The 72,089-nt window shown below is 43.4% G+C and overlaps 2 non-coding genes across 2 annotated transcripts; one reads left to right on the top strand and one right to left on the bottom strand.

Annotated features, from left to right (window-relative positions):
* Positions 1-32,695: 32,695 nt before the first annotated feature.
* On the top strand, positions 32,696-32,777 carry trnas-gcu (transfer RNA serine (anticodon GCU)). The gene has a single exon. It is a non-coding gene; the product is annotated as a tRNA-Ser (tRNA).
* Positions 32,778-57,467: 24,690 nt separating this feature from the next.
* On the bottom strand, positions 57,468-57,539 carry trnah-gug (transfer RNA histidin (anticodon GUG)). The gene has a single exon. It is a non-coding gene; the product is annotated as a tRNA-His (tRNA).
* Positions 57,540-72,089: the final 14,550 nt, after the last annotated feature.

Raw genomic sequence — 72,089 nt, 5'->3', positions numbered from 1 at the left:
ACTTTTTTGTTTTCTGCGAGAAATGTTATTTATCGATTCTTAAGCTTTCTACACATTTTGCTTCATCGCCATTTTGATGTTGTTTTTAGAAACCGTTTGCTGGTATTTAAAGCGTTTTTCTTCAATTTATTCATAGGATGAGGGAGTCGCTCAGTTAGACTGAACTTATTGTTCATCCCTAGAGGGCAGTTAAGATTCAACCAAATTTGTGTGAGTTTGAAGTTATACATAGGTGAGACCTGGTAGGAATGATGGTTTTCCTCCCTAAAGGACACTCGTGAAATATATGGCTGTTTCTAACAATGAGCAATGCTTTCATGATCATCAATAGACTCTTAATTTCAGGTTCATATTGAATGTGAAAGCATTTGAACCCGAGTGCCTAGAACATTAACTGGATGAGCAGTCGGCGATAATACCACTGTCGTGTTTTTGTTGACTTCCCTGTTAAGCTATGGATCACTTTTCATCTTTTTACAATTCCTTATCCACTAAGGATTGCACTTCAATTGAGGTGTTTTGATTATCTCCCGAAGTAGTTACCACTGTTATTCAACTGTCCTGCACTTTAATGTTTTTGCCAAGTCTACTTGGGCAAATCGCTTCCTCAGGCCAGTAAAGTTGTCATTGCCCAACACTAAACCTCTCGTATGTGACTGTCTTCACTGTTTCAATCTGAATGTGAACCTCCAGCATGCTGTGCCACTCTTTCTAAGATGATCCTTACGACAATATGATTTATCACTCCTTCCTCATTAGGTAATACCAAAGTCGGTTCTCTGGTTGATTCCATGACACGTTAATCGAAGAAATAATCCCTTATAGATTCGATGAGTCGTTCTTTGTGTCTCCCCTTGCAAATTGATTAATCCAGTCAATATGCATGTTCAAATTACCCATCATCACTCGTGTGCCCTTGTCTTAAGCCATCATTATTCCCTGGATCATGCTATTCCCTACTTTGAAAGTAGTTTGCCGGGATGGGAGTTTGTGGGCTGGAAATGCTCCTCCCAATGGGTTTCTTTAAATGTGTTTTATTTCGAACCGTACTGATTCATCATTTTTGTCCCACGTGTTAATATCATTTCTTAATACAACCTTGACATTACCCTTGACCAATGCAGACACTCCATCTACTGTACCCATGGACATTTAACACCGCAGTCCTGACCTTCCTGTAATCACGTTTCAGTAATCCCCACCATGCCATATCTACTTGTCTCTGTTTGAGCTGTCAGCTCATTAATTTTATTCCAAATACTGCACGCTTTTCGTTAAAAAGTTTTTTCTTAGATAAGTTCCATTGATATGTCTTTTTTTAAAATACTTTTGTGCAAAGGCTCTCTATCCTTTTTTATTGATCCCCAATAACAGGGAGCCTATCGTTTACTCCAACTTTTTACTCATATTTTTTAATTGTTATGATTCTTTCCCTCATCATGGTCATTCTACTGGCCCTGCTTGTTAATTCGACCACCCTCTACTTTCTGTTCAGTTTCTGACCTGCTGCTTTGGTTCCCAGCCTCCTGAGTTACACGATCACACCTCCCTTCCAGGATGTTGCGGCCCTTCCAGTTAAGGTGCACACTTTCATTTTTGTACAGTTCCCACCTGTTCCGGAACTTTCTTTGCCAGACCTTTCAACCTTTCATTCTTCTTACCGATGTCATCGATATTAATGTGAACGACGTCTGCTGACTGTTTCCCCTCCCAATTCACGATGCCCTGAGCATGCTCGGAGGCATTCTTGATCCTGGCACCGACCGACCTTTTTATGAAGAAATCATAGAATCATAGAATCCCTACAGTGAGGAAGCAGGCCATTTCACACAGCACGTCCATGCTGAGCCTCCGAAGAGTAACTCACCCTGAACCATTCCCCTACTCTATTACTCTGCATTTACCCATGACCAATGTCCTTAACGGCACGTCGCTGAACACTATTGGCAAAAAGCCAACAACCCACACCCATTCCGCTATGCTGTGTCGAATCAGCATTCTCACAACAGATACTGCCAAAACGACTGAGTTTTTCCAGCAACTTCTGTTTTTGTCACCGATGATGATTGTATTTTGATAAAAAAAAATTGTACATAACTCAGACTTGAAACAAAGCTGAATTTAAACTCCCAGGAGAAAATTAAATATCTGGTCGTTCGATGACCCCAGTAAAGGTTCAGTAAATTATTTCTGTTTGGCCCATGAACGTCATTTGTTCACTTTCCCAATCAATGAATAATGGAGATTTCTTCGCATCTTTCTTGATATCAGAAAACTTGGAAACGTTGCAATTTTATTCCTTCATATGGGTGTGATTACATCTCATTCTTTCGTCTTAGTGCAACTAAAGATGATTATTCACAACAGAAACACACACACACACACACACACACACACAATGTAATACTTTGTCGAAGAATGCCAGTAACATTGTAAGTAATTGGAATGATAACTGGAAAGAAGGAAATAAGTAATGGAAGGATGAGAGAAGATGGGTCTTTTTCAGAACAGATAATACATTTATGTGAACTTGCTAAGTTGATCAAATTTATGAAAAGCTATGCAGGGCAGAAAAAAAGATATTGTTATGAAGGTGTAGAGGTTTACATTCCCGTTAAGGGAGACAGGAAGCTGGCACAACGTGTTCTGAAAGAAGTTAATTTGTAACATTTGTCTGTGAAACTAATGGTGATGCTGTTTTGCCATGGAACAAAATCAAATGCAAATTCAGCCAGACAGTTCAAATTATGCACCAACAGACTGAAATCAAATCGAGAATGAAAGATAATGTATTTGATGGCATCAATATCAATGAAGTTATCTGATGCGTTGTGGTATGAAACTGGATATTTTGAACATTTAGGGGGAGAACTGCTAAAGATATCCACAAAAATAGACAGGGACTTGAAGAGATTCCTGAAGGCACCTGTCTATAAGAAGTTTGCACAGCAGAACATCAAAGCTGACCGTGAGTAAAATCTACAGACAAACTCTACAAAGGAGAATCGACAAAGCTGACTGGTTTTGAAACATGATTATATTTTTTAAAACTTTATCGGGGTTTTTGTTTCATCAGACCAGTCTTGTACAGTGGGAGGTAAAAGATACGTTTAACCCAAGGTATTTCTAAATAGTTGTTTATTTTATTATACTCTGATGGACTTAAATTACAAAATAGTTAATTTTACTTTAAATCGTGAGTCTGTAAATGAATCTTTGCCTCTGGACACTTAAGATATTAGGACATGAGGTGAACCTTTTCTATGTGGTTGGTTTAAATTAAGAGAGCGCTTAATCCTGTGTTGTAACAGTTTGGGGGCTTTCGTCCGCGATTTGAACAGGCTTAGGCAGATCCAAACTGACATTTGGGTAGATTTTTGAATAGATTTGAGGTATGAGAAAATGCACTGTATATTAAAACATTTGCACGTTGGTGTCCAAGATCTTTAAATAAAACGTCAGTAAGACAACTGGTACAATTTCGAAGACTTGTGATTGGTTAAATTAAAAGTTAGAGAAATGGTTCTTAAAAAAATTAAGAGGGGTTTGAAGATGATTCTCAATTTTTCCAAGGAAGTTTAGGAAAAAAAATAAAGTCCAAACCTTTAGAATTAGCAAAGAACATAGATTTAAATTTAGCCAAGGACAAAAGTAAAGCTGAAATTGTCAGGGAATTACTCAAAAGCTAAGGTGTGTCAGAGAAACAGACAAGTGCAGTAGGCTGAGAAAAACTTAAATTATAATTGAGGAAAATGGAGTTTAAAGATAAACAAAGGAAGAGAGGAAGAGAGAGAGAAGAAACAGAAAGCAAGAGAGAAGAGAGACGGAGAAAAGGGATGGAGAAGGTTCGCATCTGAGCAAAGAGAGAAGAAAAAGAGAAAAAGAGACAGAAGGTTTTTAGTTGAGCAAAAAGAGCGAGAGGTTGAACTTGAAGGTACGATTTAGTCAACAAATTCAAAGTAACAGGACGGAGATTAAAAGGGAATTGGTGATACATACAGCTATGTCAAAACGCTGCCACATTTTGATGAGAAAGATTTTGAAGCCTTCTTTGTTTCATTGAAAACTTGGCTAGGTAGATGGAATGGTCCAAGTAATGATAGGTAATGCTAGTTCAGACTAAACTGGTAGCCAGGTCGAGTGAAGTGTTTGCTCTGGTGTCAGTTGAGGGGTTAAGAGACCCTGAAGATGTCAAACAATCTATTTTAAGTGCTCATGAATTGGTACCAGAGATATGTAGACAGCAGTTCAGAGGCATTAAGAAGTAAACAGGTCAGACTTATGTTGAGTTTGAAAGAATTAAACATAGGCATTTTGATAGGTAGATGCTTATTTTAAAGATGAATATGACCTGTGAGGCTGTAATGGAGATTATTCTGACTACCTGCTCAGTGTGGTTTCCAATAGGTCCCCATATAGAGATGGTGCTGCTGTGGAAATGGCACTGGATTACTAATCCAGATCAGGCTAATGGTCAGGCAGCTGGTGGAAGTCAAAAAAACAACTTATAAAATATCGAGATTTAAAATCTGGGGTCAGGAACAGTAATCCTGAAATCAATGTCGATTGTAAACTTCAGTTTGCTTCCACAATGTACTTTATGGAAGTGAATTCTGTTCTGGTGAATTCCATGCTTTCCTGGTCTGGCCTAAAAGTGACTCCCACACAGACATGTGATAAACTCTTCAATGGTCTTTAAACCGGTCAAGCAAGATACTAAATTGCACTGATGTGCTCCGAGGTTTGGAAGTGCAAAACCGACAGAACACCCAACTGCAGCCTCAGTATCGGAAAAGGGAACGGGAAAAACAGTCCTGTTGACCCCGCTGAGACCTCCTTCCTAATATCTCTGAGCTTGTGACAGCCGTACCCCAGTGTCCCCTGATCCGTTTAGTGTCTCGAAATCCTTATTTATATTCCGTGTTTTAGCTTCCACAGCCTGATGCGGTATAGAATTTCCCTGGGTCACCACTCTCTGAGGGCACCACTCTCATCTCAGTACAGAGAGGCCTGCCTGTACCTAATACTGTGACCTCTTGTCTTAGACAACCCAGCCAGAGGATTGATCATCGTTGCTTCCAATCTTTCTCGCCCTGTCAGTGTTTTAAATATTTCATTGAGATCTCCACTCATTTTCCTAAAGGCCAAGGAATACAGGTCCAGTCACCCCAAACTCTGCTCCCTCAGCAAGTCTGTCATCCCAGAGATTAGTCTGGTCATCCTTCACTGCTCTCCTTCAATGTCATGTTTGTCCTTTATTAAGTAAGGAGCCCAACATTGCATACAATACTGCATAATGTTCGAAATGGGCGTCTCCCCAAGGGCCTGTACAGTTGCAGTAAGACACCCTTACTCCTGTGTTCAAATCCCCCTGAAATAATAGCCAACACACCCTTTACCTTCCTACCTGTTTTGTGTTTCTGCAATATTGCTTTCATGACTGTTGTACAGGGAGATCCGGAACTTTTCAATGCTGCGCTACCTACTTGGTGGGTCTGTGTACACTGGTTAGTGCGCCAATATCATTCCCAGTATTGACTTCTGGCTTCAGAACTCACTGTCCTGCACTGACCATGGAGGTCTGCGCAGAAGACACCAAAAAAGGCATAAATCACTTTAAAGATCAAAATGTTTCGACCAATCCATTTTCAAATTATCGGTTGCTGTTCTATTGTTTCCACCAAAATAAACACGGTCATATCCACCCCCATTGCTCTTCATCTGCCACGCATTTGCCCATTCACTCTACTTGTCTCAATCACTTTAGAGCGTTTCTTTAATATACTCCTCGCCCACTCACAATCCGACCTCATTTAGTGCCGTCAACAGACAGGGTTATACTGTATTTGATTCTCTCAACCAAATGTTTGTGCTGTATTGGGAATAGCTGGAGCCAAATCACCGATACCTGCGACACCCAAAGATCCTTGCACTTCAAAACAGAATGTTCAATTCCTGTTCACTGTTTCCTGTCAGCTCTCCCATTCTCAAATCATGTTCATATTTTAGCCCCAACCCTGTAACATTTGACTTTGCATATGAGGCCAGAGTATTTCCCAAAATCTTTCTGAAAATCCAAATGCACTGCATCCATTGCTTCACTGTATGTATATACCAGTTAGTTTCTCAAATATGATTCCCATTTCATGTTGACCCATTACATAAGAACTAGGAAAACTAATAGGAACATGGCTGATCATTTCATGGCCTCAACTTTACTTACCCGTCCACTCACCATAACCGTTAGTTCGTTTACTGCTCAAAACATTATCTATCTGAGCTTCAAACACATTCAATGACAAAGCTTCAACTATTTCACTCAGCAGGGAATTCCACCGATTCACAAACTTCTTGGTCAAGACGTTTCTTCTGAATTCAGTCCTGAATCTGCTCTACCTAATTTTGAGACTTTGCCCTCTTGTCCATGTTTCACCTACGACTGGAAACGTCCTCTCTATTTATATCTGATCTATTTCCTTCATAATTATATATGTTTCTATCAGATCCTCCCTCATTCTTTCAAATTCCAATCAATATATAATTCCAGTCTGCTCTGTCTCTCCTCATAAGCGAACCCCTTCAACTCCAGAACCAACCTAGTGAACCTCCTCTGTATCCACCGCAGTGCCAGGACATCATTTCTCAAGTGAGGAGACCAAAATTGCACACAATACTCCAGGTGTGGTCTCACCAGCACCTTGTACAGCTGCAACATAACCTCGCTGCTTTTAAACTCAATCCCTTTAGCAATTCTATTTGCCTCGTCAACTACCTGTTGCACCTACAGACCAACTTCTGTGATTCATGCACAAGGACACCCAAGTCCCTCTGCACATAAACATGCTGCATTTGTTTTAGCATGCAAGTAATAGCCCTTTTCACTGGTATTCCGACCAAAATGGATGACTTCGCATTTATTACAATTGGACTCCATCTGCTAGACCTTTATCCACTAGCTTAAACTATTTATGTTAATTCGTAAAGTTTAACATTCCACTGCATACTTTGCTCTGACACTCGTTTTAGTATTATCTGCAATCTTTGAAACACTACACGTGGTGTCCAACTACAAATCGTCCATGTAAGCTGTGAATAATTGTAATCCTAGCACTGATCCCTGAGGCATACCACTAGTCAATGATCAGAAACCAGAAAACACTCATTTATTCCCACTCATTGCCTCTTGTTAGTTATCCAATCCTCTATCCATGTTCATGCATTACCCGTAATACCACACATCTTTACCTTATGCAGCAGCTTTCTTGGCGGCATTGTGTCGAATGCCTTTTGTAAATGTTGGTACACCGCATCTACTGGGTCTCTGTGGTCATAATGTCTTCATAGATTTCCAGTAAATTAGTTAAGCATGACTTGCCTTTCATGAACTGATGCTATGTCAGCCCAATGGGACGATTCCTGTCAAGATGCATTGCTATTTATTCCTTGATTACGCAGTGAAGTATTTTCCCCACTAGACTTAATGGCTAACTGGTCTGTAGTTCCCCATCTTTGTCTACATCTCTTTTTAAACTGTGGTGTCTGATTTCCTGTTTTCCAATCTACTGGAACTGCACTAGAGTCCAGTGAATTTAGAAAATTTTCCACAAATGCATTTATTATTTCTCCTACTACCTCTGTTAGTAAATTGTGATGCATTCCATCAGAACCAGAGGACTTATCTACCTTTAGCTCCATTAGCTTGCTCAACGCTATCTCTGTGGTGGGAATGATTGTTTCCAGGTCCTCACCTACCTTCATTGCTTTGACAATTACTGGCATGTTACTAATGCATTTCACAGACAAGATCGACAAAATATGTGCTCAAATCCTCGGCCATTTCCTCATACCCCATTACTGAATCTCACTTCCCACCCTCTAAAGGACAATTGCTTACCTTAGCCACTATTTTTGTTTTATATATTTATAGAATCTTTTTGTAGCTGTCTTTATATTCTGAGGTAGTTTACTCTCATAATCTATCTTATTCTTTTGATAGTTTTTTTATTGCTTTCTTTTGACGTTTATATTTTTCCAAGTCTTTTAGTTTCCCAGTGGTCTTTGTCATTATTTATGCCAGTTATTTGATAGCTTCCCTTATTTTCTGAGACATCCACGACAGATTACTATTTTCCTTCAGTCCTTCAATTTCCCTGTTATAAACTGTTGCTGAGCACTTGGAAAAATTGCATTGAAAGCCAGGCAGTGTTCATCAACGGCTCCACCTTAAAGTATTTTCTTCCAGCCAACGTTAGCTAACTCCTCCCTCATCCTATTGTAGTCTCCTTTATTTAAGCACAATACTCTGGTATTGGATTTTGTCTTCTTACCTTCCATCTGTATGCTGAGTTCAACCATACTTTAAGTACCAATAATTTATCACAATACATTTGTTTATCAATCTCATTCTTTATCTCTCGAGACTAAGGCTTCCCAGGCTTGCTGGGAAGATTTGACTTGTTTGTTTTTTCTTCTTCTGTGAAGACAGAACTAATGTATTTGCTTCATAGTTCTGTCACTTCCCTGCTGGAAGGCTGCAGTCTCTGGGTTCAGATTGTAACGAAGTTGCACTTGTTTTCTCTTACCTTTTCCTTTGACAGTTCACACTTATAACTCTTGTTAATAATCTCTTCAGAAATGGACCAATAGACTCTCTTCTGTCAGAAATTTTAATTAGATTAGGACATCAGATCTGTAAACAATACTCCAGGTACAGTCTCACCAACACTCTGTGTAACTCGTGCAGAATGTCTTTACTTCTAGTCGGAATAAATTACTGTAAAAGCTGCAATCTGTATTGAAACCCACACGTGGTAGATATCACAGTGAGTCAGACACCACCGTGGAGAGAGAGCATGGAGCTCTACACCGCCTATATACTGATTCTCTTTAAATAAAATCATACCTAACTTTTACCTTGCTCAATTTGCGTATGTTTCTCCTAGTGTACTTTTTCCCCCTCTCTGTTAACATACTGCATGATTTCTTGAAAATCCTCCTGAGTATCCAACTATAGCATATTCACTGGTTTTCCATTTTTTACATTCACAAGGGTTATCTTCAAACAAAAAGTTTGCAAATTTTGACTACCCTTTCAGAAATCTAGAATCATTCTCTTGACATTTGCTGTTGTTCTCTAAGTGTCCAATATCAGATTCTTTATAATAATTTTCAACACATTCCCTACTGTGGATAACAGGTTAGCTGGTCTGTAGGTCTCCACTCTCCCTCCTCTTTCTTTCTTAAATCCTTGGAATGCATTCATTATCTTCCAAATTGGACATGGAAAAATACAATGATCCTCAGTGCAAGCAATCTGTGCACTGCTGCTTTCTCTGAAATTTCAGTATGAATTACATCGGGTCTGTCAGACTTATCAATCCTCAAACCACATATGTTTTCAAATACATCCTCATCACTGATATGGATGATTTTTGTGTTTAGTTACACAAGTCCCATGATCACTTGGTATTTCCTCCATGAAGACAGACACTAAGTAACTGGTTAGTTTTCCTGTCATGTTTTTCTGTTCTCTGATCACACAACACCAATTTCAAAACAGTCTGAACTCTAGCCCGGTGCTCAAAATACTGTTAAAGCAACCCATCTCACACACCCTCATGAAATCCATTTCCCCAGCATTAAAATTCACTTGGGTTAATACTGTTCCGATATTACTTGAAGCTGCCCATTTTTATTGAAGTACCCACAAAACCTCGATATGAAATTTCCTGTTTTGTAATATAAACAGAATTTGTATCACAATTTTGTCTTTGAGGTAGAACTCCCTTAAATGTTTGCTTCTACTTGCTGTTTCTGAGCTCCACCTTCCCAGATTCTGTGGAATCTGAGTGACATGGGCTCTGGGGAGATTAATGGCAGATTCAGGCGAGATGTTTGGTGAGGCATATCTCAACATTGATGTCAACTCACCACATCCTACCCATTTCTCTCAAGTGTCATTATGACATTTTCACCAGATCTCCCGTTATGGTGGTGAAGCAGAGAAGGACAATAATCTTTCAACAATGCTGTGTATTCCCCCAAAGAACAGAGACAGCTCTAACCTGGATGGGAACCTTACAATAGGCTGGTGAAGTGCTGCTGCTGATGTGCAGGATCTCGGTGAGATCACATCTGGAGTAGTGTGTACAGAATTTATCTCCTCACTGGGGAGATCGGAATTAACTCAGAGATTATTCCCTCAACTGATTTGTGCAATGAAGGTGTTAAACATAAAATTCCTACAATGTGGAAGCAGGCCACTTGACTCATCGACAGCAAACTAATCCTCCGAAGACCACCACATTTAAGTCCCACTATACCCCCCAGCTCTCCACCCAATCTCTGTAACCTGGCATTTTCTTTGACTAATGCAACTTACCTGCACATCGTGGGGTTGGGACGAAACTGGAGTGCCCGATAGAAACCCTTGCAGGCACAGGGAGAATGTGACACAGTGACTCCTGACTGAAATTGAACCTGAATCTCTGGTGCTATGAGGCAGTAGTGCTAACCACTGAGCTACTCATTGTGGGCAACACAACGTGCCTGCACAATTCAGCCCTCGAAATGTGACTTAACAGCAGGGAGATTCCGTAAGTCCCAAAACCTGTCACTGAGCAACAGAAGAAGGACATTGAGACCTTGAGTGGCTTCAGCAGGAACAGGATCAAGACATGTAAGCCATCGCGAAGATAATATAGGAACACCGGGAGGATATTCAGCCCATCAAGTGTGTAAAGCAGGAACAGAATGAGTTCATTCAGCCACTCATGCCTCTTACACAGCAATTGTAGTAGATCATTTACAACCTTGTGAATTGAAAGGGAATGTCGAGGTTATAGAAAGGGAAGAACTTCGAATATCCAACTTCACTAGGGAATGACAAGTGATGAACAAACTGTTGGGAATTGAAGACAAATTGTTCGAATCAGTAATTAAGGCATTAAGAACAGGAAATGTTCAAATCAAACCACAATCCATCGCAGTCAACATGATTTACTGAAGGATAAATCAGGTTTGTTTTTTTGACTTACGTTTTGAAAAAAAATAATCTGACAAACATGGTGGATGAAGGGGATCCTGTAGATGTCTTAGTTCTGGACTTCCAGATGGCATTGCATAACGTGCCTCACAAAAGATTAATATGCAAAACAAAAGCAAATGGGATAAGGAAAATGTATTTTGTTGGAGAGGCGCTAATGAACAAAAGCTATGATATGGAGGTGTTGGTTTGGACTGGGTTGGACAACGTTAGAAATGGAAAGATACCAGGTTATAGTCCAACAGTTTTATTTTGAAAAACACAAGCTTTGGTCCCGCTCTTCCTTCATCAGGTGTTAGTGAGAGCAGAAGACCTTAGACATATCATTTATAAGGAAAAGATCAAAGGTTTGGACAACACATGCACGTGAATTTAACACATCAAAGATGTCTCCCAAACCTTTTATCAGTTAGAATGAAGGTGCGGGTTTTGATTGATTAATATGCTGAGAATTTATTTCAAGTCACTGCCTGGAGATAATTTAAGGTACTAACGATGTAAAGGAAGGGACCCCTCCGGACAGACTATGTTATACAGGCGTGAGGTCTTGTTTCGAGTCTGTCTTTTCCTTCTCCTGGAGTCAGACAGATTTTATTTGCAAAGTATGAGTTTATAAAATACCGCATTGACTGACTGTATACAAATTGTATATTTTTGACAAAATATGATTTATTGCTATGAGTGAGGGGAGTGTGAGTGTACGCGGGGAGGAGAGGGAGAGGTGCATAGGTGTATGTCGGGGGAGAGCGAGAGGGCGTGTGGACCTACGTTAAGACACAGACAGATTTGTCAGATTCCTTTCCCCATACACTCACTCCGTGGTTCCAGAGTTTTCCTTCTCTGAATCTCTGCTCATTTTTTGTTGTTCATGTTACAGTCCCAGATGCTGCAACTACAGTCGCAATGCTCCATCCAGATTTGCGTCACCAAATCATCAGGTCTCTCTGAATGTGAGAGTCAGCTCACAGCACGACCTCCTACAAACCATCCCCAGCCCATCCACTAATGTTTCAATAACAGGAGACAGTCATAAGCTCCTCAGTTACAAGTTGGATACCTTGTCCTTTATAATGATTGTCGAGGGGTTCCCTCGTGTTACTGACTGCACGGTCAGCTGAGAGCGACATACACAGTTGTTGAGTGGACAGGCACATCTCTCAAAGCTACTGGAACCCCTTGTCCAACATAGATAAGCACATGGGACACACCAGCAAGTGAACAACTGCCCAATACACACTATTTCATTGTTTCAGAGCTTCACAATGTCAGCATTCAATACACTCAGAAGCCAAAAATAAAACACCAGGGAACGATACAGAAACACAAACAATTAATTAACTGATAACATGTTGCAAAAATATGGATAAGGAGACAGAAGAGTGAGAATAACTGGAGAAGTGAGACAATGGTGGGTCCAATCACAAAAATGAGAACATCAAATGAAAACATTGGCAGATCAGTTGAAATGCTTCGTTACATCAAAATCCGAATCTGCCTCACAGAACCAACCCAGACACCGTAAACTGGGACAAGTTAAGCCAGAATGGAGAGCTGTGCAGACCATGCTCGTGGAGTACTCCATAAACTGGGAGAAAGTGAGGACTGCAGATGCTGGAGATCAGAGCTTAAAAATGTGTTGCTGGAAAAGAGAGAGAGTGAGAAAGAGTGAGAGAGTGTTTGTGTATGTGTGCGTACGTGCGTGTTTTGGTGGCGATAAATATGAAATTTTTTGGGAGAGAACACACATGGAGGGAATCAGTTTAAATGAGAACAAGTGACAAGGGTTTGGGTAATCAATATAGAGACACTGAGGATTGTGCCACAGACAGAGGAAACGATGTGGTTCAAAATATTAAATTAAAGGCATTGCCAGACCCAGCAAAAATATAAATCGATCCTCAAAGAAATGATGGGATTTTGGTGTGAGGTGAGAACTGAGCCTTGGAATGTCGACTCAGATTTGCAGGTTTGAATTTGGGAGTATCAGCACCAGATTATCGGGATCATTAAGACTACATTTCATAGCTCAGGGTTCAAATCGCAGATAGAATAAGCCAGTGAAGTATATTCAGGAGACGTTAACAATTACAAATAGGAATGGTTAAGATATGGGTTCCGAATCAGCTCGTGGACAAAGGCATCACCATAGTTGAGACTCGTCTGTTTCAGCCTCAGATAATGGCCAGGGATGAGATGAATTCAGAGGAACGAAATGGTGTTTGTAACCAGAAAAGAAGACAGTGACCTCCAAGCTTTCAATATTTAACTAGGGCTGTGATACAATAAATTGTGTTCCATCGCTGAAACTGAGTAGGTCAACCGACAAAACACAGTGCCAGAACGAAAGAAGGAAAGTCGTTCGTGATGGTTTGGAGAGTGAATGTTTACACAGTAGAGTAAATGTAAAGAAAAATAATACAGTCACACATGATTAATGCAAATAATAAATGGGCAGTGAAAATTACCAGGTACACCAATAATAGCCAGGTTAGGATAATAAAAATATTGAATAATGTAAAGTCCATATTCGATCCGCCATGGTAATGGCCAGGAATGATATGTAGAAAAAATCCATACATAATAGGATAAACTCCTATCCATTGTTGTTACATTCCAGTCTAAAGTTCTCAGAGTCAGATCTCCCATTCCCCTGTCTCTGCAGCTGCTGATCCCTGTGAGTGCTGTCGGTGATACACCCACTCATACTATGGGATAACACATTTAACGGTGTCCATTTTATCAATAAAATATGTAAACCCTCCACTGGGATCAGTACAATCTCTGGAGACTGACATTCATCACAGTCACCAAACAAACAGGTTCAGTTAACCAGTTCCTTACCTCATTTTACACATCCCAATAAAAGGGAACATTTACTCAGTCTGGACTGAGTGGATGACTGTTGTCGAGGGATAGATCATAAATCTTTCAATCTTTTTAATCTTTCTTCCTTGTATGTTGGAGTATTGCTGGAACATTGCTGGGTTGTATATGTTCCATCCTGTTTCTAAAAACGAGACATGGATAGAATAACAGATCAGATGCATAAAATGCCTTGTAGGGAAGTTTCTAGATACTTGAGTAATGCAGCTCGTAGTTTGAAATGCCCTGGCATCAAACCATTTCATAACTTCGAGGCACCATTCAGCACATTGAAATTGCTGCTCAGGAACAGGGAGAAACAATTCTGTCCCCAAGTGCCTGCTATAGAGTCAGAGAAAGACATAAGCCTTTCGGCCTGTTACAGAGGGACAGGAGGAACTGATCAGCCTCTTGAAACTGTTACTCGTTCAGCTTCTCAGACCTGTATAACAAAAGCAGAGTCAGTTAGCACGATTGCTTAGTTAATGAGAAATAAAATATAACTGCAACATTCTGATTTTGATGGTATTTTACAAAAACAGCAGAAAGATTTTCAGTCAATACGAACTGATTGGAATGTGAAAATGCTATTCAGTCCTTCAGTTCCATTACACAGGAGCAGCAGGTGAGCACAGATCTGTTAGAGCCTGTTACTCAAGAGCAGCAGGTGGAGAGCAAACGGTTATTGCAGACAGTTACTCAGGGGCATCAGGGGGTGAGCACACAGCTATTGGCGCATGTTACTCAGGGGCAGCAGGGGGTGAGCACACAGCTATTGGAGCCTGTTACTGAAGGGCAGCAGGGGGTGAGCACACAGCTATTGGAGCATGTTACTCACGTGCAGCAGGAGGTGAGCACACAGCTATTGGAGCCTGTTAATCGGGGCAGTAGAAGGACAGCACACAGCTATTGGAGCCTGTTACTCAGGAGCAGCAGAGTATGAGCACACAGGTATTGGAGCCTGTAACTGAAGGGCATCAGGAGGAGAGCACACAGTTATTGGAGCCTGTAACTCAGGAAGAGCAGGGGGTGAGCACACAGCTATTGGAGCCTGTTACTGAAGGGCAGCAGGAGGAGAGCGCACAGTTATTGGAGCCTGTAACTCAGGAAGAGCAGGGGGTGAGCACACAGCTATTGGAGCCTGTTAGTCAGGAGCAGCAGGAGGAGGGCACACAACTATTGGAGCCTGTTAGTCAGGAGGAGGGCATATAGCTATTGGAGCCTGTTACCCAGGGGAAGCAGGGGGGTGTTGAAACAGGTATTGGAGCCGGTTACTCAGGGGTAGGAGGAGGTTAGCACACAGGTATTGGAGCCTGTAACTGAAGGGCAGCAGGAGGATAGCACACAGCTATTGGAGCCTGTTAATCAGGGGCAGTAGGGGGACAGCACACAACTATTTCAGCCTGTTACTCAGGGGCAAGAGGGTGTGAGCATGCAGCTATTGGAGCCTGTTACTGAAGGGCAGCAGGAGGACAGCACACAGCTATTGGAACCTGTTATTGAAGGGCAGCAGGAGGACAGCACACAACTATTGGAGCCTGTTACTCAGGGGCAACAGGAGGAGCGCACACAGCTATTGGAGCCTGTTACTGAAGGGCAGCAGGAGGACAGCACACAGCTATTGAAGCCTGTAACTGAAGGGCAGCAGGAGGACAGCGCACAGCTATTGGAGCCTGTTACTCAGGGGCAGCAGGAGGACAGCACACAGCTATTGGAGCCTGTTATTGAAGGGCAGCAGGAGGACAGCACACAGCTATTAGAGCCTGTTACTGAAGGGCAGCAGGAGGACAGCACACAGCTTTTGGAGACTGTTACTCAGGAGCAGCAGGAAGAGGGCATGCAGCTATAGGAGCCTGTTACTCAGGGGTAGCAGGAGGTGAGCACACAGGTATTGGAGCCTGTTACTGAAGGGCAGCAGGAGGATAGCACACAGCTATTGGAGCCTGTTAATCAGGGGCAGCAGGTGGAAACTGGAACACAGGAACAGGAGCCAGTCATTAAACTGCTCTCGACTTCGACACAGGAACAGAAGCGAGTCACTCGACTGCTCGAGACTGGAACACAGGAACAGGAGGCCGTCACCTGTTTGCTCGAGCCTGGGACACAGGAATAGGAGACCATCACTCAACTGCTCGAGACTGGGACACAGGAACAGGAGACCATCACTCAACTGCTCGAGACTGGGACACAGGGATAGGAGGCAATTATTCTCTGATCTGATTGTGATTCCCTCATTCCATTTTTAAAATATTCCCCTCTCTGCAGTCTCTGCTCCTTTTGATGGTCATGTTGCAGATGCTGTCACTACAGTCACCGTGACTCATCCCAGTGGGTCACCGAAGCATCTGGTCTTACTGAACTTCCACAGCAGCTTAAAGCACAGCCTCCAGGAAACCGTCCCCAGCTTTTCCACGAACATTCCAAAATTAGAATTAAGTTAAATGTCACTCAAGTGCTAGTGAGAAGGCTCTTCTGGATCAGTAACAGTGCAAGCGATTCCTTGTGTTACTGAGCACATGATCAGTAGAGAGTGATTACCACAGGCGTTCAATTGATCGGCGCAGAGCAAGTTAGAAAAGTGTGCATCAAAACTGCTGAAAGTCCACGATCCAACATGGAGCACAGAGCAGGACACCGGGAAGTCAAATAAAACACAAGCTATGCTTTTTGAACATTGTTTCTAAGCTGCTTAATGTTGGAAGCTCATGCTCAGTTTAAATACCAACAGTTTAAATAGCAAAAAATGGGAGGGATTTGGGAAATAGACGGATGGAGAGAGACTCGGAGTCAGTGTTGTGGAAGGATGTGTTCGCATGTTTAAAAATGCTGAAGTGAAGACATTTCGATAGCATCAAGTAACATAGGCGGGTATTTCCGGCAATGGTGAATTAATAGTATACTGGTGTGAGTTCAGACAGAATCATAGACTCTTAGAGATGTACAGCACAGAAACAGACCCTTCAGTGTAACTTGTCCATGCCGATGGGATATCCCAAATTAAACTAGTCCCATTTGCCAGCACTTGGCACATTTCGATGTAAACCCTTCCTCTTCATGTACCCATCCAAATGCCTTTTAAATGTTGTAATCATAACAGGCACCACCAACTCCAATGGTAGCTCATTCCACACATGCACCATTCTGTATTAGAAAAAGTTGGTCCTTGGGTCTCACCTGAAATCCATGCCCTCGAGTTTTGCGAAAGAGATATGGCTATTAACCCTACATATGCCTCTCATACTCCAAGAAAAATCACCCAACCTACTCACTCTCTCCCTATAGCTCAAATCCTGGCAACATCCTTGTAAATCTTTTCCGTCTCCCTTTAAGTTTCACAATATCTTTCTGATAGGAGGGAGACCAGAATTGAATACAATACTCCAAAATAACCGAATTAATGTGCTATACAGCAGCAGCATGGCCTCCCAATTCATATAGTCAAAGCACTGCGCAATAAAGGCAAGCATGCCAAATGGCTTCTACCGAATTCTGTTGAACTGTAACACAACTTTCAAGGAATTTTGAACCTACACTCCAAAACCTTTTTGTTCAGCAATACTCCACAGGACCTTAAGTGTCGACATCCTGCCCTGATTTGCATTTCAAAAATGCAGTTCCTCACATTTATCTGCACTAAACACCATTCGCTGCTCCTCAGTCGATCAGCCCACCTGATCAAGATCTCGTTGTACTCTGATGTAAACCTTCTGTGTGTCCACAACAACATCCGTTTTGGTGTCATTTGCCAACTAACCAACTATCGCTGCTGTGTTCACATCCAAATGATCTATATAAATAATGAAAAACAGTGGACCCAGCACTGATACTTGTCGCACACCACTGGTTACAACCCTCCAGTTCGAAAAGCAATCCTCCATCACCACACTCTATCTCCTACCTTCGAGCCAATTTTGTATCCACATGGCTAGCTTTCCATGTGCATTCCATGTGAACTAACCTAGTTAACCAATTTACCATGTAGAACGTTGTCAAATGCCTTAATGAAGTCTATATCGCAATGTGCACCTCTGCCTCAATGAATCCTCTTCGTCAGTTTCTTCACAAAATCTCAGTCAATTTCGTGAGACACCATTTCCTATGCTTAAAGCTACGTTGTCGATTCCGTATCAGTCCTTGTCATTCAAAATACATGCAGACCTTGTGCCTCATAATCCATACCAACAACTTGCCCATCACTGACGTCAGGCTCACCGGCTTTCCCTTACCATCCTTCTTAATGTTTTTAAAGTACTGACATCACGTTATCAAACCTCCTATCTTCTGGCACCTCACCTGTGACAATCAATGATACAAGTAATCAGCATGTGACCCAGCAATCCCTTCCCTCGCTTCCCACAGAGTTCGAGGTTACAGCTTATCAGGTCCTGGGGACTTTTCCATCTTTACAGGCTTTACGAACTCCAGCATCTCTTCCTCTGTAATACAGGCACTTTTCAAGATGTCACTGTTAATTTCGGAAGTTCCTTAGCTTCCATATCCCTCTGCACAGTAAATACTGATACAAGGTGCTTGTTTAGTATCGCCTCCATCTCCTGTTGTTCTGCACATCGGAAGCCTTGCTGATCTTTAAGTGACCCAAAACTCTCCCGTCTTACTCTTTCGTCCTTAATGTGTTTGTACAGTACCTTTGAATTCTCCTTAACCCTATTTGTCAAAGCTATCTCAAGCCCCCTTTATGGCCTCCGGATTTCCCTTTTAATTATACTTCTACTGGCGATAGACTCTTCCCGACAGTCACTTTAAATCTGGAATTCAGAGGCTGATGACGATGATATATCTAGTTTTGATTGTTTGAAATACCCAACTAGTTCGCTAATGCCCTTGAAGGAAGCAAACAGTCATCCTTACCTGATCTAGGTTACATGTGACTCCAGACCCACAACAATATGGTTAACTGTTAACTGCCTTTTGGCAATTAGTGGTGGGTAATAAATGCAGGCTAAGCCAGTTATACTCTCATCCCGTGAATGAATACTGTAAAAACATCGACTCCTGATATCTTTATATGACATTGGCCTCCCTCTTACCCGTGACCAGGCCATCAATTTCTCCAATCTGCCAGCAATTCCTTACACCTTCCAGCCTTACCCCTCACCCTAAAAGGGGCATACTGTCTCTGGGCTCTTGATATCTCATTTTTGAAGGCTTCCCGCTTCTGAGCTGGCCCCTTATCTGTGAATATCGATTCTAATCCAGTTTGGAAGTTAGAGTCACAGTGTCATAGAGATGTTCAGCATGGAAACATACCCTTCGGTCCACCTCATCCATGCCGACTAGATATCCCAACCCAATCCAATCCCACCTGCCAGCATCCTGCCCATTTCCCTCCAAACCCTTCCTATTCATGATCTCATCCAAATGCCTCTTAAATTTTGCAATTGTACCAGCTTCCACCACTTCCTCTGGCAGCTCATTCCATACACGTACCACCCTCTGTGTGAAATATTGACCCTTCAGTGACTATTATATCCTTCCCCTCTCACCCCAAACCTATACCCTCTCGTTCTGGACTCTCGGACCCTAGGGAAAAGACTTTGTCCATTTGCCCTATCCAAGTTCTTGCCTAATATAATCAAATTAGCCTTCCTCCAATTTAAAACATTATCTTTTAGATCCACTTCATCAATTTCCATCTCTGTTTTAAAACTAATAGAATTATGATTACTTGTTCCAAAGTGCTTCCCCACTGATAACTCAATCTCCTGCCCTACCTCATTTCCCAAGGGTAGGTCAAGTTTATGTCCTTCTCTGTGATGGAGAGCATTGGTCAAGCAACTGCAGCTTTGTGACTGTTAGTGGTTTCAACAGAATCTATGGCTCACTGGTCTGAATCTAAGAATAATTTGTCTCAGTGACGTTTTCATTGAATGTGACAGACGGATTGTCTATACGAGGCTGAGCAAGTTTCTGGTGCTATCTTATCAAACTCACCTCATTAACTACCCACTCCACCCCATGGTGTCCCTCGTATTCATTACCAGCCCGATTCTCACACCCATCATGGCTGGAGGTACTCACCATCGCTCGGATGCCCCTGGATCTTCAGTGATCTCTGGCACTGGTGCCATCTTCAAAAGGCCAATGGGCAGACGGTTGAGCTTTCTTAGATAGAAGTTGCCCTGCACTGTTTACCCTGAGAATGGCAGATAAGGGACAATTACAACACGGTTTTTTGGACAGGGATTTGGAAGTCCTGGTGGATGGGCTAGTACAGAGGTAGACCATTCTCTTCCCAGAGGGACCCACACCACCAGACCCCCTGAGCATTGTCCGAGCTCACCACCTATCTCAGTGCTGTATCTGCGGTCTGAGGAAATGTCCAGCAATACAGGGACAAGCATCAATAACCTTCCCCACTCTGTCAGAATAAGGGTCACTGTATTCTCTCTGTTCCCTCGCACTCACTGTATATTTGTTATAGCACCGACCACCGAACTAGGCTCATGCTCCACCACTCTCACTCTTGCACCTTCTCTCCCTCTCTCTCTCTCTCCTAATTTCCCTCCACTATACCACCCACACTAATAACCCAACATGTCCGTGACACTATGGACTAACTCCCTCCTGACACCTCACCATTTCCCCTGCCACACCTACACCAGAACTAAGAGCAGCGCCACCCACTGCAACCTTCCTTCCCTCCCTCCCTTTGTACCATTCCAGGAGAAACAGACTGGAAAAGGACAGAAATGTTCAAGCCGGGTGGTGGAGGGCCCGATATCCGCTCCCTCATCCCCCCACCACCCCCCCACCCCGCCACCACCACATGGAGAGGACCCTGCTACGAGTTGGAGAGGACCGGTATGCCTCGTGTGGAGATTCTGAAACATCCACATCTCACCAAACGAGTAAGGAGCAATGTTCAGCGAAGGGCAATTCTCACTTTAAACCCACTGGCAGTTCCGTTTCCCCGGCACAACTTAGAAGCCGTGTCCCTGATGCCATCTCTTTTTTGTGTCGAGCTGGTATAAATGGAAACTCCGCCATCTCTGTGGCCGTAGGGTGGGCTCACAACACATCGTCACCACTACCTCCCAGGAAGGGAGCACGGAGGCTCCCTCCTATACCTCCTCCTGTAAAAAGGTCAGATACTGAAAATAATCTGTGACATTTACTGTCTCCTCACTTGTCCTGCCATGTCCAATAATCTGTCCTCTAATACATCCAGCATCCTGTGCTCCTGCAGCCCTTTTATAACGGTACAGATATTTTATATTGTCTGTCAATGTTATTCCTACCAAAGTGCATCATCTCACACTGCTCTGCATTGATGCTCATCTGCCATAAAACAGAACACTCCACCAATTTGTCACTGCCCTTTTGGAGTTCCACACTGTCCTCCATACACTTTACAATTCTTCCAGGTTTGGTTTCGGCAAGCATTGAAATTGTCTTACAATCACACTCCACTCATACTTACTGACTCTCTCACTAGTGTGAACAAGCACAATACGAAAACACTCACCAAGAACAGACTGAAAAAAACTGACACATACCAGAGTCCAAGTGATATATTGACAAAGTTACCGGAGCAAGAGAAATACTGACAGACACTCCATGTCTGTATTAGTGTCAGTGTATGAGTGAGTATCTCTATGTCTCTGTGTTCGTGTGTGTTTATCTGTGTGTATCAGTGTAGGGCGAGTCTGGCAGTCGCTGTGGTGTTAATGTAATGTACTATACCCCTGACATGAGTTTCTGAGGAAGGGGTACTCAACCCAAAACATTAACTTCCGTTTCTGCCCACAGATGGTGAAAGATTTGCTGAGCTTTCTGTCGCTGTCAGTCTCTGCTGGTCTCCCCACCCCTCTGTACAGGTGGTAATGGAGGGCGAAAATCATAGGGATTCAGTTTAGGAAGAACAGAGGGAATGTATCATCTCACAGCACCATCCAAACTGAGAGCACCATCAACACACATATACGCACACACACACACACTACAAACACGCACACACACACAGACATGTACACACAGAGCTGCACACAGACACTCATGCACAGATACACAATACTCATAGCCACCCCCACACACACTTACACACACACTACAAACGCGTGCACACACAGAGACACGTGCACACAGACATATACAGCTGCACACAGACACTCACATACAGATACACATACCGATAGCCACCCTACGCACGCACTTACAAACGCACACACACCCAGACGCAGAGAGCCACACACACTAAGAGACATACACATGCCCATGACACACACACGCACACAAAATGCTTACACTCATGCAGATATATATACATACATGCACACATACGCATGCACTCACAGACATACACACACACCCGCAGAACACACACAGACACAGATTTCATTCGTTTCTTCATTCCAACCCCCCACCAGAACTTATCCCAGATCCATCCTTCCAACTCGGCACCTCCCTCTTGAACTGTGCTACCTGTCCGTCTTCATTCCCACTATCCACTTCACTCTTTTCTCCAACCTATCACCTTCACTCCACCATCATTTAATTGTCGCCTTCCCAGCTGCCTTACCCAAGCACCATCCCCTTCCATTTATCGTTCGGCCCACATGGTCCACAAGCCTCGTTACTAATGATGAGATTATGCTCGAAATTCCAACTTTCATGCTCCTTGGATGCTGCCTGAGTTCTGTGCTTTTCCAGCACCACACTCTTTGACATAGACACACACGCACACACAGACACAGAAACACACACACAGAGACCCACAGCCATGCTTCCCACGCACGAAAACATCCACACTCCCCACACAGAGACACCCACACACACATACTCACACACAGACAGGCATACACACTCAAACAAACATGCACACTAATACACATAGACACCCACCCTCCCCACAAATGCACATGTACTCTCATACACGGACAGACACACTCAGCCAGACATACAACTAACACATATGCAGACACGCAAAAAGCACATGTACGTACATACATGCACAAAGGAACACACAGAGAGAAACACAGACGCACACACACAGGCACACAGATACATACTGATATCCACATACACAGGCACACAGACAGAGGCATACACACATTGACACATAGAAAACACCCTTTCAAGCCCCCTACACACAGACACCCACACTCCTCACACACACGCAGAATCACTGATACACAGAGACACACAATCACTCGCACACACACACAAAACAAGCACATATTATCACACAGACACACAGAGATGCACAGAGACATGCACACAGCTACGCACACCAACACATCATACAGGCATGCACACACAGAGGCAGACATACATTGACACATGGACACACTGAATCCATTGAATCGGATTCCGTGAAAAGCAGAAGCCGATGGAATGAAAAGCGCCATGAGAGCGAGAATATAACATTATATGTGCGGAAGGTGTTTTCCAGACTCTAGGAGAGTGCACAATGCTGTTTCCAGGGATCAATATCTGGATAAGTAGACAGAATTAGCATTGGCTGTTATTGTACTGCATCTTTTGTGCAATGTTGCAAAAGCACAGGCCTTTTCTATAGAGGGGACAACTTCAAAATCCTCAATGATGCAAAACACACAAATGAGGTGAACAACAAAGCAACTGTAGCAACTCGTGTTATGTAATGTGGTAAACGCCCCGGCTCAACCTTTGCTCAAATTCGCTCTCTGTCAAATTCCTGAGCAAGAGATTCGAACAGTGAATGGTCTATGTTAATAAAAACTGCTCAAATCTCACAACTTCAGTATTTAATACGCCCCTACATGTATGTCTGACAACAGTAATTGCTCCCTCACTGTGTTACTTCAGCACACGTAGAGAAAAAGTAAACATGAGAACAACAGTCACGTATGTGATGGGGATTTGACCCGATGCACACCTCTTCCCACCCTACCTCTTGCACACCTCTTCCCACCCTACCTCTTGCATTACACCTCTTCCCACCCTACCTCTTGCAAAAATGCCATCCCGTATTCCCAATTCCTCCGCCTCCGCCGGACCTGTTCCCAGGGGGACCAGTTCCACCACAAAACACACTAGATAGCCTCCTTCTTTAGAGAACGCAATTTCCCTTCCCACGTGGTTAAAGATGCCCTCCAACGCATCTCGTCTACATCCCGCACCTCCGCCCTCAGACTCCACTCCTCCAACCGTAACAAGGACAGAACACCCCTGGTGCTCACCTTCCACCCTGCAAACCTTCGCATAAACCAAATCATCCGCTGTCATTTCTGCCACCTCCAAACAGACCCCACCACCAGGGATATATTTCCCTTCCCACCCCTTTCCACCTTCCACAAAGACCGTTCCCTCCGTGACTACCTGGTCAGGTCCACGCCCCCCTACAGCCCACCCTCCAATCCTGGCACTTTCCCTTCCACCGCAGGAACTGGAAAACCTGTGCCCACACCTCCTCCCTCACCTCTCTCCAAGGCCCTAAAGGAGCCTTCTACATCCGTCAAAGTTTTACTTGCACATTCACTAATATCATTTATTATATCCGTTGCTCCCGATGCGGTCTCCTCTACATTGGGGAGACTGGGCGCCTCCTAGCAGAGCGCTTCAAGGAACATCTCCGGGACACCCGGACCAATCAACCACACCGCCCTGTGGCCCAACATTTCAACTCCCCCTCCCAGCCTGCTGAGTACATGGAGGTCCTGGGTCTCCTTCACCGCCGTTCCCTCATCACCAGACGCCTGGAGGAAGAACGCCTCATCTTCCGCCTCGGAGCACTTCAACCCCAGGGCATCAATGTGGACTTCAACAGTTTCCTCATTTCCCCGTCCCCCACCTCACCCTAGTTCTAAACTTCCAGCTCAGCACTGTCCCCATGACTTGTCCGGACTTGTCCTACCTGCCTAGCTCCTTTCCCCCCTATTCACTCCACCCTCTCCTCCCTGACCTATCACCTTAATCCCCTCCCCCAATCACGCATTGTACTCTACGCTACTTTCTCCCCACCCTCACCCTCCTCCAGCTTATCCCTCCACGCTTCAGGCTCACTGCGTTAATTCCTGATGAAGGGATTCTGCCCGAAACGTCGATTTCGAAGCTACTCGGATGCTGCCTGAACTGCTGTGCTCTTCCAGCACCACTAATCCAGAATCTGGTTTCCAGCATCTGCAGTCATTGTTTTTATCGACTTGTAGTTATTCCCCATGCTGTGTCACACAGCAGGGTCCTCCGGTGAAATGAACAGCCGTGAATGACATGTGGTTCAGTCTGTTGGAGACAGCATTTCGACACAGATACAGTTCCCTATTATTAAAACAAGCAGCACTGATGATGAATAATCTCAGAGAGAAGCAAGTGACAGAGATTTACCGTGAACTCGATGGGCTGAACGGATTCTGTCGGCACGTGAATGACGTCACACGTCTCTGCCGTCCCTCTCCCTGTCGCTGTGACAGAGGCTGAGGGAAAAATAATGGCTCGTTTTTAATCCTCCCTTCCCCTTTGGACTGCCTGCAGCCCCGCAGCTCCTGGCTGTGGGGTTGGTTCTCAGTGAGTGAGGGTTTCATTCGGAGTCGCTTCATCCGGGACAGTTGGGACTCAGATGTTAACTGAAGCCCGATTGCATAAAAGAAATCGACGCCTCTGAAACAAAAGCCTTTCTGCAGGATTGTTCTGCGAAGATTGATTCTGAACATCAAATGGGCAACACAAAATGCACTTATTTGAATTCGACTGAGGGAAGAGAGTACACAGCCTATTTCTCTCTTTCCAACCAGCTCAGCACCTTTCTCTCTCTCTCAAATAAATGATTTTTGGAGGAAGTTCGCAATCGATGTTGCTAAGTTCCAGCAGGGCTCTTGCACCTGGCTGTGCCCGTGAGAGGAAGCTTCAGAGCATATCCGCCCTTACATCCCGTCATAATGCCTGCAAGTGGAGGGAAATGGCTGAATACTCTGCCAATAGAGACAGCTCAGTCCCCGAGGATGGGATAAACAACACCGTCCCAGTGGGAACATTCTGCAGATCAGCCACAGTCCACTTTATCATTCAGATTATACCAGAGTGAGAGCGCTCGAGAAGTCAAAGCGGTCACTCGTACCTGTGCCAACTCGGGAGTTGCAAAAGATTGGTGAAAGTGGAAAGTGGATTTGTTCACGTTTCAAGTGTTTCCATGAAGCAGGAAGCAGAAGAAGATACACAGTGAAGTGATTGAGATCTGACGACAAGAGCAGCAAATAAGTTGTACAGCACAGAGGAGAGCTTTGAAGTATTGAATTCTGGTTGATGGGACGATCATGCTTTTACTCGGCCATGTTGCTACAGAAGAAACTATGTCAGTGTCTCTCAACATTGTGATGTCACAGGCAAATATCGCCGTTATACTGCAAGGAATTCCTTTTCCCAATGTGAGGGCAGTCCATATGTAAAGGTGTAGCTTATATATCGAATCATTTCACAGAAATAATTCCCCTGCACCTCAGTGTGTTGTATTGTCTCCTTTCCACTTTACCTGTCATTGTGCATTCACTAATGTTGATTCTTTCCTTCTGTGTGTCTTTTACAATCTGGATGATGTGATGCAATTGTACTGATCCATCTTCTGACAGAATTTTCCACTTCACTTCAGCCCGCCCGAACTTCGCTATCTGATAACATTCCCGTTGTTTAGAAAGTAAGCGCTCGTCTCAGATCCAGCCTGCCTTCACTCAAAATAAATGGAAAACTCAGTCACACTGTGATCACTGCAAGCGAGGGATATTTTCACTCTAAGGTCATTGATAATTCCTAGGATAAAGTTAGGACTGCAGATGCTGGAGATCAGAGTTGGTAGTGTGATGCTGGAAAAGCACAGCAGATCAGGTAGCATCCGAGGAGCAGGAGAAATCAGGTTTCAGGTTTAAGCCCTCCATCTGGAATAAGGCTTGTGAGTCGGGGCTAAGAGATAAATGGAAATAGTGTGGGGTTAAGGGAAAATAGTTGGAAAGCAATAGATGGATGAATAGGAGGGAGAAGAAAATAGGTCAGAAATAGCAGTGATGGAATGGGTCGAGAGGGCGGTGCCGAGTTGAAGGCTTGCGCTTGGGGGAGGGGAAAGGAGGTAACTGTTCAAATTCACATTTATCCCGTGTGGTGTTAGGGTCCCAAGCCGGAATGTTTGGCGTCCCTCCTCCAGGCGTTGTGTGGTAACGGTTTGGCAGTGGAGGAGATCCAAGACCTGTATGTCTTTGTTGGGGTAGGAGGGGGAGTTGAAGTGTTCAGCCATGGGACGGTGAAGTTGGTGGGTGCGGGTGTCCATGAGATGTTCTCTGGAATGATCTGCAAGAAGTTTTCCTGTCTCCCTGATGTAGAGGAGACCACACTGGGCGCAAGGGATTCAGTAGATGACATTGGTAGCTGTAGAGGTGAATTTCTAATGGATGTGGAATGATCCATTCGGGCCTAGGCTGAGATGAGGGGAGAGGTGTGGGTGCTTTTTCGCCCTTCCTTTGGTGGCAGTGAAAGGTGCCAGGAGAGGGTTGTGGGCTGGTGGGGGCATGTGTGGACCTGAAGAGGGGGTCATGGAGGTATTGGTCTTTACGGAATGTTGGCAGGGCTGGGCAGCGAAATATATGTCTGGTGGTCGTGTCTGTTTGGAGATGGCATCAGTGGCAGAATATGATGTGTTTATGCGGTGTTTGATGGAGTGTAAGGTGAGAACCAGGTGGTTCTGTCCTTGTTGCGTTGAGAGGTGTGGCTTCAAGGGTGGTGGTGTGTGAAATGGAGGTGATGAACTCGAGGGCGCTGTCAACCACGTGGGAAGGGAATTTGTGAGTGTGGAAGAAGGAGACCAACTGGCTCTTTCTGAGGTGCAATTGGTCATCCTGGGAACAGATGTGCTGGAGGAGGAGGAATTGGGAATAAAGAATTGCGTTCTTACACGAGATAGGGTTGGAGGAGATGTAGTCTAGATACATGTGGGAGTCGGAGGGCTTGTAGTATATATCTGTAATTAGTCAGTCGCCAGAGTCGGTGATGGAGAGGTCCAGGAAGGAGAGGGAAGTTGCTAAGATGATCCAGATAAATTTGAGGTCGGAGTGGAAGGTGTTGTTAACTTTGGTGAGCTATTCAACCTCCTCGTTGGAGCACCAAGGTGGCCGCAAACATTCATCAATATAGCATAGGAACAGGTGGAGGATGGTGCCTGTGCAACTGCGAAAGATGGACAGTTCCGCGTATCTGACAAACAGGCAGGCAGAGCTAGGTCCTATGCGGGTGCGCATGGCTACCAGTTTCGATGGTGGAAGTGGGAGAATTGGAAAGAGAAGTTGTTGATTGTGAGGACCAGTTCAGCCAGGTGGATGAAGATGTCGGTGGAAAGGCACTGGTTGGGATGCTGTGAGATTAAGAAATGGAAGGCTTGCAGACTTCTGTCACGCAGATGGATTTGTACAGGGACTGGATGTCCATGGTGAAGATGACGCGTTGTGGGTTAGTGAAAAGAAATTCTTGGAGGAGGTGAAGTGCATAGGGGTGTCACGAATGTGTCACGAGTGGGCATTTCCTGAACTGGGGAGAGAGGATTGTGTCGAGGTTGGAAGAGATGATTCGGATGGGACAGGCTCAGGATGAGAGAATAGGTCGACTGGGGCAGTCAGGTTTGTGAATCTTAGGAAGGAGTTAGAATCGGGGAGTGCGCGGTTCACAGACAATGAGGTTGAAGGTTGTGGATGGGAGATGCCCAGAGGTGATGAGATTGTGGATGGTCTGGGAAATGATAGTTTGGTGAGGGGAGGAGTGTTTGTGATCGTGGTCTGTAGGAGCAGGTGCCTGCGAGTTGGCACCTGGCTTCAGCTTTGTTCCTCTGCCCGACTCACAAACCGAATTCCTGATGAATGGCTTATGCCTAAATCGTCCATTCTCCTGCTCCTCGGATGTTGCCTGACCTGCTGTGCTTTTCCAGTACAACACACTCCACTCATTCGTTGTTACTGTCTCATTTCACACGACCAGATCCATGCCGTCTGTTTAATTCTAATGAGCACTGTTCTCATGAACTCTGACCAAATCTGCCAATCTGAAACAAAAACAGAAATTGCTGTAAAATCACAGGTGTGCTGGCAGCATCTGTGCAGATGAATCACAGTTAACGTTTCACATCCATTGGGTCCGTCTCTCCACAGATGCTGCCAGACGTCCTGAAATATTCCAGCAACGTCTGTTTTTGTTTGATTGTCAGCATCAGCAATTTTTTTCATCTTGTTTTCTTATTTTCTGCCAATATGATTTGGCTAAAGATTACGTTAAATGTTTTAAATATGACTGTGCTGGAACTGCCAGATTCCACCAGCCGGCTACTTTTATTTGGTTCACGTGACCAATGCCTTTCCACTTGGTCACCGCGCCCTACAGCTGCACTGCAAATAAATTGACAAAATTGTGGCATTCTCTCGGATTGGAAATCAGGAGGGAGATTGATTGAAATTATTGAAAACTTAAGATAAACTGATAAAATACGGGATATAAAACGGGAAACTGAAAGGGAAAGAGAGAACAGCGAATGATAATTTTTTTAACAAAACTGAAATATAATTGCTCAAGATTCAGAAAGTGCTTTCATCCACAAACATACCATAATATGGAATGTAATTTTTGGGACAAACAATGCAAGCAGATTGCAAAATCGTAGTTTTAAACTCTTGCTGCAATTGTTTTGGTTTTAATGATCGCACACATGGGATTCAGTGCTGCAATGATCTGATAAAATGGAAAAGGAATTCCTTGCCTTTGAGGATACGTGGGCAAATTTCACTGATTCATCCCAGTAATGGCAGGACTGTCCTCTGGAAGCGTATGAGTAAATTCTTTCAATGTTCCATGGAGTTTCGACTGAGTGGTGAAGGGAATGTCTCCATTCACTAATTAATCATTCAGTAGAATTCAATACAGAGACCCATGAAATGATGAACAAATTGAACAATGACACGAACATACGATACACTATAGCTCCGAGAATTACTATGTGAAAACTGTTGATTTCAGATTCACGGTGGCCTTTAGTGATAGCATTTACTGTCCAGAACCAGTCTGCACTGGAATGATGGGAGACACCCTATGAAGTATTTGAACTTCAGTCGCCTTTAGAAATAGCTGAGACTGACTCAGGACATGGGGATTTAGAGATGTTGGCCTTACAAACCTTTCAGACATTCCGTGGAAGAAGAAAGGAAGACATAGAAAATTCTCGTCTCCATGGAGACGATGTTCATGAAGTGATTAGATAGTAATTTACCTTATTGGAGTTTATAAATAGAGGAGTCATATTTAAAAAGCAAAGAGTTCATAGCGTAACTGTAAAATCTTTTGGTCACTCTCAGTGGGTACATTGTGTATAATCCTTGTCCTCATTCTTCACCAAAAACATGTGAAGAAGTTAGAAAGAGCAGAGACGCTGTTTCCTGGATAGCAAGATATTAGCAAGCCAAGTGACGTTGTTTACTGAGACATAAAAATATCAGAAAGGATACAAACGGGATGATAGAAAGAATGAAGGAATTTATTCACGAGATTTGGAAATGCTGGAGCAGAAACACGCAAGTTTGATGTAAACAAATGAGATTTTCACATAACGCGAGGTTTGAATGAGTAAATCGGGGAAAGTCCCTCTTTCTCGTGAATAGATAACTTTAGTTAGAGCTGGAAAACCATTAGTGAATGATTAACAAAAGTTTGGATGAGAGTGTCTTCCACTCAATAGAGTTATTTAAATCGTGAACGACTTTCCAGAAATAAAACGTAGAAGCTGATTTCACAGTGTTTTAAAAGATACACGAACAAACGTTCAAGGAGAGAATTTACCATTGAGTGAAAGTCAGTGTGGTTGCGTGACAATTTAGAATTTGTTGACTTCAGACACAAAGATATTTCATGAACACGTACAACTGAATAAGACTGAGTATAAAAAGTTCATGGATTGGTAAGGTGTGGCGTATTATTCAAGGTGAAACTCTGTAAATGGAGCTCATGCCCTAAAATAACTGCAGACGGAAGTGATATCCCAATGAGTAGGAATTGAATCGTCACTTGGAGAGGCAACACCTACTTTAAAGATTTGACCACATTCACATGATGATATGTATATTTCGTACATTCTTAACTCCACCCAAGAAATCCACCAAGAAGACTCTGTCCTTTTGTATTGTTAACCCTCTGTACTTCTCTGCAGCACACCATTTCAGATAAAATATGCTCTGACCAAAATTCAGTTCAATACAATATTCAAACTGTCCTATGTGATTTTTTTTTTATTATTGCAATAACCTTTGTGAATTTGCAACAAACTCTGTCATATGAAACCAGTTCAATATCTATTTTCCCGGAATTTAACGCAGTGCACATGGGAAACGTTATCCATCCGCTGAAAAAACACCTTCGGCTCTCTCTCCACACATGTCTCTTCACGTTTTCGATACTTGCAGTTTGTTTGTTGATCAAGGAGTCATTATCCAAAAAAGGTTGTTTCTCAATCCAAAAACACGAGTATTTTCCCATAAACTTGGCTTTGCTCAATATCACCTTCTGTCCGTATCCCTCAACACGACGACAAATTGAAACTGCTCCATGTGAGGCTCAATATTAAACCTTCGGCACTGCACAGCCCACTGTACTGGAACAGAGATACCGTGCACTGGTCACCTTCAGCACAGGAGCAACACATTAATGCTTACCTCCACATTCCTTGTTTTACCTGAACGTTTGGGAAACCGAGTTTCTCTGATTCCATGGCTAGTAACGGGGATTATATGATCATCTTCACCAGTGGTTCTGTCCCCGAGTGAGGAAAGTGGTGAGGTACTTATTGTAAAGATGGGTAGATTGATGAAATGTACAATTTCATCTTTTGCCTTCATTCACCCATGAGCTTTTTATTTTGTTTTGCATCTGTAGAAATCTTAAAATCTTCATCTTGAATAGGCTCAATGACTGATCTCCATTGTGTCTCTGGCATCAAATTCCAAAATATAAACCCCCTCTGAATCCTTCCACCGCAGTCCGCTGTTTGGGAAGTATTCCTGTTGTGGGAAATCCACTTCCCGGTGTGTCACCTGCTGCTCCCAGCATGCGCACTGGCACTGCACTCATATTCCTTCTGACACTTGCTCACTGTGTTGCTGTGATCATCCAGTGACTTGGTGTCGCACGGCCCAGGAAAATGATACAGATCAAGGTTTTTGCATTGTTGAATTCAATTGTCAGTTTAGCCTTATTTTGGATTTTCAAATTGTCTGTTCTGTACACAAGTGCGTGTCAAAAACATCTGAGCGGAAGTTAGGTGTTCCGAATAATGACATTGAGCACTATGCACTCTCCTCCAGTCTGGAAAGCAATTCCTCACAGGCAATTTAATAGACAATAGATAACAGGTGCAGGAGTAGGCTATTCTGCCCTTCGAGCCAGCACCACCATTCATTATGATCATGGCTGAACATCCTCAATCTGTATCCTGTTCCTGCCTTATCCCCATAACCCTTGATTCCACTATCCTTAAGAGCTCTATCCAACTCTTTATTGAAAGAACACCTCCTGCTGTCTCGGGTTCTTCATTCCGTTGACTTCAAATCTTCACAGAATTCAACAGACCTTGTTACATATTCATTTCCTCATTTTTGTTCAGATCACTGTGTGCATAGTGTGACAGTGGGAGTGCACTTGCCCCACAACCCAGGGGTCAGACCATAGTCTTGGAACCGTACTGTGTTATTTATCATTTTACCAACACCAGGGAGAAATATCTGCTGCTCTGCATAATTTACCCAATTCAATTATTCATAAGGTCATAGCCGCTGCAGGGTCTGTGACGAGGTGGCCGAGAGGTTAAGGCGATGGACTGCTAATCTATTGTGCTCTGCACGCGTGGGTTCGAATCCCACTCTCGTCGCTGTCATCAATGGCATTTTCGTGGTGCTGTTTCCAGATGATCACCGCTGTCATATTGGAACTGGAACGCTCATGGTCAGTTTATATGCATTTACGCTATTACAAAATTTCAAAGAATGGTCTGAGCCTGTTGACTAAACTGTATTGAAATGTAGATTGCATTGGGATAATGAAAGGGAGTGCGGTTTCCTTTTGCAAATCAAGTTGCTGTGAACGTTTTTTTCGTATGAAAGACATCCAGGAAAATCAAATAACGAGACCTGCGAAGTGCATGTTTATGCAAAGGAATTCTTAATGAACGTTTCGTCAGATGAAATCTGACGGAGGTTGAGTAGAAGTAATTCATCCTGGTGAGAAGAGCACAGCGAGACAGCACAAAATGATGGCGATATTTCAAAGGGGCAGGGCGTGGGTGTAGGGGCACTGAGAACTGGCTGTAAATGCACAGTGGAGAATTGCCAATGTGGGTGCCGTGCATGGGCACGGAAAGACTTACACATTGGTCTCCCCCTCGCCCCTTGCTCTCGCCATTGATGAATGCTGGACATAGGCACAGATAAAAACAAGATGTGGGAAGCAAGCTCCCTCTCGTTATGCACACACTGGATACATCACATTGAACTATGAACAACTGGAGAAATCAGCATGTTACCATTGGGGAGTGAAACTAAACTGTGGATCAATAACCGCAGATTCATGCAACATAAACATGAATAATAATTTAAAATGTAGGGTGTAGGTTTGCTTGCTCAGCTGTAGATTTGATATCCAGACGTTTCATTACTTGGCTAGGTAACATCATCATCAGTGGCGACCTCCAAGTGAAGCGAATCTGTTGTCTCCTGCTTTCTATTTATATCTTTCTCATCGATGGGGTTCCTGGGGTTTGTGGTGATGTCATTTCCCTTTTGTTTTCTAAGGGGTTGATAGATGGCATCGAGATCTATCTGTTTGTTTAGGGCGTTGTTGGTGGAGTGCCAGGCCTCTATGAATTCTCGGGCGTGTCTTTGATTAGCCTGTCCCAGGATAGATGTGTTGTCCCAGTCGAAATGGTGGTATTTTTAATCCGTGTGTCGGGCTACGAGGGAGAGAAGGTCGTGTCTTTTTTTGGCGAGCTGGTGTTCGTATATCCTGGTGGCTAACGTTCTTCCTGTTGTCTTACGTAGTAGTTGTGACAGTCCTTGCATGGAATTTTGTAGATGACGTTGGTTTTGTCGGTGGATTGTTCTGGTTCTTTTAAGTTTGTTAGTTTTTGTTTGAGAGTGTTGGTGGGTTTGTGTGCTACTCGGATTCCGAGGGGTCTTAGTAGTCTGGCTGTCATGTCTGAAACTTCTTTGATGTATGGTAAGGTGGTTATGGTTTCTGGCTGTGTTTGGTCTGCTTGTCGTGGTTTGTTCTTGAGGAATGTGTGGACTGTATTTTTTGAGTATCTGTTCTTCTCGAATACATTGTAAAGGTGGTTTTCCTCTGTTTTCCGAAGTTCGTCTGTGCTGTAGTGTGTGGTGGCTCGTTGGAATACTGTTCTGACGCAGCTTCGTTTGTGTGTGATGGGATGGTTAATGGTGTAGTTAAGTATTTGGTCAGTGTTTGTCGGTTTTCTGTATGCACAGGTTTGTAGTTCTCCGTTGTCCTTTCTTTCTAAGGTGTCATTCAGGAATGCGAGTTTGTTGTCGGTTTCTTCCTCCTTGTTGAACTTTATGCCTGTGAGAGTGTGGTTGATGATGTTAAATGTCGTTACTATCTTGTTTCGTTTTGTGATGACAAAGGTGTCATCTGCGTAGCGGACCCAGATTTTGGTTTGATTGTTGCTAGGGCTGTTTGTTCTAGTCTTTGCATTACCGCTTCTGCTATGAATCCTGATCGCGGAGATCCCATGGATGGGCCGTTGGGGGTTTGTTTGTAGACTATGTTGTTGAAAGTGAAGTGGGTGGTGAGGCACAGGTCCACAAGCTTCATGATGTTTTCGTTGGTAATGTGATTGATGGTGGTTGGTGTGTGTGATGGTCTCTTCTAAAAGTGTGTTTCCTTTGCCAGGTCGATGTTGATGAAGGTGAACAGTGCTATTATGTCGAATGAGACCATTTCTTCCCCTTCCTCTACTATGGTGTTTTTGATGATTTTTAGGAATTCCTGGGTGGAGTGGATGGAGTGCTGTGACTCTTCTATGAGGTATTTCAGTCTTGCGTGTAGTTCTTTTTCCAGTCTGTAAGTTGGTGTGCCTGGTAATGAGACTATGGGTCTGAGGGGGCTCCTGGTTTATGGATTTTTGGTAGTCCGGTTCGACTTGGCCAACACATTGATCCTGGGACAGTCTAAACAAAGACATGCTAGAGAATTCCCAGAGGCCTGGCACTCCAACAACAATACCATAAACAAACACATAGATCTAAAAGCCATCTATCAACCCCGCAGAAAACAAACCGGAAATGACATCACCACAACCCCCAGGAACCCCATCCAGGAGAAAGGTATAAATAGAAATCAAGAGACAACAGCTTCGCTTCACTTGGAGATCGCCACTGATTATGTTACCTAGCCAAGTAATGAAACGTCTGGATATCAAACCTACAGCTCAGCGAGCAAACCTACACCCTAAACCTCAACCTGAGCTACAAACCTTCACATTCCTTGCGATTTAAAGTGTCTTTATACGCATATCATGTATAGACTTTTCGTTATAATACCCGTCTGGTTGAAAGAAGCAGACATCACATTTCAAGATGGATGACAACGTTACCAATTTTGTTTTGAAATCGAGATTTATTTAATCATTTTACACAGTGAACAAGTTCATTTTAAATAATGCAAACCACATTCTCTCACCTGGAATAAAAGTGTGATTTCAATATAAACATTGTCCTTGCTAACTCGCAGTTACTCCACATTAAAAATAGGATGTAATGTTTTTTAAGCATAGATCAATTAGCACCATTATCTTACTTCGGCTTGACTGCAGTATGCACATGCTAAATAAGGTTGAAGAAAGAATGACTTTTGGAAATAATGATTCGGTGGTGACTAAAAATAATATTAGCTGCTCATGATGTGGATATTCTACCAATGGCTCCAGTGGTGGAAATGTTCAGTGGGCAGTATTTCTATGATGGTGTAGACGTATGTGAGCTGCCAGGGATGGGAGCTCCCACTTCATCTGGAGCAGCGTCTTTTGACGTGGACCAGGGAGCATTGTGGCATCAGTCTGGGAGTTCCAACCACACCTGGAGCAGCTTCCATTGACATGGAGCAGCAGGGAGCATTGGCACATCCGAATGCAAGATCTAACCTCATTTGGAGAAGCTTCAGTTGGCCTGGAGCAGGGAGCTTTGGGAGATCATTCTGGGAGCTCCACTCTCACCTGGAGCAGCTTTTAAGGACATGTAACAGCAGGGAGCATTGGGACATCAGAGTGATAGATCCAACCTCAACTGGACCACTTCTATAGACATGGAGGAGGGAACATTGGGACATCAGACTGGGAGCTCCAACCTCACAAGGATCAGCGTTTAATGACATTTAGCAGCTGGGCGCATTGGGACATCAGAGTGGTAGGTCTAACCTGAACTTCACCATTTCTACTGACATGGAGCAGGGAGCATTGGGACATCAGACTGGGCGCTCCAACTTCAAGTAGAGCCGCTTCTATTGACATGGAGCAGCAAGGAGCATTGGAACGTCAGGTTGGGAGCTCCAACATCACCTGGATCAGCTTGCATTTACATGGAAGAGGAGGGTGGATTGGGATATTAGGCTGGGGGAAAGGATATTCAACTATTTTAATCTGAAGTAAAATATGTTTCAACACCTCAGATGTTAATTGATTTATGAAGAATCTTTCCCGGGAAAATAATTAATTCTTTAGATAGTAAAGACAAGTCCTGCAAATATTGAACTCAGGAAAACGCATTGGTACAGAGAGAAATGGGAGTGATGTTTCATGTCTTTGTCTTTTCTTTTCTTGCCGTCTCTGCACTGGATTACATCACCGGAAGGACGTTTTCACTCATTTCCAGCAAATACAGACAGGTCACTAACGTAATCTAAAGCTGAAAATTAATGGGAATATGCGATGTTATGATTAGGCTGGAGTTTACTTTAACTTTTGGTGAAAACGTAGCAAAGTCAGCTGCAATTTCCAAGATCAGCAGTGACCTCATTGATTGGCTAATCAGATTGTGAATGGTCGTTTTTTTGAGGACAATTTGAAGTGAATCAATGATGGTGATTATCTTTGTTCTTTGTTTGCCTTGTGACTGTTACTGCTATTGTTCATGTCCTTGTTAACACCACAGCTCTGCAGCGTCTAAAACCTAAGCTGTGAATCTGGCCAGTGGCACAACCATTCGTATAACTGGCTACGCATCAGGCGGTTGTAAGTTCAACTTTTACTTTGCGCAAGTGCATTATGGCGATTCATCACACATCCAACCTACTCATTTTTGTTATGGTGAGGTGGGTAATATTTGAAATTTTCATGTCCACGAACGAAAATTCTTTCACTGTCTTCGATCAGTTAATCATTGCCAAGACCTATCAGAGTAAAAATCGCACAGCACCAGATTGTATTGAACAGACATATTTGGAAGCACCAGTGTTCCATGCACTGTTTCTTCATCAGGTGTTTGTCACCTCTTGGAATCTAAAATGGCTTTGTGTGATTATTAAATGTATCCACCCCAGTCCAACACCAACACCTCCAAGTCATGGGTACCGTCGACACCACGAACGGTCGGTTAAAGTCCAGATGAACTTCCAAAAGATCGCGCATATTGACACACACACCAAGTTTCTGCAGAAAAACACGCACCTGATGAAGGAGCGACTCTCCAAAAGCTATTGCTTCCAAATAAACCTGCTGGGCTCTGCGCTGATATTGTGTAATTTTTAACTTTGTCTACTCAACTCAAACACTTGCACTTCCATATCATAGACAACATCAGTCATGTCCCACCGTTGTCAGAGAAGGCAATCCTGGAATAGCCCCACACATTGCTCATAGGTAAGTTTCGTTTTCAGAAACCAACGCACTCAATCGCTGCAGCTTCTGTGGATGAAAAGCACAGAAAAGAAATAGCTGAGACTGAGTTTTGACAATATTTTTTGAAACTCTTTGGGAAGTGGAATCAGAGGAGAATGAAGGATTAACTGTCCGACTGTGCAGTGAGAGGGAAGGCACTTTTCCCTTCTTTGAAGAGCTGGGGTATTGACTGATCAAAGGCATGAAACAGATTCCTGGTAGAGCTGCGCTCTCTGCATCAGGATCAAGAAGTCCTGATTTCCTGAACGGTAATGAAACCCAGGCCACTCAGTTAAAGCGCTGAATACTAACCACTAGATCACCAGGGATGAGGGCAGAAGCATTTGCACCGTTTCTTCATAACACCGTTTTTGGAATTATATCACTGCAGATATGTTTACCCTCAAAAATGATTGAATTATCGAGTGTTTACAGCACAGAAATGGGTCCCTTCATCTCATTTCCCAGCACTTGGTCTGTAACCTTGTAAACTCTGGCGTTTCACCTGAATGCTAATTTCTCTGTAACGTTTTAATCTCGTAAAAAACGATAAATGGGATTACAATTTGAGATGGGAACTGAACCACATTTTTACCCATAGACTGAAGCACGCAGACACATTTCCCCAAGTGTGACACAGGCCTCGGGAGAAAACAAGCAGAAAGTAAGATTTCACCAACTTGTCTGATGTTGTCCCATTTCAGAGTTCAACGCCAATGTCTGGTTACAGCAAAGAAAGGAAGTATTCAGCCCCTCCCGTCCCAGTGTTCCTTGCCCATTTGAGTGGAAGCAGCGGATGAGTAAAAACGAACCCGGAAGACTACAGCTAAGGTAAGACAGTTTGTTTTAAAATTACTTACCTTCACAGAAGGAGCGGGAGCAGCAGAGGAAGTGACTGCTACCAGAGGGGCAGCCGGAAAGGAAAGCAGTGAGTATATAAATCAGGAAGGCGGCTAAACCTGAGATTCTACACCGGTATATCCCCCACCCACCGTCCTTTCTAACCTCCTTAACTACACTGTTCTTTTTTAAGGTAAGGATTTTCTATTTCTTTACTAGTGACTGGTTAAAAATTTACTTTGTTTGTATATATATATTAATTCTTTATTAGGGAAAGACTATAGCAGTGAAATATCAGAAATTATTCTATCTCAAACTTGTACAAAGTAAATAAGTAATTAATTAACTAAGCAGAGATGTCTGGGCAGGTGATGTGCTGTAGCTGTATGATGTGGGAGCTGGCTGATCCCATTGTGAATGGCAGTGACCACATCTGCAGCAAGTGTTGGTTGCTGGAAGAACTCCGGATCAGAGTTGCTGATCTGGAATCTGAGTTTCCAACACTGTGGCACATCCGGAAGGGGGAGAGTTACCTGGACGCTTTGTTTCAGGAGGCAGTCACACCTGAGAGATTAAGTAATTCACATTCAGCTCGTGATCAGGCTCACGAGCGGGAGGGGGAGGATCCAGTTGTTGTGGTCCACGTTGGTACTAACAACATAGTCAAGACTAGGGTGGAGGAACTGTTTGGGGATTACGAAGCACTGGGCAGGAAATTGAAGCACAAGTCCTCAAGGTTCATAATCTCCGGATTATTGCCCGAGCCACGTGCCAATTGGCATTGGGACAAGAAAATTAGGCAAGTTAACACGTGGCTAAGGGATTGGTGTGGGAAATAGGGATTCCACTTCATGGGGCATTGGGATCAGTTTTGGAACAGGGGGGGGTTCTGTACCGTTGGGACGGTCTCCACCTGAACCGATCAGGTATCAATGTTCGAGCGAAGAGGATAAATAGTGTGGTCAGTAGGACTTTAAACTTCTGAGTTGGGAGGAAGTGAAAATGAAAGCAACAGGGAGTATGGCGTTAAATGCAAAGATCAGCAGCAGGATAGCATGTGTCCAGGTGGATTTAAAATTGAGGCAGACTGGGAATGCAGAAAAAAGCAAGGATAAATTAGGACATCATATGACTTCCAATATCTCTAATGATAAGAAAGTTAGCATTAAGGCACTTTACCTGAATGCTCGTAGCATTCATAACAAAGCAGATGAACTAGTGAATGATTATGATGTGGTAGCCATCAGAGAGACTTGGTTACAGGGGGGTCAGGACTGGCAGTTAAACCTCCAAGGATTTTCAACTTATCGAAAAGAGAGGGAGGTCGGCAGAGGGGGTGGGGTTTCCTTGTTAATTAAGAACAAAATTAAATCTATGGCACTGAATGACATAGCGTCAGATGATGTGGAGTCTGTGTGGGTGGAATTGAGGAACACAAAGGCAAAAAGACAGAATTGGAGTTGTGTACAGACCTCCGAACAGTGGTCAGGACCAGGGACGCAAGATGTACAGGGAAATAGAGAAGGCATGTCAGAAAGGCAAGGTCACGGTGATCATGGAAGACTTCAATATGCAGGTGGACTGAGTAAATAATGTTGCCAGTGGATCCAAAAAAAAGGGAATTCATGGAATGCTTACAGGATGGCTTTTTGGAACACTTGTCATGGAGCCCACAAGGGAACAGGCTATTCTGGACCTAGTGCTTTGCAATGAACCAGACTTTACAACAGATCTTAAAGTAAGGGAACCCTTAGGAAGCAGCGATCATAATATGGTAAAGTTCAGTCTGGAGTTTGAAAGAGAGAAGGCAAAATGGGATGTAATGGTGTTACAGTTAAATAAAGGCAATTATGAGGGCATGAGAGAGGAACTGACAAAAATAGACTGGAAGCAGAGGCTAGCGGGGAAGACAGTAGAGCAAAAATGACAGGCGTTTGTGGGTATAATTGAGGACACTCTACAGACGTTCATCCCCAAGAAAAGAAAGATTATCCGGGGAGGGATTAGACAGCCATGGCTGACAAAGGAAGTCAGGAAATGTACTAAAGAAAAGGAGATCCTATAAAGAGGCCAAGAGCACTGGGAAATCAAAAGATTGGGAAGGCTACAAAAACAAACAGGATAACAAAGAGAGAAATAAGGAAGGAGAGGATCAAATATGAAGGTAGGCTAGCCAGTAATATTAGAAATGATAGTAAAAGTTTCTTTCAATACATAAGAAACAAACGACAGGCACAAGTAGACATTGGGTCACTTCAAACTGATGCTGGAAGCCTAGTGATGGGAGAAAAGGAAATAGCAGGAGAACATAACAAATACTTTGCGTCAGTTTTCACAGTGAAAGACATGAGTAATATCCCAACAATTCAAGGGAGTCAGGGGGCTGAGTTGAGTATGGTTGCCATTACAAAACAGAGAGTGCTAGAAAAGCTAAAAAGTCTTAAAATTGATAAATCTTCTGGCCCCAATGGGATACATCCGAGAGTTCTGAGAGTGGTGGCTGAGGAAATAGCGGAGGCATTGGTTGAGACCTTTCAAGAGTCACTGGAGTCAGGGAAAGTCCCGGATGATTGGAAGATCGCTGTTGTCACCCCCTTGTTCAAGAAAGGATCAAGACAAAAGATGGAAAATTATAGGCCAATTAGCCTAACCTTGGTTGTTGGTAAAATTCTAGAATACATCATTAAGGATGAGGTTTCTAAATTCTTAGAGCAGAGTCTGATTAGAATAAGTCAACATTGGTTTAGTAAGGGGACGTCATGCCTGACAAACCTGTTGGAATTCTTTGAAGAGGTGACAATTGGGTTAGATCCGGGAAAACCAGTGGATGTCGTCTATCTAGACTTCCAAAAGGCCTTTGATAAGGTGCCAAACGGGAACCTGCTGAGCAAGGTGAGGACTCATGGTGTTGAGGTGAGCTACTGGGATAGATTGAGGATTGGCTGTCTGACAGAAGGCAGACAGTTGGGCAAAAAGGTTCTTTTTTGGAATGGCAGCTGGTGATGAGCGGTGTCCCGCAGGGTTCAGTGTTGGGGCCACAGCTGTTCGCATTATATATTAATGATCTGGATGAAGGGACTGGGGGCGTTCTAGCGAAGTTTACAACGAATCGAAGTTAGGTGGACAGGCAGGTTTTACTGAGGAGAAGTGGGGAGGCTACAGAATGATCTAGGCAGTTTGGGAGAGTGGTCCAGGAAATGGCTGATGGAATTCCACGTGAACAAATGCGAGGTCTTGCACTTTGGCAAAAAGAATAAAAACATAGATTACTTTCTAAACGGTGAGAAAATTCGTAAAGCCAAAGTACAAAGGGATCCGGGAGCGCAAGTCGAGATTTCACTAAAGGTCAACATGCAGGTTGAGTCCGTGATTAAGAAAGCGAATGCAATGTTGTCACTTATCTCAAGAGGGTTGGAATATAAAAGCACCGTTGTGCTACTGAGACTTTATAAAGCTCTGGTTAGGCCTCATTTGGAGTACTGTGTCCAGTTTTGGTCCCCACACCTCAGGAAGGACATAATGGCACTGGAACGTGTCCAGCGGAGATTCACACGGATGATCCCTGGAATGGTTGGTCTAAAATGAGGAATGGCTGAGGATCCTGGGATTGTATTTCTTGGAGTTTAGAAGATTAAGGGGAGACTTAATAGAGACGTACAAGATAATGCAGGGTTGGAAAGGGTGGACGCTTGAAAGTGTTTCCCTTAGGCGAAGAGACTAGGACCCGTGGACACAGCCTTAAAATTCGAGGGGGTAAATTCAGAACAGAAATGCGGAGACATTTCTTCAGCCAGAGAGTGGTGGGCCTGTGGAATTCATTGCCGCAGAGTGCAGTGAAGGCCAGGACGCTAAATGTCTTCAAGCCAAATATTTATAGATTCTTGTTGTCTCGAGGAATTTAGGGTGACGGGGAGAATGCTAGTAAGTGGATTTGAAATGCCCATCAGCCATGATTGAATGGCAGAGTGGAATCGATGGGCCGAATGGCCTTACTTCCACTCCTATGTCTTATGGGCTTATGGTCTTATGGCCTATTGTTTCCCCATTGCTCTGTAGTTTATACTGCCTTCCCTCTTTCTTGCTGCCAAACTTGATCACTGCTCACGCCCGCTATTTCCTGTCCTGCCAAACGGTTTGTCTCATGTTCTTGGAATGAAAAACAGGAATGGCCTATTTCAAGCCCTTTTCTAGTTTACAAGGACAGTGTTATCACCACTGAGCAAGCACAGTGCCAGCTCAGAGAGAAGGTCTCATTCTTTAGAAACTGAAATGCAAAGATGATTGGATAGCCTCAGTATTGTAAACCAACCAACAAGACCGGAATAGGGCCGAGGGGATCACGCACAGAAGGATGGGAGAATAGAATGGCGAATCTCATGATGTCCAGGGTGATGTTAACAGAAATCTTCCCTGGTAGTATAGTGATGAGGATTCACTGATTTCACTGTCATGTCTTGTTAAAGGTTAACGTTTACAGTAATCAATATGAAATACTGCCTAATATTTCGAAGCAGAATGATGTGCAGCAGACAGAATAGTTTCCCTGCATGACCTAATAAGAGAGCTCAGAAGAGCCAGGAGGAGACATTAGAAGTTGTTGGCGGATCGGATCAGGGTTAACCCCAAGACTTTCCATAGGTATGTCAGGAATAAAAGAATGACGAGAGTTAAATTAGAGCCAATCAAGAATAATAGTGGGAAGTTGTGTGTGGAGTCAGCGGACACATGGGAAACACTAAATAAATATTTTTTGACAGTGTGCACTATAGAAAATGAAAATGTTGGCGAGGAAGATACAGAGGTACTTGCATCGAGACTCGAAGAGATTGAGGTACACAAGGAAGAAAGTATTAGAAATATTGCAGAGTGTGAAAATAGTCAAGTCCTCTGGGCCGGATGGGATCTATCCTAGGATCCTCTGGGAAGCAAAGGAAGAGATAGCCGAGTCTGTGCCATTGATCTAAAAATCATCATTGTCTACAGGAATAGTGCCTGAGGACTGGAGGATAGCAAATGTGGTTCCCTTGTTCAAGAAGGGTAGTAGAGATAACCCTGGTAATTACAGACCAGTGAGTCTCACTTCAGTTGTTGGTAAAGTGTTGGAAAAGGTTTAAAGAGATAGGATTTATAATCATCTAGAAAAGAATAATCTGATCAGGGACAGTCAGCACGGTTTTGTAAAGGGTAGGTCGTGCCTCACGAATCTTATGAGGTTTTTGACAAAGTGACCAAACAGGTGATGAGAGTAATCCGGTTGATGTGCTGTATAGGGATTTCAGCAAGGTGCTCGATAATGGTCCCCCAGTAGGCTATTATACAAAATGCAGAGGAATGGGATTGTGGGAGACACAGCAGTTTGAATCAGTAATTGGCTCGCTGAAAAAAAACAGAGTGTTGTAGTTGATGCAATATGTTCATCTTGGTGTCCAGTTACTAGCAGCATTCCGCAAGGGTCGATGTTGGGTGCACTGCTATTCGTCATTTTTATAAATAACCTGGATGAGGGCTTAGAAGGGTGGGTTAGTAAATTTGCGGACAACACTACGGTCGGTGGAGTTGTGGATAGTGACGAAGGATGTAGGAGGTTGCAGAGAGACAGAGATAAGCTGCAGTTCTGGGCTGAGAGGTGGCAAATGGAGTTTAATGTGGACAAGTGTGAGGTGATTCACTTTGGCCGGAGTAATCGGAATGCAAAGTACTGGGCTAATGGTAAGATTCTTGGGAGTACAGATGAGCAGAGAGATCTCGGTATCCATATACACAGATCCCTGAAAGTTGCCACCCAGCTTGACAGGGTTGTTAAGAAGGAAAACAGTGTTTTGGCCTTTATTAATAGAGGGATTGAGTTCTGGAATCAGAAGGTTATGCTGCAGCTGTACGGCCACATTTGGAGTTTTGTGAACATTTCTGGTCACCGCATTATAAGAAGGATTTTGACGCTTTGGAAAGGGTGCAGAGGGGATTTTCTAGCATGTTGCCTGGTATGGAAGGAATGAATTACGAGGAAAGACTGAGGGCCTTGAGGCTGTACTCGTTGGAGAGAAGACTGAGAGGAGACTTAGTAGAGACATACAAGATAATCAGAGGTTTAGATAGGGTGGACAGGGAGAGTCTTTTTCCAAGTATGGGGACGGCAAACACGAGGGTCACAACTTTAAATTGAGGGGAGATAGGTATAAGACAGATGTCAGAGGTAGCTTCTTTACTCAGAGAGTAGTTAGGGCGTGGAATGCTTTGCCTGTAACGGTGGTAGATTCGCCAAGTTTAAGTGCATTTCAGTCGTCAATGGAGAGGCATTTGGACGTACATGGAACAGTGTAGATGGGATGGGCTTCAGATTAGTATGACAGGGCGGCGCAACATTGAGGGCCGAAGGGCCTGTACTGCGCTGTAATGTTCTATGTTATATATGCTACACTTCCACATCAGCAATGTCATCTGCAATTACCTGACGATCAATTTGTTTAAAACAAGAACGGAGGGGGCGTCAGGAAAACGGAAGGGGAATAGTGGTTTGTGAGAGTTAACTACATGCCTCGTGGAGCCAGGTTCAATGTAGATAATGAATATCGGTTTTCCTGTTTACCTTGGTATACTGTTCACTGCAGATCAGTTACCCAATATCGTCTGCCCTTTGTGTGTTGTTCTTTGTACATTTCACATCGGTTCAGTGCCCCGGGGGATCACGCTTTTTTAAATTTGGCACATTTTACTGAGGTCGGTTTTGCAGCATCATATTGAGGCCAACAAGTTTAGGAACAGATAGACACCATTCAGACCATCAAGTCTACTCCGCTATTGAATGATTTCATATCTGATCTGATAACCTTGAACTGCACTTTCTTGCCTTTCTCCATAACGCTTGATGTCTTTGCAGTTTGAAGATCTGCCGATCTCAGCCTCATTACACATAATGACACTTCCTCAACAGCCTTCTGCTGCAAGAAAGTCCACTGATACAGAACTGTCTGAGAGAATAAATGCTTCTTCGTCTCTATTTTAATTGTGAGATCCGCATTCTAATACGAAGTTAAAAATCGCACAACACATGTCATAGTCCAACAGATTTAATAGAAGCAATAGCGTTTGGAGAGCTGCTCCTTCATCAGGTGGCTGTGGAGTACACAGTGGTAAGATACAGAATGTATAGCGAAAGGTTACAGTGTAATGTCACTGAAATTATACATTGGAAAAATACCTTGATTGCTTGTTAAGTCTTCCATCTGTTAGAATGACTATGTTAGGTTCATTTCTTTCTTATGTAAATCGGAAAACTTTATTTTAACAGTTACGTTCTCAGGTGGACTTTACCAATTAGTGTCATCACAGATAATATGTTGAAGGTGTTCGTCCCTGTATGCTGCGTACATGCCATAATATTTAGACTGACGCTAATCTAAAAAAAAACAACATCGCAGGCAAGAATGCCCTTAAGACATGGTACATTGGCAAAGCTGAGCACAGGCGACAACAACGGAATGGGCGATGCACATCAATCAACAGACAGGTGTGCCCCTTCCCAGTTGGAGAGCACTTCAGTGATGCAGGACATTCGATCTCGGATCTTTGGGTGACAATCCTCCAAGGCGGTCTTCGGAACAGGCAGCAGCTAAAAGTGCCCCCACAGAGACTGATAGCTAACTTCGGTACCCATGGTCATTGGGTTCATGTCACAGTACAGGTGATCCCATTGCCCGATCTACAAACAGAGACCCTCCTCCACACCCACACTCACACACACACACACACACACACACACACACATTTACGTCTGTGGGGTGAATTTGTACTTGCAGAGTTACATTGTACTTTGCTGAAAAACTGCACGAATCCATGTAAGACTCTGGCAACTCATTTTTATAAATTAGAATCATTCTAAACATTATGGAACAGACAGCAGCACGGGGTGGGGGGGCGGGGCGGGCAGACACCAGTTGTTCAACTTCACCTGAGAAAGAAACTTTAAAATAAAAAAGTTTTGCACTTTACATATGAAGGAAGTGAAGCTAACATGGACATTCTAACAGATCGGCGACTTAGCAAACAATCACGGTATTTTTCAATGTACAATTTCAGTTACATCACACTGTAAACATATGCTATAAATTCTTTGACTTACAACTGTGGACTCCACAATCACCTGATGAATGAGCAGTGGTCCGAAAGCTAGTACTTCCAATTAAACCTGTTGAAATATAACCTGGGGTTCTATGATATTCAAATTTGCATACCCCAGTCCAAAACCGGCATCTCCAAGTCATTCGATACGAGGTGCTCTGGCAACAGAACCAAACTTTCTGCATCCAACTTATTAAATCCTTGAAAATACCTATATGTTTCAATGAGGATCATTTTGTAGTACTGAGTCTGAGCAGGCAAAGGCAACTGATTTCAGCGTTTCTTCCCATTTCATTTCATCTCCGATATGAAATTCTCACTGACTCTGACAGAACTGTTACCTTTGCTGTTTTGTAATGTCAGGAACTCATGTTCAATCTAAGATTTCCATAAGGAACAACAAAATGTTTTCCCTGACTGGAAATCAACATTGGGAAATAGCAGTGAGACAGCTGCATTTCAGCACGTTCGCACCAAGGACGACATGTGCAATGCTTGGAACTTTTCTTGATGACTTTGTTTTTTGCCTATTTTGTTCAGGTGAAAAATGACAGTTTTTGAGTTTTTAAAAGCATGGCCAATGGTACTTCAGCCTATTGCATCATGAACAGTTATCAAACAACAGGCTTGGAAACACAGTTTCCAGACGTGACTCATCGCCTGGTGTGTTCTAATATTTCAAGTGTTAGTTAAATTGTTATTCAATTTCTTATGGGCTTGAGTGGAACAAAAAAACATCTCTGTGAACTAACAGTTCTGAGGAGCAATTTGTCAGTTTTCCTCATGATGCTGCGGAAAATGTTTCTGCGCTGACATCGAAATTGATTTACCCTGTTTCTTCCTCAGCTTCCTGGTAATGTTAAAGTTCGATTAATAAAACCTGGAATGAACGCCTGATCTCAGGAACAGTGGACAAGTCTTTAATTTCCTGCAATCCCATTCATGAATTTCGCTTATACAGGGGATGCTACCGTCTTTACCCAATCCTGCCTACTTGTGTCTCCAGGACCTGAACAAAATAGCTGACCCTTCATCCGAGAATGACGACCGTGTGGGAAAGCAGGCCATTCGGCCCTTCCAGTCCACACCATCCCTCTGAAGCACATCCTATCAGACACACACTCCATACCTATTCCGTTCCCCTTCATTTCCCATGGCTGATCCCAGTAACCTGCACACCTTCAGACTGTGGGAGGAAACTCACACAAGCAAAGAGAGAATGTGCAAACTGCACACAGTCACACGAGACTGGGATCGAATCCATGTCTTTTGTGCAGCGAGACAGCAGCGAATCTGGAAGAACAACAAATGCTGTCCTGACCAGCGACATCCACACCCTGTGGGTATATCAGGAAGAATCAAAACACATTCACAACATGGACAACGGGACTTGCGTCTGCATGGACATGATTTGAACCAATCGTTCATCCTGGGTATATGCAAGGACACCGATATCACAGAGAAACCAGGGCAATGCGGGATTCAATTACCTGCTGAAGTGAAAAATCATCTACTCAGTCAAACTGCGGACAGACTATTCAACAATCCCGCGTGTGGGAAGGGCTCAATGAGCAGAAGAACATCCAGAGTAACCAGCAAGATTACATATCCCAGAAGGAGATCAATTAAACTGTCAATGCTGCTGTTAATTCGAACCAGCTGCCAGTTTCATAGCTTCAAATGTCATAGACTCAAACAGCATGAAAACAGGCCTTTCACTCCTACCAGCTCATACTGAACATAATGCCAAACTAAACGAGTCGCATCTGATGGCTCTTGTAACTGCTGAGGGTTAATAATGCTCTTGTGATATTATTACTGCATTGTTCATATGAATGTCCAGATATAATTCTGTGGACACGGGTTCAATCCCTGGCATGGCAGATGCTGGGTTTTTATTTAAATAAATACCTAGAGTCGAATGTTGATGCTGAATCAGTAGATCTGATTCATTAATGTCTGATAGGGAAGGAAACTGCCATACCTATCTGGTCTGGCTGGGATGTGACTCCAGATCCATTATATCGTGGTTGATTCTGAACTTCGCTCTGGGCAATAAATTATATACGAGGCATGAATGAATAGATTTTGTTAATTCCACTGATACTTTCCAATTCATTTATCGATCCAAATATCCTGTAAATATTGTAAATGTACTTTCATTCATCACTGCCTCAGGAAGTGAATTGCACACATAAACCATCCTCTGTTTAAAAAAAGACTCTAATGTCTTATTTTAAATCCCTCTTTTCACTTTAAACATTTGCCCGCTCGTCTGGATGTCCCTCCTCCTTAGAGAAAAGACAGTTACAGTTAACTCGAGCCGAAATCTCAATAATTTATAAGTTTCTCTCAGGTCACCTTTCAAACTCCAGTGCTCGAGTGAAAATATTCTCAGCCGATCCAGCCTTTCATTATAACACAAACCTTCCCCACTAGCCATACACTGGTATACCTGTTCTATACCTACTCCATCTGAATAATTTCCTTGCTAAGACTGGGCGACAAGAACTGGACACAGTATTCCAGAAGAAGCATCACCCAATGTCCTATTCAACTTCAACATAACGGATCAACTCCTACGCTCAAAGGACTGAACAACAAAGGCAAGATGACATTTTTTTTAACCATTCTGTCTATATATGAAGCAAACTAAAATGAATTATGTACTTGCATTCCTGGTTTCCGTGTTGCACAACACGATGCAACGCCCAATCAGTAATTGTATAAGCCCTACTAATATTTGATGTAGCAAAATGCTATGCCTTCCATTGATCCAAATGGAACTTCATGTGACATTTTCAGCCCAAAGACGCAATGGATTAAGATCCTTCTGGAATCTTAGATCACCTTCTTTGCAGTCTCCAATTCTGCTGTCCTCTGCAAGCTTATGAACCATGGCTTCTATGAGTTCTATTGTTTACTCATATAGGTCAACGATTTTTAATTATTTGTCGTGGCCATCATTTAGCTGTTTGCAAATCAGGTAACAATTAGTCATGTCGTTAACCATGAGGAAGAAAGCCGTAGACTGCAGGGAGATTGGAAACAATTGGCAAGAAAATGTGCTGAAAGGAATTCAATCCAGTGAAGTGGGTGATAATGAATTTGAGGACGCACAATGAGAAAAGTGTGAATATCGAGGTGGTTTAAGGTAATAAAAGAGATATTGGAGTAGACATTCACGAATGTTTGAATGTGATTGGACAAGGGATCAAGTGGTCTCGATGGGTTGGATGTACTTTCTGGTCTTGACCGCAGGTGGGAATGTAAGAGCAGGGAAATGATGCTGGAACTTCAGCAACTGCCTATTCAAGATCAATAGACAGGGGAATCAGATGGACGGAAGTGCGTACTGCAGGTGCTGGAAATCAGAATCAAGATTAGAGTGGTGCTGAGGAAGCACAGCAGGTCAGGCAGCATCCGAGCAGCAGAAAAAAAATAACGTTTCGCGCAAACGCCCTTCATCAGGAATAAAGCTGGGAGCCTCGAGGGTGGAGAGATAAACGGGAGGACTGGGTCTGGGAAGAATTTAGTTGAGAGTGCAAGAGGTGCACAGAGATGGGGTTAAAGGTGATAGGTCGGAGAAGAGGGTGGAGCGGATAGGTGGAAAGGGAGATAGACAGATGGGGCAGGTCAGTAGGATGGTGCCAAGTTAGAAAGTTGGAACTCGGATTAGGTGGCCGTGGGGAGATGAGGAAACTGGTGAAGACCACGTTGATGCCCTGGGGTTGAGGGCCCCAAGGTGGAAGATCTGTCGTCTGGTGGTGAGGGAATGGCGGTGGAGAAAACCCAGGAACTGCATGTCCTTGGGAGAGTCGGAGGGGGAGGGTGTGGTAATTGATGTTTTTGGTCATGGGGGTTTGGAGTTGAATGTTGCGGGTGCCCTGGAAATGTTCTCTGAAGCGCTTTCCGAGAATGTGTCTGTTGGCGCCAATGTAATAAATGACATGTGTGGAAATGCACATGCACATTTGATGGATGTGGAAGGCTCATTGGAGCCTTGGAAGGATGTGAGAGGGAAGATGTGGGTGCAGGTTTTGCAATTCCTGTAGTGGCAGGGGAAGGTGCCGCGAGGGGAGGTTGGGTCATTGGAGGGCGAGGAATTGTCGAGGTAGTCGTGGTGGAAACAGTCTTTGTGAAAAGTGGATGGGGTGGGGAGGGAAATATAAATTTCCCTGTCGCTGAGGAATTGCAAAACCTGCACCCACATCTACCTCCTCACCTCTGTCCAAGGCTCTAATGGAGGCTTCCACATCCATCAAAGTTTCTCCTGCACTTCCACACATGTAATTTCTTGTATACGTTCCTCCCGATGCGGTCTCCTCTGAGTTGGAGAGAGGAGATGTGTTCTCACACAACACTTCAGAGGATATCTCCAGGATACCCACAAGAATCGACCCCAGTGACCCTTGGGGAAACATTTCATCTACCCCTCCCACTCTCCCGAGGACATGCAGGTCCTGGGCCTCCTGTATCGCCACTGCCTCACGACGCGATGCCTGGAGGAAGAAAACCTCATCATCCGCCTCGGGACCCTTCAACCCCAAGGCATCAATTTGGACTTCACCCGTTGCCTCATTTCCCCTCCCCCGACCTTACACCAGTTCCCACCTTCCAGCTCAAGACCGTCCGCCTGACTTCTCCCATCTGTGCATCTTAATTCCCACCTATCCACTCCACCTACTTCTCTGACATTTCATGTTCACCCCCCGCCTGCATCCACTTACAGCAGTCTCAGCTACCTTCTCCCCAGCCCCACACCCTTCCCATTTATCTCACCATCCCATGTTCTCCCAGTCTCATTCCTGATGAAGGGCTTTTGCCTGAAACGTCCATTTTTCCTACTCCTCAGATGCTGCCAGACCTGCTGTGCTTCTCCAACACCACTCTAATCTGGAGGGGAGTCAGTTGATTGAGAGGGTTTTCGGGTATTTTCTATTGTTGACCACAGGCTGTGGATGATAGCAGAACTTTAGCAACCAGCAGTTTAGGGAACAGCTAAAGGACTGAGCACAAGTCTGGTCACCGCATAAATCAACATTTTTCTTAAATTTCTACGATAAAAGATGGAAGGCTGAAGTATGCAACTTTGCCCATCAAGACCGTTTCACCAATGAGTTTCTCACTGATTCCTTTCCAAGTCAGGGTGCTATGGGCCTTGGAGGGTAACTTGGAAATGGTGGCGTTTCGTTGCATGTTCTAATCTTGTCCTTATAGTCAGTACAACTGTTGAGCTTTGAAGGTTGTCAAAAATGCCCGAATGACTTACTCCAGTGCATCTTATAGTTGGTGCACTCTGCTGCAATTGCGCCTTGGTGGTGGGGGGAATGAATATTGCAGGTGTTGAAGAGGATACACTCAAGTGACTGCATTGTCGTGGACGGTGTCCAGTTCCTTAAGTGTTGTTGAAGTTATACCTATCTAGGCAAATGGAGAGAGTTATATTCCACGTCTCATTTGTGCCTTGCAAACGATGTAGGATTCACGGAACAATGAGTTGGGTTTATCATCAAAAAATGTCTCAAGAACAAGTTGTTGTTGTCTAAGTGTTTATGTAGCCAGTTTCAATAAGTTTTTCCCCCGAAATAATAGCTCTATGGACGATTACACGGGGTAATTTGTTTACAGTAATGTTATTGAATGTCAATGAGATATGATTAGATTCTCATTTGTCAGAGTGATACTTACTCTATTTCGTCCTTGTGTGGACAAATCTGATTCCAGTGGCTGTCTAATTTCAAGATACAATTCCTGTCTGTGATTGAAATTTCAACCGTTTCTTCACATAAATGTCTCCACCTGCCTTAACAATATGTAGGGTCGCTGCAGGGGACAGCAGAGATTAATGAACATGTTGTCAACACTGGAGAAAATGGAGCTTCGTGGAATGATTGGTCAGGCTGGGATTATTCTCCTTGAAACAAAGGAGACGGAGGAGAGCTCTATAATCACATAGTAACATTTATAAACGTTCAATATTCATGGGATCTTGACAGGGTAGATACGGGCAGGTGGTTCACCCTCTGATATGAGGAGAGCACCAGAGGACATGAACTCAGAATTAGATGTTGCCTATTTAATTCAGAAATGAGGAGTAATTTCTTTGCTCAGGGGCCAGTGGATCGGTTGAACTCCTTGCCGAAATTGTTGTTGAGGCTGAGTTGTTGTGTACTTTCAAACTGTGCCAGACAGATATTTAACCAGAACGATGATGAAGCTTTTTCGAGGCAATGCTGGAGAATGGAGTTGAGGATTATCAGATCAGCCATGAGTTCGTTGACTGGTGGAGCAGACTTGATGGGATGAATGGCCGATTTCCAATCCTACATCATTTGGTCTAACGCCCTATTTTATTGATATCTTTAGAATTCTGAGGGATGGGATGAAGTGATAGAAAAGGTTTCTCAAACTGATCAGACAGATCAGGAACTTAGCTCATAAGTTCATGATCAAGAAATGTGCTGTGGCCTGGATACAACAAATGGCACTGGGCACACCACAAATGGGTATGTGCAAATGTTGTGATTGCTGAAGAAAATTGGTGGATCTAATATTGTTGCCAACTTGGAGATCACGCTGGATGATGGATCGCGGTATGCTTCACACTGCAAAAGATTGTGAAAGAATGAAACATTCGTTTCATTGGAAAGATTTTCTGCGGTTTCAATTCAATTGACTGTTTAAAATACTGATCAGAACTTTGTGTGGAGTATTACATTAAAATTCACAATCCCACTGGATAAACTATTGCACCCGATCTCTCCTTATTTGTTCCCCTTTCATTCGATGTAAATTCATAGAAAGTCAAGATGGAATGAAAGGAGGAAAGAAACGTTGCCCTCCTTTTCATTATCCCAATGTAACATACAACAGAAACAAATTGCTTTACTTCGACTTTGATGAGGTACCAATTTATCACAAATCTCCGGTGCAATGAAGGACAAAAGCAAGATTCTCCATCCAATGTATCCTAAAGATGCGAGGCACAAAGGGAAACCACAGCTGCGTTTCATAAAAGTCACAGCCAGAGAAGGGTTCAAATCCACACATGCGCAATGGAAGAGAACCCATCGCCTGAACCCCTGGGAGACTTCAGCCCACTGTAAAGGGGCTCAAATGTGACCCCGTCAAGATTACATATGGTGCTCCTAGGCTGTAAGAAATTCCCTGAGCGGAATCGAATCCACACCATTATCTTTCTGCTTTCGACGGAATAATAATACCTGCAAAATCCAAGAGATTCACCATGTCCTTGGAAGGAATACCTTGTCCTTGATTTATTCCGAGACGGAACTGTCTCAGAACGAACCAGCAAACATGAAATTCCCGTCACATTCACACGCACATTTAGTCTTGACGCATAATTTCTTCAGACAGTTTCTCTCTCACGTGAAGAAGTATGTACGGAGTGAGAAGTGAAGGTGATGTTTTAGCTTGATGGGCTTTCTCATATGGCTGAACCTGAACTGGGTAAAATTCCCAGAATGCAGTTTTGTTCGTTTCGTTTTATTAATGTTGCTGCAACTTCACTCTGTTCATTCCAATAATCGGAAGTGAATTGGATTTATATGATTGGAACGCTCAATATTGTGTTCAATTTTGTTCGGAATTTATTTCAGCTTAAAGGAAATACTGATGAGAAAAACAGAAGGTTAAACTACAAAACAAGATGCCAGTTTTGATGCTCAGTTACTTTGGTAGATTTCAGTGTGTATCAAATGAACCCAACATCATGGCGATCGTCCTCCCACCTTTAAGGCATGGGGTTAAAGCAGGAAATCGATCTCTAAGAGACTGGTCACTTCCTATTCATTATGAAATAGCTTGCCTTGACAATATGCCAAATCTGCTCAGTTCCATTTATAAAGCTTCATATGGAATATTAATAGAAATCGTTCTAAACTCTGAGGTTTTTTGCTGAATCTTACTCAGCTGCAGACGTTTCTGATATTTCTTTGCGTCTGAAGTCGTCCAAATTAGATACTGTTTCCTCGCACCTTCCACCCCCCACACCCCACTTTTACACGTTCACCTGGCCGCAGGCTGTCTCTCTCCTGGTGAAACTCATTGTTTGTGTGTCTCGAAATGTGCCTTTCCAAATATTTTGGAAACGGATTCTCAGAGTGACAGAAATTCTGCTCCCATCATTTATTTGTCCTACATCGATGGTTTTGAAAGCCTGACATTCAGAAATATACGAACTTGAAAGAGTGAATTTTCCATATGTTGACTGTCCAAACCTCAATTACGCTGGAAAAATTCCATTCAGTTTTCCTTGGTTCAGGGTCAAATTTTCCAAAACACAAATAAATAAAACTCCATCCCCAATATACGCCGTCAGCATCGTCTCTAATGTCTTAGCGACCCAGTAAACGCTGGCAGTGTCCTCTCTGATAGAATCACAGATTTCCGACAATGCAGAAAGTGCAGTTCAGTCAATCAGGTCGGTAGGGAAATTCTGAACAGCATCTCAATAAGACCTAGCTCCCATCTCTATCCCCGCAGGCCTCTGGCTTGTGATTTCAAATATACCTGCTGGAATAAAACCTGGCATCGTGTGACTGCTGACCTTATCACTGCGTTACCCATGGCTAATTCACTTAACTTACTGAATTCACTCCCTGGACACATCAGCGCAATTTAACAGGCCAACCCACCTAACCTACAGACTTAAGAGCAGTGCGAACCACTGAACAAATGTACCATCACATTGAACACTATCTATATCATGTGTAATGGCTTTTCACACTGGCAGCTCCGCCGAGTGAAAGCAAACTGCGCCCACCAACCCGAATTCAATGCATCCAAACGCGGTTCTACGCTGTACAACCTCAGTAGTTCTGCTGGAAATGTTTCTGCACTCAGATCTGAATGGGTTTATTCTGTTTTCTTCCTCAGATTCCTGCTTTAAATAAACATATCAGTTAGGAGCAACTCTATTTCATGGTTTTCATTGCAACACAAACACAATGTGCAGTTGGCTGAAGTTATGTGTTTGCACTTTCACTGACACTCTCTCTCCCCAGGAGCTGCAGTCCTTCCCCACGCTGATTCAGACAGCACTGTCCTTCCTGTGACATGTCCCATCGAGAATAGAAAGCCAGGCATGAATAACCTTCACTGGGGAACAGAGCGACAGGCTTAAAATATTCACGATGCCCCCAGCGGAGAATTGAGCCCTGTGACAGGAGGGGACACTAACCACGATACTGTGGAGGATATCAACATCGAAGGAGACCCTTCAGCCTGTTGTGGCCGCACTTGTCCAACACAACTGCTTGAAGACCTGAATCAAGTTCCATCGTTTAGCCCATAATCTTATATGTTTTGGCATCACAAATTAACATCTCAATTCTTTTAAAGGTTAGAATGATTTCCGCCTCTGACCCTTTCCGCAAATCTACTCAAACCTTTCTGCCTTTTCCCAACATCTCTTGGCCCCGGTGTTCGATCCCTCCATCAATAACAAAGGCTTCTTTCGGTCAATCCTATCCATATTCCTCAGTATTTATTACATCTCAGTCATGCCTTCCCCAATCTCCTCTGCTCGGCGACAAACAACCCCAGTCTGTCCAATCTCTCCTCACAACTGAAACTCTTCAGCCCAGACAATATCCCAGTGAATCTCTCCTGCAACTTTCCCAGTGCGATCACATCGATGCAGTACTCTGAATTGCAGAACTGCACACTGTAATCTCGCTCGGGCCGAATGAACTTTTTTTTCTATTCTGTTACAGTATGAGGGCGTCGCTGGCTCGGCAGTATTGATTGCTATCCCTAATTGCACAGCGGGTAGTTGAGACTTAACCATCTTCTCGTGAGTCTTGAGTTACATGGAGGCCCGAGCAGGTCAGAATGGCAGTTTCATTCCTTAAATGACGTCAGATTGTTTTGTTTTATTTTCAACAATTGAACATGGATATATAGGAGTTATTAGATTCATAATTCCAGATATTTATTGAATCCTAATTCTACCACCTAGCATGGTCAGAGTCAAATCCAGGTCCGTGGTGTCTGAATTAACAGTTCAGTGTTCAGTGGTAATAGCGCTTGGCCATTGCAGAAAAGTAGTGAAACTGATCTTATCCAATTTACTCGCTTTTCCCCGAAACTGTTCTGTGCCATTTTCCTGAGCTGGACTCCCCCCCACCCCCCACCCCCCAATAATATCTGGTCTATATCAGTAAAAGCTGCTACATGAGTATTGATCTCACAATAGTGGTAACCAAATGGATCAAATTGTCTGCAGGTCCCGATGGTGGGGTTGGGGAACGTTCATCCAGCAACAGTGACCACAGCCACACAGACTAATCGGTATCAATGTGAGAATCTGTATTAGATTCTGCAATGCCTTACTGAAATAGGAAATGACTCCGCAAACACATGATGAAAGAACAGCTCTCCGAAAGCTAGTGCTTCAATAAAACCTGTAAGACCATAACCTGGTGTTGGGTGATATTTAACTTTGTACTCAATAGTCCAACACCGGCATCTCCAAATTAATGAGGTGGGGGTCTGGGATGGAAGGTTCGGTTAGTGATCGTAGGAGGGAAGAAATCTCTGAGAACAGGTGGATTTGAATTCTGACATATGAAACAGAGAGATGTGAGCGAGCAGAGCTTGAAGGAAAAAAAAATCACCTTGGAGAAAATCAAAACTTTCAAACAACTGATTCCTTTGTGTTTCACAAAAGCCTGGGACACATAGAGCAATTACTGCCGTGACTCGGATTCGAACCGAGGTTGCTGCGGCCACAACGCAGAGTACTAACCACTATACGATCATGGCAAACCACAGACGAACACGCTGAGCGCTCATAATAAGCAAAGTATCATAAGAAATATAAGGCAGAGCAACAAATACACAATATCAGTGCTGAGCGAACAGTGGCAGATGTGTGGGAACTCAGAATGGGCTGACCGTTTAACATCGGTTCCCCCAGTGGCTGTGGTGATTCCATCATTAATGTGTTGAAGGCTGAGACAAATAGATTTCTCCAAAACATCAAATACTCCGGGGACAGTGCAGCTTTTGTTACCTGCACATCCACATATCATTTATTGAATCAGTTGCTCCCGGTGCAGTCTCCTGTACATTGGGGAGACTGGGCGCCTCCTACCAGAGCGCTTTATGGAACATTTCTGGGACAACCGCACCAATCAACCATACCACCCCGTGGCCCAACATTTCAACTCTCCCTCCAACTCTGCCCAAGACATGGAGGTCCTGGGCCTCCTTCACAGCCGCTCCTTCACCACCAGACACCTGGAAGAAGAACGCCTCATTTTCCGCCTCGGAACACTTCAACCCCAGGGCATCAATGTGGACTTCAACAGTTTCCTCCTTTCCCCTTCCCTCACCTCACCCCATTTCCAAACTTCCAGCTTAGCACTGTCCCCATGACTTGTCCTGACTTGTTCTACCTGCCTATCTTCTATTCCACCTATCCATTCCACCCTCCCTCCCGACCTATCACCTTCATCCCCTCCCCCACTTAACTATTGTACTCTATGCTACTTTTTCCCCACCCCCACCCTCCTCTCACTTATCTATCCACTCTTCAGGCTCTCTGCCTGTATTCTTGTTGAAGAGCTTTTGGCCGAAACGGTGATTTTGCTGCTCCTCGGATGCTGCCTGAACTGCTGTGCTCTTCCAGCACCACTAATCCAGAATCTGGTTTCCAGCATCTGCAGTCATTTTTTTTACCAAGCTTTTGTTGAAATGTATACTTCAATAACAATGCAGTTTAACATCGGCTACTTCTCGAGTTTCCCGACACAAGGCAGTAACCACTGCTGCCACATAGTCCCAGTTCCTAGCCCCAGAATCAGAGGAACTGAGTGGCGCAGTCGCGAATAACCAATTTGAAATCGAGATGGGAATGAGGCCGCAGAGATACTCGATGGCTCAAGTGACGCAACCGGAGAATGTACGGTATTTCTCTGATGGTTTAGAGGCGCAAGCAATTCCAAGGTTGGGAGTGCTTCTGGTCAAAGGCGGGGTAGAAGGGAACATTTGTTCCCGTTTATAATAACAGCAATCTACAGTGCATCTTGCTGAGTGCCACAGCTGGAGCGTGGGCAGCTGGTTTGAAGTTTAATTTTGCTTCAGTATCACCCAATTCCCTGGAATGAATTGCTTTCACCATTTTTATTTCAAATTGTTTGATATCTCCCTGCAGTCTGCGGCTTTCTTCCTCATGGTTAATGGTATAGCTAACTGTTGTATGATCTGCACACTGCTAAATCACGGCCACTGCAAGTAAATATGAATCATTGATCTATATGAGAAAACAGTGGAACTCACAGCAGGCATGCAGCGTAGGTTTGCAAGCGACGCCAGAATTGTAGACAGTGAGGAAGATTATCTAAGTTTCAAAAGAATCTTAATCCAATGAGTCGTTGGACTGAAAAATGTAACATTGAGTTCAATCTGGATGAATGGAAGGTATTGCATTTTGTTACATCAAAAAGAGGATGGCTTTGCCTATGTTGGAGAACAGGGAAGCTCGGTGTGCAGGTACATAAGTCCTCGTAATTTGCATTACCAACAGACAAGATGGTTCAAAGGCATTTAACATACTTCCCTTCATTGCTCAGTCCTTTGTGTATAGGAGTTGGGACGTTATGTTGAAGTTTTGCAGGACATTGATGAGGCCTCTTCTGGAATATTATTTCCAGTTCTGGTCGCCCAGTTGTAGGAATGATATTATTCAGCTGGCGTAGGTTCACAAAAGGTATACATGCTTGTTGCCTGTGGAAGGTTTGAGTTCTAATGAAAGGCTGGATAGGCTGAGACTATTTTCAGATTCGAGATCGGGGTGCTGGAAAACCACATCAGGTAAGGCACTATCCCAGGAGCAGGAGAATCAATTCTTTTTCGCGCAAGTGTCCTTCACCAGGCTCTTCCCCGAAATTTCGATTCTCCTGCTCCTCAAATGCTGCCTGATCTGCTATGCTTTCTCAGCACAACACTCTTGACTCTGATCTCTCATCTGCAGTTCTCACTTTCTCCTAGTTGAGAGTGTTTTCACTCTAGGTTAGGGTTTTGAGCGGCGACCTGTCAGAAGTTTATGAATTATTGAGTGGGAAGTTTAGAGTTAACGATAGCGGCCTTTTCCCAGGAGGGGGATTTCAAGACGAGAGGGCATATGTTTAAGATGAAAAGAGATTTTTTTTTTAAAAAAGACATAAGGCATTTTTTTAGGGACGGTGTTTTACGTGTGTAATTAACTTGCTGAGGAAGTGATGGATGAGGGTATGTTTGCAACATTTAATGGACAATTAATTCCAAACATGAATGGGAAAGTGGGATTTTTAAAATTAATTTATTCATGCCTAGTGCATCAGTTATTTCCCAGAGGGCATTTAAGAGTCAACCACGGTATTATCCATCTGGAGTCTCCTGTGGGACAGAGCAGATGAATATGGCAGGATGCTTCCCGAACTGGCATGAGTGAATCAGATGGGATTTTCCACACAACAGATTCAGGTCATCACGAGACTCTTCAACTCCAGGTGCTTATTGAATTCAAACTCCACTACCTGTCATGACAGGACCTGAACCCCTTGTCCCCAAAATATTACCTGGGTTTTGGATTAACAACACAGTAATAAAACCAAAAGGGCATTATCACCACTCAGCGGGTACAGGAGGAGGCAGACGGGAATGGGTTAATTTGGCAGTATATTCAGCATGGATCGGTTAGACTGACAGGCCTGTTTTCATGTTGTATGACTCTGACTGACACTATGGAGCAGGCAGCTGGTTGGGATTAACAGCAGCATTAAGAGCATAACCGAACACCTGATGGGATATGTAATCCTGCTGGAGGCTCCGAGGTTGTTTTGCTCAGTCATCCCTTCCTACACGCGGGACTGGTGAACGGTCTCTCCCCAGTGTTCCTGATTAAATGAGTTTCCATTTCCGCGGTTAATTGATTCCCTTCCAACAGATCCCACATTGCCCTGCTTTCTCTGTGGTATCAGTGTCCTTTGTTCCACACAGGGTGAATGATCGTTTCAAATTGTATCCACACAGATACAAACATTTCATGTTGTGAATGTCTTTTCATTCTTCCTCATTCACCAACAGGGTGTGAGTATGACTGGTCTGAACAATATTCATTCTTCGCCCCTCGTTCGTTGCTGTCTGGCGACAACACAAACCCGGGTTGTGATCCCAGCCTCGGGTGTCTGTCTGTGGGCACTCTACACATTCTCTGTATGTTTGCGCTTTTATTTCTCCCTCAGACCAAAGATGTACCAGTTAGAGGGATCAACAATGGGAAATGCAGGCTTATGGGACAGAGAATACCCTGGGGTCTGGTGGGATGCGCTTCTGATGTACGGTGTGGACTGGAAGGGCCGATTAGACTGCTTCCCCAGACTGTGGAGATTCTTGAATTAAGGGTCAGCTCATGTTTGTCTGGTCCTGGAGTCTCTCGTGGGCATGACTGGGTGAAGATGGTTGAATGCCCTGCATAAGGGTCATGAATGAATGGGATTGCAGGAAATTAAAGTCATAATCTCTGTTCCTGAGGTCAGGCTTGTATTTCATGTTTTATTCGTCGAACGTAAACATCACCGTTTCCATGTCCCAACCCCCAAGGATGACTAGTTTAAAATATTACCCCAACACCACCTTCTCCAGGTTGAAGTCTTGACTGTGTGGAAGAAGCTGATACTGAGCTGATGCGAGCAAATGTAGCTGCCACCGCCAGTGTCGGAAACACAGATCAAAATAGCAAAATCATCTTTTAAACCCACCACTGCAAAGTTAAGAACTCAACACTCTCCACTCGTGCCACTCAGCTGTCTTAGAAAAATGAACCGGAAATCGCTATGATAGTATAAACGGGGACAACCATTCCCTTGAGCAGGAGCACACTCAACCGAGGAATTTTTGCGCCCCTATACCATCACAGAAGGACAGGACGCTCACCTGTTTCATCACAGGAGTCAGAGAATAACTCTGTGCATACATTCCCATCCCCATTTCCGTTTCGGTCTGGGCGGCTGTGCCGATGTTAAGCTAAAATGCTATTGAAGCATACGTTTCAACAATATCCTGTACTTTCCCCCGAGTCTTTGATGTTTTGTCGAAATCGATCAATCTCATCTTTCAACATTCTCATTCAAGGGATCTCCACAGCCTCTGAGGACATCAAACTGAAAGATTCAGCTCATTCTCAGTTCCCACATGTCTGTCACTGTTCCCTGCGTACTGATATTGAACATGTGCCGTCCTTCCGAACATTTCCTCTGCTCATATACTTATTGCTGCTTGCGAGCATCCTGTTCTGTGGTTACTGTGATCGTGGTTGTCGGTATTTTGAATTGTGACCACAGCAACCTCGATTTGAAACCAAATCACGGCACTTAGTATTCTCTCCGTTGTCCTTTTTGTGACAAATGCTAAGAAATTAATCACTTTACCTTCAAATTCCGCTCTCTTGCATCTCTGCGTTTCATATATCAGGGTTCAAACACACCCGTTGTCGGAGATTCCTCTCCTTCCCACGATCATTAAACCTCGTTTCCGTCCCTCCCCCCATTTCTCTGAGGCAATGCACAATCTATCACTCTCTTTCACATTCATACTGTTCTGTCTGTGCTGCTGCTGCGGTCACTGTTGTTGGGTGAACGTGCCCCAGTCCCACCATCGGGACCTTCAAACAAATCGATGCATTTGGATCCCGCGGTTGTGAAATCAATCCCCATGTAGCAACATTTACTGACATCGGCCAGAGACAATTGGAGCGTGAGGCTCATGGAAAATACGCAGGGCAGTTTGGGTGCAAAGACATTTTATTTGAAAAGATCAGCTTTTGTGGCTTTCTGCGTTAGTCTTGTGGTAATTTCATCGGACTGATAATCCAGAGACCGAGGTAATAGTCTGGGTACTCGGGCTTGAATCCCACCATGCCATGATTGTCAAATTTGGATTCAAAAAATATCTGCAAGGAAAAATCTAATGACTACTATAGATCCATTGACAATTGTTGAAAAAAAAAATCTGTTTCACTGATGTCATTTCGGGATGGAATTTGCTATCCTGACTTGGTCTGGGCTGCATGTGACTTCAGACTCATAGCAATATGGTTGAGTCTCAACTGCCCTCTGGGCAATTCGGAATGGGTAATAAATTCTGCTTCGCCAGAATCGCCCTCACACTAATCCAAAAAATTTAAAGCAAATTCTCTTTAGGCTTAAACAAGTGTGTTGTGTGCAGTTTTGCAAGTCACATTATAGCAGGGATGTGATCACACTGAGAAAATTGCAGGAGATATTTCCCGGGATACTGTTTGGGCTGAAGAGTTTCAGTTGTGAAGAAAGACAGGACAGAGTGGAGTGTTTGTCGCAGTGTGAAGGAGATGTGGACAAAACATGATTGAGTTAGGGTATGGACAGGGTTGACTGAACGTGTTTCCTATTGATGGAGGGATCAATCAGCAAGGGCCAGAGATTTAAAAAGAAAGACAGAAAGGTTTGAGAAGATGTGCGAACAAACTTTATCAGCCAGTGGGTGATTGGAGTTTGGAATACACTGCCTGCATTTTTCAAAGCGGCAGAATCCTTTATAACCTGAATAAAAGTCAGATGCGAACTTTTGATACCAAGGCATATAAAGCTGTGGGGTTAGCATTGTGAAATGGGATTCAGTTCATTAGGCAGTTGTTTTTGTCAAGTGTGGCCACATTTAGATGAAGGCCTTCCTTTGACATTCTTGTCCTCAGTAGTATAATGGTTAATGTCCCCGCCTGACACAGGGATCAATTTTCTGCTGGGGACAATGTAACATTTTAAAATTGTCGCTCCATTCCCAAATGTGGGTATTGATACCTGTCCATCCATTCTCGATGGGGCATGTCACAGGAAGGACTGTGCTGCCTGAATAAAGTTGGGGAAGCTGAAAATGTGTTGCTGGAAAAGCGCAGCAGGTCAGGCAGCATCCAAGGAACAGGAGAATCGCCGTTTCGGGTGTAAGCCCTTCTTCAGGAATCCTGATTCCTGAAGACGGGCTTATGCCCGAAACGTCGATTCTCCTGTTCCTTGGATGCTGTCTGACCTGCTGCGCTTTTCCAGCAACACATTTTCAGCTCTGATCTCCAGCATCTGCAGTCCTCACTTTCTCCTTAAAGATGGGGAAGGACTGCAACTCTCAGGGAGGCAGAGTGTCAGTGAACGGCCAAACACGTGACTTCTGCAAACTTCACCTTGTGCCTGTGCTGGAATGAAAAGCATTTGACAGACTTGTTCCGGATTGAAGTGTTTACTAGAAGCAGGAAGCTGAGGAAGAAACAACATAAACTCATTCAAATATGAGTGCAGAAACATTTCCCGCAGCGCGAATGAAATTGTAAATTTCAGAGTAGAGTTTCCATACATTGAATTTGGGTTCATTTGTTTTGATGAGGCTGTTACCAGGGTAGAAAACCATTAAGAAATGATACAGCATTTGTCCAGTATGATGCAACATTGTCTCAGTAATTCGCATTGCTGTTCAGAGGGAGGGTTAGGTTGATTGGCAAAGTTAAATTGCCCTCTCGTGTCCAGGGAGTGAATTAAGTAAATTAGGTGAATTTGCCATGGGTAACGTGGGGATGAGGTTAGAAGTCACATGACGTCAAGTTATACTCCAACAGGTTTATTTGAAATCATATGGGGGAGGGATTCCCCTTCTTCAGGTGAAATATAAGGAAATAGGGAGGGGAGCTAGGTCTGGGTGAGATGCTCTTCAGAGAGTCGACACCGGCTCGATTGACTGAAATGTTCTTTCTACACTGTAGGATTCCTTGATTCTATGAATTGATAATGACGGTGTTTATTGGGGTGTAAAGCCATTAGATAAGATGCTGATGGGGTTGTACTGAGGATGAGATTTTATTCACTTGTCTTCTTGGAAAATTGACAACAGTTATCCCTGAACCAAGGAAAACTTAATGGGATTTTTTCAGGTTATGAAATGTTTGAACAGACTAAATAGGTGGAAAATTCCCTCTTTCAAGTAAGTAAACATCTAGATGACAGGCTTTCAATACCTTTGATAAAACCTTGGAAGGACAAAGAAATGATGAGAACAGATTTGCTATCACTGCAAGAATCTGTTTTTCAAAATATTTGGAAAGGCACAATTGGTGACTTACAAGGAATAAATTTCATAAGGAGAGAGACAGCGTGTGGCTAGGTAAAGGTGCAGAGGTGGATTGTAGTCGGTCGGAAGTTGCGGGAAACAATGTCGAAGTTTGTTGACTTTAAATGTAAAGAAATTTCTTTAATGTGTGCAAAACTGAATAAGATTCGCTTCCAAAACTCTGCATTTTGAAAGATTTGGCATACTATTCCACCTAAAGCATTGTAAATGGAACTGAGTGGATTTTTATTTATTGTGAACGGAAGATATTACATAATGAGTAGGAAGTGACCAGTTGCTTGGAGATCGACTTCCTGCTTTCATCACATGCGTTAAAGATGCGAGAACAAACACCATGATATTTGGTCCATTTAATACTCAGTGAAATCTGCCAAAGCAACAAGAAACAAAACTGGTGGGTTTTCTTTTGCAATTTAACCCTCTGTTTTTCTAAGCAGTATTTTCCTTAAGCTGAAATTAAGTCAGAGCAAATTTGAATACAACATTAATCGTTCCAATGAGATATATCTAATTCACTTCTGATTATTACAATGAACCTGGTGAGGTTTCAGCAAAATTAAAATGAAACGAATAAATCAGCATTTCTTGCGATTGAATCCAATTCAGCTTCAGCCATATGAGAAAGGCCATTGAACAACAACATTGCCTTTATTTCACTCACCATGGCTGCTTCTTCACGTGAAAGAGAAAGTGACTGAAGAAATTATGAGTCAAATGTAGGTGTAAATATGACGGAAAATTCTTGTCCTGTTTCATCCTGACTATAAGATCTAGCACTCAGTTCTGACTCAGAATGTATTAATGACAGCTATTCATTCTGACCAGCTTGGCTATTTATTGGGATTTGCTGTTATGATAATTCTAGTGAAAGCAGTAACACAATGGTGTGGATTTGATTTCGCTCTGGAACTTTCTCATCCATGACTTTCACTACAAGTAACCTGATGAGGTCACATGTCACCCCACGACAAAATGTGCAGAGGAGACTGTGAGATAACGGTGCTGGTTTATTACACCGCTGTGCTCCACATTCACGGGTTCGAGTCACACTCTGGTTGCTAACTTTACGCACCGCTCTAGCAGTTTTCCTTTGCACCTCACCCTCTGGTATACACTGGATCGAGAATCTTGTTCTTGCCCTTCACTGCACGGGCGATTCACAAATAATCGACACCACATTAAAGTCGAAATGAAGAGTGAGAGCAGTCATTCTATTCAATTGTAGATGAAATTGGTATAATGAGAAGGAACGCATTTTTCTTTCTGCCCTACATTCCATCTTGTCTTTCTATGAATTTACATCGTAACAAAGAGAAAAAAATAACAAGAGATCGAGCGCACAAGTGTATCCAGTGAGGTTGTTCATGAGTAATTTAACCTAACACTTCACACAAAGATCTGATCAGTATTTCAAACAGTCACTCGCAATTGGAACCACAGAAAATTTCTCCAATGAAACAAACATTTTATTCTTTCACCAATTTCTGCTGTGTGTCAATCATACAACGATCCATCGTCCAGCATGATCACTGACCTGCCAACTGTATAAGATCTAGCACCTTCCTTCAGCAATCACAGCTTCTGTGCACAGCCACCTGTGCTGGGACCCTGTGTCATTTGTTGCCCCCAGGTCACAGCATATTTCTTTTTCCTGTGTTTATGAGCTTTGTTCCTGATCTGTCTGATCTGTTTAATAAACCTTTCCTGTCACTTCATCCCATCCCCTCACAATTCTGAACCTATGAATAAAATAAAGCCTGAGACGAAATGTTAAACCAAGTGGAAATATGCTATTCAGCCCAAGGAGTCTGCTCAACCATTCATGATTGATCTGATTTGGAGATGCCGGTGTTGGACTAAGTTAAAAATCACACAACACCAGGTTATATTCCAACAGGTTTACTTGGAAGCACTAGCTTTCTGAGCGATGCTCCTTCATCAGGTGATAGTCACCTGACTATCACCTGATGAAGGAGCGTCGCTCCGAAAGCTAATGTGCTTTCAATTAAACCTGTTGGACTATAACCTAGTGTTGTGTGATTTTTTAACATATTGATCTGATAATCTTGAATTTCTTTCTGCTCACTTAGCTCGACAAAGTGTCATCATCTTTCTGATTTACTAACTGGCACAGTTTGAAAGTACCCAACCACACAGTCTCAACAGCGGTTATTGGAAAATTTCACAGATTCTTTAACCCCTGAGCAAAGAAATTGCTCCTCATTTCTGAATTAAATAGGCAATATCTAATTCTGAGATTATGTCCTCTGTTGCTCTCCTCAGAGAACAGGGCAAGCCACCTGCCCGTATCTACCCTGTCAAGATCCCACGAATATTGAACATTTATAATTGTTATTATGTGATTATAAAGTTCCCCTCCTCCTCCTTTGATGAAGGAGAATAATCCCAGCCTAACCAATCATTTCACGATGTTCTACTGTATTCAGAGTTAGCAACATGTTAGTAAGTCTGTGCTGTCCCTTACATATTATTAAGACAGGTGAAGAAATTTCGACGAGGAAACGGGTTGAAATTTCAGGCGCAGATGGGAATTGGAACTTGAAATCAGAAAGCCATTAGAATCGGATTGACCCACAGAAGGACCAAATACAGCGAAGATAACTCTGACAAATGAGAATCTAATCATATTCGATTGACATTTAATGACTTCAATGTAACTAAATTCCTCCGTGTAATCGTCCTTGGAGCTCGGATTAAGGAAAAATGGAACCTGACCACGCCTATAAAGAAGTTGACGACAAAAACCTGTCCGTTGGTCGACTTTGTTTGATTATTAACTCAACTCTTGTCTTCGTGAAGCCTACATCGTCTGCAACGCACAAATTAGATGTTTAACAGAACTGTCTCCACTTGCCGAGGTGCGTGTAGCTTCAATACCACTTAAGGAACTGGACACCCTCCACGACAATGCAGTCAATTAACTGTATATTGTTCAACACCTGAATTTTTATTCCCTTAACTGCTAAGGCACAATTGCAGCAGAGTGCACCACATAGAAAATTCACTGGAGTAAGTCATCCAGGCTTTGTTGACAGAACCTTCAAAGCTCAAAAACTGTCCAGACCATAAGGACAAGGTTGAAGATGCACTGAACCATCACCATTTGCAAATTACCATCCAAGGCAAATACCAGCATGACTTGGAGAGGGAACAGTGATAAATTCATTGAGTGGTGAAGTAGTTTGATTGGCAAAGATTGATACTTCAGCCCTCTATCTTTCATCTTTCAATTATTAAAAATGTAGATTATTGCATGGACCAGACTTGTGCTCATTCCTTTAGTTGTTTCCTAAACTGGCGGTTGCTAAAGATCGAATATCATCCACAGTCTGTGGTCAACAATAGAAAATATCCAAAAACCTCTCGAACAAATGATCTTCCTGTCCCTGTCTTCAGGGATCTGTAAATGCCCATTCCAAGATCTCTTTGTTCCTGTTCACCAATCAGAATCCTCACTGTTATTGTTACAACTCCCCAAATTCACCACCACTCATTGGTCTGGATTCAATTCCATTCACCATGTTGCCTTTCCACCTGAAGGATACATCCCTGCGATCCCTGACATTATTCATCAGAGTCAACTACAAGACTATGTATCATCAGTAAACTTCTAAATCATGACTCCTAATAAAAAAGTTTGAATTATTGATCTACATCAGGAAACAGTGGTACTTCACTAGGAAAAAGCATCAAACATGGTTCCTTGCTGCATGGGATGAACAACTGCCATATTCCAATCTCCAAAGGTTGATAGCCCAGTATATCACCACTACATTTGCAGATGACACAAAGATTGGTGGAGTAGCCAGAAAACATAGGGGACTGTCAAAGAATGAAGGGGAATATAGACAGAAGACTTGAGCAGAGAAGTGGCAAATGGTGTTCTATCCAAGCAAATGTAAGGTGATGATTTGGGGAAGTCTAATTCCAGAGCAAAGTCATATCGTAAACGGAAGAGACTCGGGTAAACTTGATGAGAAGAGATATCTGGGAGTTCAGGTCCTTTGTACCCTGAAGGTGACTTCACAGGTGGATAGAGTGGTCAAGAAAGCATATGGTATGCTTGCCTTCACCGGATATGGCATTAAGTATAAGAGCAGGCAAGTCCTGCTAAAATTGTACAAGAGTTTGTTTCGGCCGCGTTTAGAATACTTTGTATAGTTCTGGTCGCCAAATTACCAAAATTATGTCGACGTTTAGAAGAGAATGCGGGGAAGGTTTACGCAGATGTTGCCTTGTATGGAAGATGCAAGCTCTGAAGAGAGGTTGAGTCGATTACTTCTGCTTTCATTAGAAAAAAACGAGATTGAGGGGACCTGATTGAGGTCTACAATATCATGAAGGGTACAGACAGGGTGGATAGAGATAAGCTTTTTCCCAAGATGAGGGATTCAATAATGAGAGGTCACACGTTCAATGAGAGAGGTGAAACTTTTAAGGGAGATAGACATGGAAAGTATTTTACACAGGCGGTGGTAGGTGCTGGAATGCGTTGCCAGCAGAGGTAGTAGAGGCAGGCACGGTAGATTCATTTCAGGTGCGCCTGGACAGATGCATGAGTAAGTGAGAAGCAGAGGGATACAGATGCTTAGAAATTGGGCGACATGTTTAGATAGTTGATTTGCACCGGCTCAGGCTCGGCTGTCCAAAGGGCCTGTTCCTGGGCTGCACATTCTCTGTATTCTTTGTTCTTCTTTGTTCACGACACTACTAACGATGGGTTTCAGGTGAAGTAGTGTTACTTCTGCAATCATAATTACTTATGCAAGGTAAATGAGCTCACACCAATTGGTAATTGTTTCAACCTAGAGCTGAGTCAACAAGAATGAAACCTACATTAAGGAAATATATAATTGTTTTCATATTAGCTAAAATGTGCATACAAGAATGAAAGGTGTCTGCAAGCAATAGTATATGGTACAGACAAATAGTTAAGGTGCTGTGAGGATGTAGGTTAAGCCAGATATGCTTGTACAAGCAGTAGTTATAAGCATTTGTTTCCCATTTCTGCAAAAACAAAAACCAAACCCCAATTAAAAGGTCGTAAGTTTCAATATGGTTCTGCAAAGGGAGGGAATGTCACAAGTGAGGGAAATAGATCACAGTGAAGGAGGATATACCATACAGTTGACCACAGTCAGGATGTGGTGAAAAGGCCAAGTAAAACCTGTACTTTGTTATGCACAAGGCCAGATAAGGCAAGAGAGAAACAATAGTAATGGGCACCGGGTTTGGAGTAGTGAATCCTATGTACTTGCTAAACTCTGCGAGTCTATTTCAGGCATCACGCTTGCAAGCGTATAATAAACACACTGATTGTTTCAGATCTTATCTCGCACTGAAATTATTGAAGTGAGTGGGCTAAGTTTCTCGCAATTGCGGGATCATCCTGGATATTCTTCCATCGCCGGGGGGAGTGCCTGGCCCTGGACACTGCGAAGATGCCTCCCATTCACAATTGAGGAGCGGTTTCTTGTCCCAGTTTTGTCCTCTCCCTTGGGTGACAGGTACGAATCCCACAAGAGAGATATCTGAATCAGACAGTGAAACAAGGTCGATAAAAAATATGTAGAAAAGGGGCCAGGCAACTCTGTGAACAGACCAACATCAGAAAACTGACTTTTAAGTATAAACTTGGTGGCCAGGAAAAGGGGTATTTAATCACTGAGTGACTGGTGAGGGCCCCAAGAAATGGGGTGTAGGCAGAGAAAGTCGAACTGTCACTGAGTAAAGGAAGAAAAAGTCCCTGGTAATATTCCTCCTGAATGTCCGTTGGGGAGGATGTTGAAGGAATGGACAAGTAACACTTGTACAAGGGAAAAAGATAAAAAGAAAATGATGAAATATTGTTGTTTAGTCTGGACCAAAGACCCAATCCTTCGTCTGGCTGTCTTCTGGCCAAAGTACGGTTCAGGCGAGGATTGGGTCTGTCAGTATTTAGGTATGTATGTGAATAAAAAACAAACTTTTAGTCAAGAAGAGGCGGAGAATGCGTCCTGTTGGAAGGGCAGCTTGGGAATGATGGTCGTGAAGACAAGGGATTCCCCCTCTACCCGACCCAGTCCCTGGGATCCTTTTGCCTGTTTGCACACCCGCCCCCCACCCCCCCCTGCACGCCCCCCACCCCCCCCACCGTACCATGAAATCATATTGGGTGAAAATGGGGGAGGGCCATAGACAGACAGACAGGGACAGGGAACGGATGACCCACAAGAGGAGAACGAAGGGGTGGTGCACGGGGATGTTATTGGTCCCCACTATCAATCCGCAACAAAAGGAAGGGAAGATAAAGTAGATGTAGAGGAGGCCTCTAGAGTATCTAAACGAAAGCCTAAGGGGGAAAAACCAAAACAAAAAAAGGGGAAGAATATAAAGACTTATCCCCTTCGGGAGGTACGAATAGCAGACAAAAAGGTTGGGTTTGAAACTGTCCCCCTCACCAGTGGGGAGGTCAGAACATTTAAAAAGGAGATGAAGGTCCTGATTGAGGATCGGTAGGGTTGTCTGAACAAATTGATCAATTCTTGGTGCCCAGTCTGTATACGTGGACTGAGTTAATGTCTATTGAGAATGTACTATTTCCTGGGGAAGAAAGGGGACTTATACCCGGAGCAGCCATTAAAATATGGGAACTTCCCATTGGGGATGGGGATACTAGACAGGGAGAGACAGAGATTCCCCTCAGTGACATCCAGTGGGAAAATCAAAACCCGGAGCATAGGAAATAAATGATGGAATTGAAAGACCTGATTCTAAAAGGAATAAGAGAGGCAGTTCCGAAGTCACATAATTTGACTAAAGCCTTTGAAGTTAAAGAGGAGAAAGATGAGACACACTCAGCTTTCTTGCAAAGATTAAGAGACTCAATGTGGAAATACTCTAGAATGAACCCTGAGGACCCAGTGGCACAGGGTCTTTTGAAAGTATGTTTTGTGACAAAGGAATGGCCAGACACAGAGAAAGATACTGAAGATAGAAGGGAGGAGTGAAATACCATTAGATGAACTGTTAAGACAGGCACAGAAAGCGTTTGCAAAGAGAGAGGATGAGAGACAAAAACAGAAGGCAAAAATTATGGTAGCTACGGTTGATGAGGTAGTGAAGAAAAGAATGGAACCAATAGTGAGCAACTGGAGCGGTAGATGGCATCATGTAGGACAG

The sequence above is a fragment of the Chiloscyllium punctatum genome, chromosome 18 (assembly GCF_047496795.1).
Source record: "Chiloscyllium punctatum isolate Juve2018m chromosome 18, sChiPun1.3, whole genome shotgun sequence".
Lineage (NCBI taxonomy): Eukaryota > Metazoa > Chordata > Chondrichthyes > Orectolobiformes > Hemiscylliidae > Chiloscyllium > Chiloscyllium punctatum.
The sequence above is the reverse complement of the archived record's forward strand: the minus strand, read 5'-3'. Positions and strand labels throughout refer to the sequence as shown.